This window comes from Mytilus trossulus, chromosome 10 (genome assembly GCF_036588685.1).
Source record: "Mytilus trossulus isolate FHL-02 chromosome 10, PNRI_Mtr1.1.1.hap1, whole genome shotgun sequence".
Taxonomy (NCBI): domain Eukaryota; kingdom Metazoa; phylum Mollusca; class Bivalvia; order Mytilida; family Mytilidae; genus Mytilus; species Mytilus trossulus.
In genome coordinates this window covers 24,944,260-25,016,348 of record NC_086382.1, presented here as the reverse complement: position 1 = coordinate 25,016,348, position 72,089 = coordinate 24,944,260, and the positions used below count along the sequence as shown (strand labels likewise).

The window sequence follows — 72,089 nt, the reverse complement described above, 5'->3', positions numbered from 1 at the left end:
TGAATATAATAAACAGATAAAATCAGTCTGTATTGTGTCGACGTGTTTCGTTCTGAGGTTAAGAAACATACTACAAATTGAATGTAGTTTCAAATGGGTTATAACGGTTATAAGAAAGAACGCAACAAATCTGATATGATTACATATTGACTTTTAAAAAGAATATTTTCAAACTATTTGAGTTTTTAAAAATCCCTTTTTAAATGCTAAACGTTTAGTTGGTTAATATGTTAATGTTAATAACCCATATTACGAGCAGTGAGTATAGAACGGGCAACACTTGAGACTTGGGAATAATCCAAAATACTACGAAATCGAAGGTAAGTCTTTGAATGTTTGAATGCATCACCTTTCTATGCTCAATTTACTATTTTTCTCAATGAATGTTCCATATGAAGTAAATACAAAAACAAATGAAAAAAGAGCGTTAAAAGACAATGAAAGAATGAAACTTATCAATTGATATTTTAATTATTTCTACAAAATAGATAAATGCAATTGCGTGCAATTTATTCATTTGAAGATGTTATACAGATTTGTGTTTTATGTATACCTGTTGTATTTTCTGACATATACACTTATTTATTTTAAATCTATCTCTGGAGTGTTGCTTTGACAATTCACAAAACTAGTTTTTCGAAGGAAAAGTAACATTTACAAGTACAGACTCGTACCAGCCATTTAGGTAAACATGTGTATGGCTTGTCGAAATTTGTCATTTGTGATTTAAAACTTTAACATTTACAAGCATACACTCTCATGTTGGATAATCTTCTATATTTGTGTTTTGTCTAAAGGTAATTGTAAAAAAATGATGTATGTTATCATGGTTATGTCATTATCATTATAATGGATTATACATTTAGTATCACCAGCCTATTTTTTTAAACAAGAAATGTTTAAAGTCTTATTATATAATTAACCTTTAATAAAAGTTAATAATAAAAATGAAAATACATAGAGATACGTTAGATTTATAGAAGATCGGGGGATGTGCCACATAGACAACAACCCGACAATGGAACAGAAATCAGCCGAATGCATCCAATGATTCATCAGCAAAATTCCCCATCCGAAGGCGGTTTTAGCTTGCCCCTTAAAAATATGCATGTTGTTCAGCTATAATGGGCGTCACACTTAATATAGAAACTTTTAAATGGACCAAAATTAAACTTAAATAAAAATGCAAAATAACAAAGTCCAGACGGTCTGAGTTGAGATAGATCACAAGATTTAAAAAACCCATCTAAGTCAGACTAACAAGGTTCTAACTTAACACAATCACAATGATGCAGTGGGATTACAAATGTTTAGAATGATGATATCTCAACCCTGTCATGTCAACTCCAGACCTGAATTGACCTGAATGTGTCTGTATCAAATCGTTTAACGTTCGTGAATTAACGAATATTTTTTTTCAAACAGAACTTTGCCTCAAGATTAAAAAGCCTTTACGAAGAATTACTTATAACGTCATAAATTTAGTCAAACTATATTGAGATTGCATTTCTGCATTTGCTAATGTATATTTCTCTAATTTTTGTGCTAATTTCACATTTCCTGACCGGTGTGATCAAACTATTTCGCCACACTAGTGAAACATCTGTTCTCGGCAAATGATTAGTCGCAATTTTATTATGGCGTCTAAATGATTTGTTTTCTTCTAAATTTTCCTATTGTGACGCAATGAAAAAGGCGGCAATTCCTGATGACGTCACATATAAAGAACACAAGTTTCTAAAAATGTTTAAAAAAGAAGGATAAAAATCATTAGAGAAACAGATTCCGACACTATAACTCGTGTATTACGATATTTCTCCACTCCCGACAGGTAATTTTTTGTAATTTAAAGAGCTTGGCAAGCCTCGCGCTTTAAATGATAAAATTTAACTGTCTCGAGTGGAGAAATATCGGAAGACACTTGTTGCAGTGTATGAATCTATGTATTTCAGCATGAATGCAATTTGTTGTAGTTAGTGGATAAGAACAAAACAAATTCATTTGTTAACAAGCATGCAGAGCTGTAGCTGACTTTTGTTTAAAATCGACAACATATTTTTAAACTTTTGATGTTCTCACGACTCTTAAGTTTTGGGTTTTACAATTGGCGTTGTCATTTTATTTTCGACTTATGACTTCTTTTCCCTTGGACAAGATTTTTGTATCTACGTAAGCCGTTCTTTGTTTATGAAACAAAGCGATATCAATTCTTTAAATCTGTCTTTTAGTTTACACATTATATTACTTTTTTTATCATACTTAAATTTGTTTGATTTCTTTATGAAATTGTTTTTACTCTACACTTCTTGTAAATCATAATCAAACTTACCGCTGTCTTAAGGTTTTCTCAAGTTCTTGAAAACTTATGAAAACAGTAACTGATAGAATCAAATAAAGACACAGCAATACCACTCATAGAATATCAGTCTGTGAACTTTTTTGGCAAAATATTGGAATTTTATGTTCGCAAAAAGTGTTCAAGAAGTATCAAAGCAACCGCAAAGTTATATTTGAAACTTGATGTATATATCTCAATTGTTAGAATTTGTTTACAATTCTAACCATTTTATCTGTCATATTTCATTTCCACATGATGTTGATGCTTACAGAGAATGACTCTCAATAGATTTGATTGTTTAACTGTTTTGACTTCTTGGGTACTACATTATAAACTTTAAGTTAACATTGAGAATGGAAATATATAAAGACTCCTTTTTGACGACCGTACTTTGACCTATTATGTTCTACATTTTTCTCTAATGTGACTCGGATGGAGAGTTGTCTCATATACACCCATGCCATATCTTATTGAAATACAATTGAGAATTTGTATATTTAAAAAAATACATTTAACTGCATTAAACCTGAGACACAAAAGATTTTTTTTAAATTGTTTGGGTTTTTGTTCGTGTGCAGTTAAATCGATCAATGTTGGATCTAATAACTTTTGGTGTAACATTTATCAGATTTTTGTTATATTCAGATTGAAACTCATTCATTTCCGATAAAAACAAAATGAATGTTTTGTCTTGTTTTTTACTGTCGATGCTTGATTCAAGGGTTTAAATAGCAATGCGGGTTATTAGGTTTTCAAGTTTATTGTATCTTTTTAAACATCGTGAGGTTCTTATATTTTTTTATAAAAAAGGCCTTGTTAATAAAAAAATAAACAATTGAAAAGCAATGAGAACAAAAAAGAAAATAGTAGAATGATGTTTAAAGGTAACAGTAATTACCAAAACTAAAAAAGAGTGCAATGGACCGCATATGATAATAGTGAGGCATGAATATTTTTACTTCAAAGTTTGAAATAATTTAAACTACCTTGGGTGTTCTTTTTACTAATGTGCAAAAGAAGTATTATTTGATCATACAATGTTAACAACCAATTTTATAGCACGTACTTTTGCCCTATATTTTTTTTTTATTGATAAACACTATAAACGAAGATTTTTAAAAGACAGCAAAATTTATGTTTTATTTAAACAGTGAATTTATAGCCTTTGTTAATATGTATACATACTCATTTCAATATTCAAAGTAAACATTTTAGCATTTTAAAACGTCAAAATTTAAGACAGGGATAAGTTTATTGATTTACATTTTGTTGTAGAAGGAATGTGTTAGTCAATTGGACTTGCTGATTGACAACACTGATATGTGTTAAGAGTTCGTACTAACTCCTTCATGGCATTACGCGCATTGATATATGATGTTGTCAATACATTTACATTATGAACACTTTGAAATTAAGCTGAAATTTTCATGGTTAACTACATATAGCCCATGGATTGATTATCCTACAAGATGACATAAATCTATAATCGGTATAATGCAAAATTTCTCAAGAGTATCGGGCGCTAAACGCCAAAGAAATATCAAAACGGAAAATGCCAGTACCAAGTATTGTCTCTTGAGTTCAAATGCATAGGCAATTAAACTATGATTAATGCTACACCATGCACTTCATAAAATTCATGGCATGCTTTAATGACATGAATTAATTTAAAGATCGAATTTGCTCATACGAAATTTAAATACAGTCTCCTGGTTGTCAAATGAAGCCATTATCTTGTGCAATTTATTATTTCTATTTGTGAAAGCAATTGACGATCAAAATGTCATAAATCGGTTAAAAAAAACTTACTGTTGATAAGATATGTTAAAATAACGAATATTTTGTCAATACATGATTTAGTATTGATTCGCGTCACTTTTCTTTTTGAAAAATTAAACTCGTCAAGATTTATTGATAACAGATACATGAGATAAGATTCATCATAGCATATACACCACACATGACAGTAATTTAAGTTAACATTTGGCCAAAGCTTGCACCTATTGCATTCAAGTCGATTTTAAACATTTAGGAGGTATATTTGAAGGTACGTTTTGACAGCTCACATATTCTATACTTAAAAGCAGAATGATTCATATATGTCAATTTGTCAGATTTAGATATTATTTGAACGAAAGAAAAGTATGTTTTAATTGTAATAAAAGTTAAATGAGACTTTTTGTCCAAGTGTTATTTTTAAACAAACTTAAATTTTTGATTACCAATAATGTAGAATTGAGGCATTGTTTTTTCTTCAAAAATTAGTCGAAGTCTGCTGATGTGTTGATGCACATACGTCTTTCTTAATAATCATTGCATATCTCGTAATGTACTGTAGTTTCTGCACAATGTACGTGTTGATTCTTATACTTTGTCAGTTTTTTGTCTCTTCATTTTATACAAAAGTTGGTACTGTGTGTGGTTAAGCTTTCCGTGCATTTGAAATTGCAATTTGTCAGTTGTTTTATGTACTATATGACTTATACAATCTTAGTCAAAATTCGAATTTCAAATTCAAACATATGATCAATATTATGTACATGTATGTATACACATATTTTTTTTCAAAACAAATGTGGAAATTATGCAATAAACACATAGATGATTGTGTACTTCAATTGATTGTCTCATTTATTGTTTCAGTATACAAGGTCATTAACATGCTTTACGTAAGTATTACCAAGTATTGCTAACACAAAAAAAGTACCCGGTATTTCATGAAAAGTATTAAATCGATATATATTAGGTCAGTAAATAGACGTATGACTATAACATCAAACTACTATACAGTTTTGATCATCAAATATGCATATCATTACAAAGGTTAATATGTATTCGAAGGACTGGATTATTCAGTTTGAGGCAGCGGTCTCAATTAAACATTAATAACCGATAGAAACATTAACTATAAGAGGAAAGTAATGGAATAGTATGAACATTTAAATGCAGCATAAACAAAAGCAAATGTACATAAAATCGGCTATCGATAACACCTACCATATTCCTGACTTGGTAAGGACATTTTAAGATACAAAAAAAAACCGGTTGGTTGAACCTAGTTTCATGCCTTGCAAAATCTCCCGCTTATATTGCAATGTTAAATAAAAAGTATCGCTAAAAAGACATTATATTTGTGACATATATACAGGATATATAAGGATTTTCGTATATCAGGAATATATTACCTTAGCCGTATTTTGCACAACTTTTTGACTAAAATGCTCTTTAACTTTGTACTTGTTTGACTTTACATCTCTTTTGATCGAAACGTCACTGTTGAGTCTTATGTAGAAGTAACGCGCGACTGGCGTATTAAATTGTAATCCTGGTACCTTTGATAACTATATACACCACAAAAGCAATAACGAACATTTGGGTTTTCATTTCTAACATTGTCAAGTTTCCCCATTCCAAAACTCCATTCATGTGTACTTCATATGCATATATCAGAGTGTAAACACACCGGTGTTGTATGTTTATAAATAATAAGCCTGGTACCTTCGAAAACTATAATAAACCTGCATAGAGGTATTTTCCAGTCAGAACGATGGGTCTTTCGTTCACAGAGCCAACTAGAAGATAGGAAGTATTCAATAAATGAGCTGCATGGCAGATCATTGATTAACTACTAGTATACACTATTCCATCTTTAATCATATTTTAAGATTTGATTTCGAAGCAATACTTTCCTCAATATAAAACACTTAAATACCCCATCCCTTTTCTCCAAAACCACTTTGTTAACAATGAGTTTAATTTTCGAAACAAATGATATGTTAATTTATCAGTACAAGCTTAAAATGAACACTATGTGAGATAAATGTAAAAGTGTACACATTTTTACCACTTTAAAGCAATCCAAATTTTATCACAGATAATATCAGACATTTTTTTTATTTATAATACAATCTTGTTGATTCTCGCCGTTTTGAAAATAGTTATCTGACATATAAATTTCCGTTTCGTGCCAGTGCGTGATTATTTACTTGTAGTCGACAAACCTTTTTTCTACGCTTTAAATTTACAGAATATAACTTATGTGACTTATGGTAGCTTAAAAATAATCCAATTATTGTGTTGGACTGCATACTATTTCTACACACAAACTTACCAAAACCAAGCAAATGAAATGGCTTATAAAAAAATATATCTACCAACAACATTAGAGTAGTCTTCGATTTGTGAACAGTTATCAATTTTTTAGGCTTCGAACTAGCTGTTAGTTACTTCAAGTACTCTTAGATCTGTTTGTGAAGATATGAACTCTTTGAACCAGAATAATTTATGTGATTTCATATTAATCTCTTTTTTATCATACCAACAGCTTGATTTATCAGCAGTAGAAAAGTCGCTTGAGGTTGGAAAGTCCGTGTCCTTTAAAGTGAACTGTGATGATAAAAGTCTTTTATCTGTTAAAGGGTAAGTACTTTAGTTCTGAATTTCATCTCCTGCTAGGGAAACATGAAAAAATAAAATAAATAGGAAAATCACAAAAATAATGAACTCCAAGGGAAATTCAAAACAGAAAGTCTCAAATGGCAAAAACAAATGAGAAAAACGAATGGACAACAACTGTCATCTTCCAGACTTGGAACATGCATTTTTAAATGTATAAAATTATGGATTGAGCGCGAAACCTCTTTCTTTGATGACAGTCTCAACAAAAATTCCATTATATTGACAATGATGCGTGAATAAAATGTCACAAATAAGGTTTCAGCAACAACACGAACCCTATCAAAATCTGGGGGTGATTTCAGGTGCTCCGGAAGGGTTACTTTTAAAGCAGATCCCGCAGCATCAATCGTGTTGCTCATGTTATTAAAAGCCGGTAAATAGTGTTATTCGGTAAGTCTCATTCGTGAACAGGAAACGTGAAGGAAGTTACGACATAAAGAACATGTCCGATATCATTTGTATAACTGATTCGAAAACAAGATAGATTTGAGTTGGGTCGCGTATATGTAACATGTTATTGACGAAGTGTCGAAGTGTCGTTTAAGAAGACTGCGCAAGGTGAACATATAAACACATCTAACGAATAGACAGCAACAATCATATTCCGTATTACCCTTAATATGTTAAGAAAATGAAAACTGTAGTAAAAGTATTGAGCATTATCATTTAGTTATAAAAGAAGTCTTGCATTATATATTGAAATACGCTTACTCGTAGTGTTTGCAGAGAAATAATTCATGCCATCTTACCAATTTACATTACTTAAACACCGTGATTAGAAAATAACAGTTGTTTGTATGTTAACTTTAATAATTCAGTTTGACAGGAGCAAATGTGGTCAATTGCAAAGTAGCTGGTGGCAATCAAACATGCCTACGTGATTGGGATAAGTATCTTCCCTCTATATCAAATGGTAGTTTACTTCATTAACAAGAATCGTTAAATATGATAACGTTTATTAATTCACTATTATTTGCATATAAAATAACAATAATGCACATAATCAATGCAACCTTTGTTACAGTAATAAAAGAGCTGTGTGGAAGGCCATTTGATTGCCTTCTGCTGTTTTCTGTCCTATGGTCTGGTTGTTCTCTCTTTGACATATTCCACACTTCCATTCTCAATTTTATCTTCTATACTTTTCCGTCCTTTCAGTGGATTTTGTGTAAATGTTCAAGCAGACCATGGTGACTACGAAAATGTTGCATTTCATTTCAACCCAAGAGCACCGACATCAAGAGTTGTATTGAATACGCGCACTGATAAAAAATGGCAGACAGAAATATACATTAAAGACAAGAATGTGAAGAGCGAGTACTTCGACCATCCCTTTGATTTGACAATTGAAGTGAAGACTAAAAATCACATACTCATTTCTGTGAATGGAGATTTAAAAACAGGATATGACTGTAAAGACGATATAACAAAAATGAAATATCTTTGTTATTCAAGTGGTGTAAGCATTGCTCTTGATGAATGAGGTACAATGACGTTTTTGATTTTTTAGTTTTAGTTGTTTTTTTTTACTTTGAACGTAGACTAAGTGAATCTGATATAATAATAAACTTATATTCCTTTCAGTTGTTTTAATTAGTAATGTTTTCAATGTAATATAAAGCATACAAACATAGAATTTTAGTTGTCACATTGATAAAAAAAATTGCAAATCTTTGTACAAAGTACAATCACAATGGTTATGTGAAAAGACATTATAAACAGTGTTCAAAAGGCATGACCTTATGCAATGCCAAAAAAATAAGTACAAAAAAATCGACGACAATTTTCCCTCTTCAAAATATTGACTCACATAATGCGGTTATGTTGCTTGCAAATTTAAAGTACACGACCACTGCAGTATACATGTAGTTCATTGAGATGATTCCTTTTCACCAAGTAGCAAATTATCAAAAGTAACACATTAGGTTCAATGTATATGTAAAACTCTTTTAAAAGTGCGATGGTACTCTAAAGTGCAATGGTAACGCTAAAGTGCGATGGTTTACGCTAAAGTACGATGATATGTCACGCTAAAGTCCGATGGACCAAAAGGGTAAGAATCGAGGGATTAAAACATCGAGGTAAAAAATAGTCTTTTTACAAAAGATAATTGGTGTAGATTGCCGTTCACACAGTCTATCACTAATGGGAACACCTCCTCATACAGTCGTCATTGTAAATTACAAATACAAAATAAGATAACTGTCGGAAAATGTTACATTTTTTAAAGCTTTAATCTAAACGAGAGGTGATGTTCGCTTACTTTTCTTCTTTTTCATAGTGACCACACACAACTGCTATATTTTCCTTCAATATACAAACTAATGTTTTAGCCGACTAAATCAAATTATAATTTACGCATGCACTTTTATTTTACTGCCGTTACTTTCCAATAAAATCGACAATATTTTAACGGGAACTGCAAAATACTGCAGCATAAACAGTGATCCAAATGTATATGTTCGCTTCCAACAAAAGCAGGATACATGATATCCATGCAAATACTATTTTGTATCTAAATATTAGTAGTGAAATTGTCGAGTGCAGGATACAAGTTCTCCTAGCTACAGAAAAAACCCACTTTTGCCTCATCCGACAAAGCACGGCCGGGTTTAAATCAGTTGAGCCATTGACATTTGGTTTGAAAGGTGTTAATAAAATATTTGTAATTTATCTTCCGGCGTTTTAACTTTAAGTTTGTATCGGACTCTAGCGAAGATCATCGAATACTGCTTTTAGTTTGAATAAATTACTGTTAACGTCATAATCAAACTACGTTTTTACGTCTATATTTTCCCAGACCATCACACTTTAGCGTATGGAAACATTTTACTTTAGCGTAGATAATCTCCCTTTAGTGTGACCATCTTACTTTAGCGTCCCCATCGCACTTTAGAGTCCTACATATATAAACATAGTATCCTATACTATATAGTATGTGCGTACCTCCTTTTAAAAGTTTCTTAGTAGTGGATACTCTAAGTTTGTAAATACATGTTAATAGCAATATACCGAATAATCAAATGTTCTATCGGAACAAGGCAAATTGTTGAAAGTAAAACATATTTAACTATACCGAATACTACCGTTTATTTCAAAATTGTGCACTTATTTGGATGTTCAACATGCAAAACAGCTAGTTCAGTGGATTATATATAAAAAGTGCAATACTCATGAAATAGCAATGTATTATTAATTTACACAAATAAAATAAATATTCTGACTTAAAAATCATAAAAAAAATACTCCATGGCACATACGGTTAATTAATCTAGATATGTGAAAGAAGAAAACAAAGATTTCTTAATTATCCTTTCAAGTAATGGGTCTTAGTTAGTATAAGGCATGTACGCGAATGATCAAAGGACAAGAGGTAAACAACTACGGTTTACAATGTATACTGCAACTATTACACCATTTGATTTAATGTTGATATTTGTCATTATGATGTTTGATTTGAATATATAAGCTAGAAGATGTGATATGATTGCCAATTAAACAACTCTCCAACAGAGACCTAATGACGTAGAGATTATAACCCTTTATTTCAACTTACGACCTTCAACATTGGCTTAAAGACATATCGCATAGTAAAACATAACAAAAATAAAAACAAAGCAAACTGACAAATGTGTTAATAATTTAAAAAAGAAAACTAACGGTCTGATTTATGTACAAAGTACCAAAAAAAATAGGATAAACAGCAACAAACGACAATCACTGGAATACAGAATGTTTGGTGTTGTTAAACATGATTACATCCTCACAATCCCTACCTTAATTAACCTAGACCAGTTGTATAAAAAACTCAAAATGAAAACAAACTATGGAACAGAAAAGGCGAAACTTATCCGATCTATACAAAGCAAAAAATAACTTACAAAAACACCGAAAAAACAATTTTAGAAATAGTCAGTAGCCAGGTCGACGATTTCAGGGTTGATTATGACGGGTTCTCAAACCCTATCAAAACATATTGCATTTACCTAGGTGTATATAAGTAGATGCTAATTAAACGCCCTTCGATTATGTAAATTAAGCTGTCAAGTAAAGTTTGGTTCATGTTTTATAAGTACGATTGGCGGGTTTACAGAGCGTGCGAATATATAATGTTAGTAAAGCTTTAAAACGATTATGAAACTTTGTCCTATGTACAAAATAGCATACAAGATGGTTTGACAAAGTTAAAGTTGACTAGATTATACAAACATACTAGGAGGACCGACTGTTCCATTTTGCATTATCTGGTAGTCGGAGGACAGACAAGTGTGTCAGGATGTGCAATCATGTGAATTTTCGCATGTAATATATGATTGTTCGTTGTTTCAGTACATCTGCAAAGAGATAGTGTTTATTGCTAGGCTAAGCTTAAATCAAATAAATAACGGCAAATAATCGTTTACGACATAAATGCCTTTACAGCTGGTTACATATTGATGTAACGCTAGTTTGATAGCAGCAAACTCTCCCACTAACCTAGGACAATGGTGTAACAGAACAAAATAAGAGCACACTATCAAAATCAGTTGAAAAAGATTTATATATTGTACATTTATGTTCTTTTAATGAATAAAACATTAAGGCAAATAATTCATATTTTATCCAGGTTTTCAATAGCAACGCACATGCATGACCACAAATGGTCATGAGTCTTTCATGAGTCAGCAGTGGTACAAATTTGCAATGATTGCAGTTCTTCTAGTTGATCGTAATTGTTCGTACTTGTTGACTGTTAGTAGTTCAAGTTGACTTTATTACGAGCTTGTAAAAGTATGAATGGACTTGCTTCCCTGGAAAGAAAACCGAGTGTGTGTTGTACAGTACAAAAGTTATGAGACACAAATCAGACAAATGTTTACTACTACAGGGACCATTGCTGAGGTCTGACTGATAAATGTAAATGACTCCCACCTTCACCCCCAAGTCCATGATGTCTAAGTTTGTAATAAAATGACAGGTGTTAGGGTCTAGCAAAGTGATATGCATATGTGTCGCCTATGAGATTGACCTTGTATGTCATTCAATCTTTTTTGAAATGACCAACAGGAATGAATATTGTTAGACGTTGGTATATCAATCTTTTACAAGTTCTCAAAACACACACAAGAGGGTGTGGGGTGACCCTAGGGACTACCCTTTTTTTCATTTGATCTTTTTTATTGTCCCATACATGAATATATTTGGTTTATGGGTGGGGATCTCGACCATTATCAAGTTTTCAAACAGGAAGGGGTAGGGGGCCCCAGTGACTTCCCCTTTATTTCATTTGATTTGTTATATTGTCCAATACATGAATATATATGGTCGAGGGGTGGGGATCTCATCTGTTTCTAAGTTATCAAACAGGAGTGGGTAGGGTGACACTAAGGACTCTCCCTATATTTCATTTGATGTGTTCTCATACATGAATATATATGGTTTAATTTAAAGGTGGGGATCTCGACTGTTTCCAATTTTCTCAATCAGGTGACTGCAGGGACTCCCCCTATATTTCATTGAATTTAGAGTTGGGGATCCCAACTGTTTCAAATTTCTTAAACATGAGAGGTAGGGTGACCACAGGGACTTCCCCTATATGTCATTTGATTTGTTATATAGTCTTATACATGAGTATATATGGTTAAGGGGTGATGATCTCGAATTTTTCCAAGTTCTCAAAGAGGAGGGTGTACAGTGACCATAGTGACCCCCTTATAGTTCATTTGATTTGTAATATTATCCCATACATAAATATATATTGTTTAAATTGTGGATTTCGACCGTTATAAATTCTCAAACAGAAAGGGGTAGAGTGGCCCCACGAACCTATATTTCATATGATATGTTATATTGTCCCATACATGAATATATATGGATTAGGGGTGGGGATCTTGACCGTTTATACCAAGTTTATGTCTTTTTGGTCTCTTGTGGATAGTTGTATCATTGGCAATCATACCACATCTTTTTTTTATATAAGAAACTTCCAGCTATTTTAACTGACCTATCAAAATTGAGAAGAAAAAAATACCCCTTGAAATAAGAAACTTCCAGCTATTTTAACTGACCTATCAAAATTGAGAAGAAAAAATACCCCTTGAAATTGCAGTAATAGGTTTAACTTGAAAAGCATTTAACATGCATTACCAACATTTATCACTGATAAAAAAAATAAACTGTTAGATAAACTGTTCCCAGCTGTCCCATTGTATTGGATTTTGACATTAAAATTGCCAATTTTAAAATTTGGAGCGTCTTTTTACCACAGAATACCACAGAACACCACAGAACACTAAAAATATACCACACAGAACACTCAAAATATACCACAGAACATAAAAACAAACAACAAAACAACTAAAATATGCAACATAACATTAAAATAACTTAAAAAATCCATGAACTAATATTAATTAGAAGGGAAATCTAAATTTCATCACCGATCGCAAACCGCATATCGCTAAACAGCGCAATTTTTTAAAATTTTGTTTTTGTTTTATTGTATTAATTGTGACCTTAATATATTATGTCAGTTATTAATGCAACAAATCATATTAAATTAAAGTTTAAATATCAAATATATCTACATTGAACACGCCAAACAGGAAAGGAAAGTCTATAACATGACAACTCCGCAAACCACCAAATATATATATATATATTTTATTCATTTCTTTCTTCTTCTTATATAAAATAGTTTTACCAAAAATAAGACAAGAGACAAATATCAAAATCTAACCGACGGAAAGAGATCGAGGACTTTGACTGATTACTTTAATATTATGAATATATTTAAATTCTATTTGAAATGCATAAAGTTCCTTTAGCACGATTTAAATCAATTATCATGCAATATCTTTGAATGGGTTTCCTTTTGACATACTTATATAATTTTATAAATCGCTTTTTTTTTAATAATGCTTGTAAAACAAAAGTCTATGTTATGGTATAAACAAACACAACCAACTATATAATGAGGTCTATGTCAAAATTTAAAAAGAACGGATGGCTTCTATAATTCAACCACGCTGTCAAAAGAAATGGAAATTTAAAAGAAGTCCTACATAACTTTTTGTTTTTTTAACAATGTCTCAAGAGAAGTCATTTCTCATTTTTGTTCTGTTAGCGACGTCTCAAATCTTGTGTTAGACAATGGAAACGTGAAACCATAAAGTACTGGAATCACAATTTCTTCCTGTTAATGTTATTGGATCATCTTTTACTTCCGACGAAAATAGGTGGACAATATTTTATTTCCTGTTAATATTATTGGTCAAATTTACGATTGGCTCCAAAATTTAAAGATATTGATCAAAGGGTATATATTGATAGAACAAGAAAAAAATTAGAAATGCCAAGTACCGTAATAAACTTAAAACACAGCCTTCTTATGCCAATGTTGCTGATGAAATTCTTGCCGTTGTCGGGATGCTCGATACACATCCGTTCGTACAACAAATAATTCACAACAAGAATCAAGTTCCAGCAATAGTGTGTTACACGGACAACCAAATAACAGATTTGAGACATTTTCATGCACAAAAGTCCGAGCATCCTCTTGAAGTTGATAGAACATTTAATCTGGGAAGTTTTTATGTCACATCCATTGTTTACAAGAACCTGCGGGTAAACAGAAAAGAAACAAAAGACCATCCAATCTTTACAGGACCAATGCTTCTACACAAGGATGCGTCATACAAAACATACAGAGCCTTCTTTTCAAACATTTCTGCCACACTTGAACTACCCAATAATGATGTAGAACTTCGTCTCCACGAAAATATAGAGTTTGGCAGTGATGACGAAAAAGCTATGACCAAGGCGATAGAAAATGCATTTCCAACTGCCAAACGAAGATTGTGCAAAAAACATTTAAAAGGACAATGTACAACATTACCTTCAAGATCGTGTTGGTGTAAGCACCCAAGAAAGAAAAACCATTATCAACACAATTTTGGGATATGAAGGAATTGCAAGCGCAGACGACACATTGCAATTTGCAAGGGCAGATTCGGAGCTCAAGGACTTGTGTGCAAATCATCCTCAGTTCCTGAAATATTACGAACAAAGATTTAAGCCACGAGTTGAAGAATTCGTTAATGCACCCAATAGACGTTTGGGCACTAAGCAGATGTGGACGAACAACAATGCAGAATCCATGAACCGGGTGCTGAAAGTGGCAGTCAACTGGAAGCCCCAACTTGCACCAGATTTGGTTGATAAACTATTTGACATGGTGGACTTCCAGTTCATTAATCTACGGTCAGCCCTTCATCATTCTGGGGACTACATGCTGGTCAACTCATACAAACAGTACACTATAGCAGATGCCATCTGGAAAACAAAATCAGACGAGGAAAAACGAAAACTCTTTAATAATTTCCTGCAGGACAATAAAAAAAGAAAACACGAAAATATCATAACTTCATCCGATGGACTATACTCTGTTGTGAACAAGGCTAAGTCAATAGCCAAGAAACCTATGCAGAGAAAGAGACCAAGAACAGAAAGAGCTGAAAAAAGACATTAATGTATTTATTGAATTGTTTTGTTATTGATGTTATCAAATTAAAATTTTCAACTTAATTTTATATCTCTTTATTATTATTGAAATTTGACCACAGACAAGACTTATCTAAACTAGAATTTGTTCACTTGAAATTTGAGGAAGACACACACACACACACACAAACGTAAATCAGTCTTCGACCTTCAATTTTCAACAATTAAATACAAATACATGTAAACTTTAATTTATAGGTATTTAAAAAATTATATTGGTACAATTCTATGTGGTTTTCTCGATAATTGGTCTTACATTAATCTTTAGTCTGGTCCCTATTAAAGGCCAAGTCGATTGGGAGCGTAATGACAATGAGTCGACAACTGCAATGTCTGAATTGTTACTATTTAGGAGTTCTGTGGCATATTATATGTGTTCTGTGGTATATTTTTAGTGTTCTGTGGTATTCTATGGTGTACAAAATATTTTCTGCTTTTTCTTTCTTTTACATATATCTGAGACTATTATGTTATAGTAGTCTCAGCATAAATCTTTTGGTTTTCAATTCTAGTGTTTATATTTATTAACCATGCATAGATGTATTATGTCACCTGTCTGGATTTATTTAGTTGCTAGTAATAGCCAAACCATGGATTACATGGATTGAATCGGATCCAATATTGTAATCTCGCGGCAGCCATTTTATTTTCAATGTTGTTTTGACAGATAGTGAGATACGATTTTACTCGGATTTACACATTATCTATCGATGATTTTCTGTATAAAGCTAGCGGTTGAACAAATTGAACATCGCTGTCATGAATAGTAATGATAAAAATAAGTTTGAGATCGTTTATTGATCTTTATTTATAGGAAACTTTGGTAAAAATGTTTGCAAAGTTATTTTTTATTTTCTTTCAAGGTCCGTCGGGCATGTTGGGCGTAGCTTGTAACCAAGTAGAAAGTCCGACTGCAAAATTGGAAGGTCGCAGACATCGGACCACCGCTAATTTGAACCCCTGCGTTCAAATTGAAAAGATACAAAAAAATCGTCTTCTAATTCAAAATTGTCGCCAACAGCGTGGTCAGTTGAACTTAACTGCCTAAAAATTAAGAATCTACATACACAGTTAGATTCGTCATATCAAAGAACCCCATTATTCAATTTTTGATGAAATCAAACAAAGTTTAATTTTGGACCCTTTGGGCCCCTTATACCTAAACTGTTAGGACCAAAACTCCCAAAATCAATACCAACCTTCTTTTTATGATCATAAACCTTGTGTTTAAATTTTATAGATTTCTATTTACTTATACTAAAGTTATGGTGCAAAAACCAAGAAAAATGCTTATTTGGACCCCTTTTTGGCCCTTTATTCCTAAACTATAGGACCAAAACTTCCAAAATCAATCCCAACCTTCCCTTTGTGGTCAAAAACCTTGTGTTAAAATTTCATAGATTTCTATTCACTTTTACTAAAGTAAGAGTGCGAAAACAAAAAGTATTCGGACGACGACGACGACGACGCCAATGTGATAGCAATATAGCCTAATATACGACGAAATTTTTTTCAAATTTTGCGGTCGTATAAAAATGGGTTAAAAAAGCTACTAAGGGCAATAACTCCTTAAGGGGTCAACTGACTATTTTGGTCTTGTTGAATTATTTGTAGATCTTACTTTGCTGAACATTATTGCTGTTTACATTTTATCTCTATCTATAATAATATTCAAGATAATAACCAAAAAAAGGCAAAATTTCCTTAAAATTACCAATTCAGGGGCAGCAACCCAACAACCAGTTTTCCGATTCAACTGAAAATTTCAGGGCAGCTCGATCTTCACCTGATAAACAATTTAGCCCATGTCAGATATGCTCTAAATGCTTTGGTGGTTTCAGAGGTATAAGCCAAAATCTACATTTTACCTCTATGTTCTATTTTTTAGCCATGGCAGGCCATCTTGGTTGGTTGGTCGGATCACGGGACACATTTTTTAAACTAGATACCCCAATGATGATTGTGGTCAAGTTTGGTTTAATTTGACCCAGTAGTTTCAGAGGAAAAGATTTCTGTAAAAGTTAACAGACGACGACGGACACAAAGTGATGAGAAAAGCTCACTTGGCCCTTCCGGCCAGGTAAGCTAACAAATGAAGAATGGCGATACGGGTAAATAATTAAAACATATTGGTCATCAAAGACTGCTCGCATTAACTGTGAAAATGGTCACAGTGATAGAATTGAATGTGTTTATTAAAACACACAAAGGAATAAAGAGTCTCGAGTTTTAGAAAATAAAAACTAGAAAGGCATTTGATACATTTTTTTTCAAAAACATATGTTGCCCGTCATACAGAACCTGTGTATTGTATAGATCTTGTATTGTTGATAACTTTTAATCTTAGCTGCTTATATTTTGGTTTTATAAAGTTATTTCATCAATTTGATATTCAGTTTTAGGTGCAAATAGCTTTGATTTGAAGTATATGTTTTCCTTCAGTTTGAACTTTACTTCATTTGTACTTCCATCTTAGATTTATTTTTACTCTACTTGACTACACCTGCCCACCAGGTAAGTAGAATTCAACCACGCCTCCAGATGTAAAATTTTCATGCTGTGTTGAAGACTCCTTGGTGGCCAAGATCGAGTTGTTGTGTCTTTGGTGCATTCTCCGTTTCCATTCTGAATTTTACAATAGAATCCTAACTGAAAAACATCCCTAGTAATAGTGCGAAAACAAAATGCTATTATCCGAGTTTAAAAGGGCCATAACTGTAGTAAAGTGATTGTCTTACTGCCCAAATATAAACTCTGTTTGGGAGATTTGGTTTTTAGCATAGTGTTTAAGTGGTTCATAAAATTAGCCTACTCAAGTAATAAGAATTTGCAAAAAACTTCATTACCTGATTACTAAATTACAATTTTGTCTGCAAGTTTTGGTACTCGGCATTTTCCATTTGTGTATGAGTTTAATACATTTTGGATGGAGAAAATTAAAGTAAGAATGCAATAGGAAAATATAATGAATATTAGAACAGACAGGTTGAAAGAAGTTGGATCATGGGTAACAAACTTTAAATATGACACAACAAAATGCATGAACAAGGATTCTAATTTCCCTTATCCTTCATTTGAGAATCTTGATTTTTTAATAACACAAAAAAATGATTTGTTTGATGCTGCCTACCAGTGCATTGTAGGGTTGGGTAGGTCAGTGGGGATTTTTATTATTTGGCTAGCAATATAAGTTCCATATATATGCATGTCTACAACAAGAAAACAATCTTTTTTTTTTAAATTGAACCAATTTGTCATTAATAATTTTTGGGTAGGCTGCTTTTAAGTAAGGTAGGTAATCAAAATCAAACAAACTAAATTTATTTTATCTTTTGTCCCTGTATCTCATTAAATCATTGTGTCTTTTTAAAGAAGGGTAATTATTAATTCAACTTTACAGTGAACACTCAAAATTCATTGCAAAGGTATTTTTACATTTAGAATACTTTTTTTTTATCCTGAACAACATTGCAAATTTTTTTTTATGATTCTTTTTTTATTGGTCAATAGACAATAACAACATTGTAACATTTATCTGAAATATCCAACTTCATGATCAAACTAATGCAGCATAAAATTGTAAAAAGGATATTACAATTATAAAGTCATATGAAACAAGTGACTGGTAAAATATAATAATAATTATTCAATTCTTGAACCAATGCACATATATATCATAATTAAACTTAGTCTTCTGTGCACGATTTAATTATTTTTTACGCAAAAATATTGTATAATCGTCAATTTTTTTCTCTCTGTCTGTTATTATGTAAAAACATGGCAGGTAATTAATTGTTGTGTTTTGAAGCTGAAGTTTACTGATTGTCACCTTATAGTAAACAATCAACAAACTAGAGGCTCTAAAGAGCCTGTGTCGCTCACCTTGGTCTATGTGAATATTAAACAAAGGACACAGATGGATTCATCACAAAATTGTGTTTTCATGATGATGATGTGTTTGTACATCTTACTTTACTGACATTCTTGCTGCTTACAATTATCTCTATCTATAATGAACTTGGCCTAGTAGTTTCAGTGGAAAATTGTAAAAAAAAAAGGACAATAACTCCTTAGGGGGTCAATTGACCATTAGGGTCATGTTGACTTATTTGTAAATCTTATCATCGCTGAACATAATTGCTGTTTACAGTTTATCTCTATCTATAATAATATTCAAGATAATCAAAAACAGCAAAATTTCCTTAAAATTACCAATTAAGGTGCAGCAACCCAATATCTGGTTGTCTGATTTATTAAAGGGCAGATAGATCTTGACCTGATAAACAATTTTACTTCATGTCAGATTTTCTCTAAATGCTTTAGTTTATTAGTAGAAAGATTTTTGTAAAAGATAACTAAGATTTACGAAAAATGGTTAAAAATTGACTATAAAGAGCAATAACTCCTAAAGGGGTCAACTGAACATTTCGGTCATGCAGACAGATTTGTAAATCTTACTTTGCTGAACATTAATGCTGTTTACAGTTTATCTCTATCTATAATAATATTCTAGATAATAACCAAAAACAGCAAAATTTCCTTAAAATTACCAATTCAGGGGCAGCAACCCAATAACAGGTTGTCCGATTCATCTGAAAATTTCAGGGCAGATAGATCTTGACCTGATAAACAATTTTACCAATGTCAGAATTACTCTAAATGCTTTGGTTTTTGAGTTATAAGCCAAAAACTGCATTTTACCCCTATGTTCTATTTTTAGCCATGGCAGCCATCTTGGTTTGATGTCCGGGTCACTGGACACATTTTTTTTTTAAACTAGATACCCCAAAGATGATTGTGGCCAAGTTTGGATTAATTTGCCAAGCAAGCAATTAAAAAAAGTCAACTTCTTCTAAATGTGGACAAATCATAAAATTTTATCTAGTAAAAAGTATATGTTCATAAAGTTTTATAATGAAAACTATCCATTTAGCATGTTTAGTTACAAAAAAACATATGCATCATATTTTTTTAATTTGAGGTTTCTTATGACTTTAATTTAATAGTACATGTAGTACAGTGTACATCTGCATAATATCAACTTATTTGATTGGAATGCATATATTCCTGTTTCTTGTTTTGTATGCGTAGACAAAATGAATTAAACTGGTCTAAATAACATAGTAAATCTTGGACCAGACCTAGAAGACCCTGAAATACATGTATGAGTATCCTATTACATTTTGCATAATTGCACTACACATAATGTCAGACAAAAAGTCACAGGACAAAATTAAAAGACTAATGATATGATTCTTTAAGTCACAGACATAAAGTCATCAGTGAAAATAATCACAATTCAGTTTTAAGATAATTTTTCTTTGCATTATTTGAATGAATAAGAAAACAATCATTTTCATAAAAAAAAAAATCTTGAACTATCATATAAAGCGACAAGTTTGTAGAAAAAAATCTTTCTAAGAAAAATCAGTTATGTAAGGAAAACCATTTGTCAAAGTGGCTTGGTACTTATTATATAGTTTCACCATGTTAATGCTGCCAAGTAATATACATTTTTGCATACTTTGAATGATGAAGATTTGATCAATCTTCACTTATCATGTCATGGGTTATAAACTATTTTCTAATTGTAATATGAATATTTACGTAATAAAAAGAAGAAAAAAACAAAAACAGCCATAATTCTTACATATATATTGACATAATGATAAACAAATTATTTGTGCCTTTTTTGTCCTGTGACTTTATGTCTGCTTAGAATATAATTACCCTCTACCATTGTCTACATAGTTATCATATAAATATTATTTTCTAAGATTTATAAAATTCATAATCAAAAACAACCAAATGCAATATAACAAGCTAGGAGACAAATTTACAATTGTGAAAACAAAATATATTAACAGTATAAATTAATTCTTAAATCTGTAATGGAAACATTCATTGCACATTGCACATTGGAATATACTTTTAATAATCTTTATCACGTTAGTCCTCCTTCAAACTCATCCTCATCATCATCTATTTGAACCCTTGACTTTCCTTCTGTCTCTGAGACTGGTTTACCACCTTTCTTTCCTATGCCCCCTGGTATAACCATTGATTTGGCTAGTTTAGCAAAAGCATTATCCATAAATTTGATGTAAGGTCTGGTTAAAACCTCTACAGCACTTTCCTCATCTCCATCATTATAAGCACTCAATAATTCATCAATAATCCCAGCTTCTTCAGAAGCTCCAAGTGTACCATGGCTCATTGACTGCTGAAAAAATTTTCCTGCTTCAACTGGATCCCCATTATACAGATAAACCAGAACTACACCAACCATACATCTGTTAATCTTTGGAAAGTTCTCACTCTGAGCGTGGAAATCTATTTCTTTCTTTAAAGCCTCCAATGCTTCTTCATACCGTTGTTCCTTAATTAATAATAAAGCTGATTTCCCAATAAATTCAGCACATCTTCTTGGATTATCTTCAAGCTCCGAAATATCACAAGCATTTCTGTACAATTCTGCTGCTTTAACAGGATGTGACAGTTCTACTGATTTTGCTGCTTTCTCTAAACATAATGCCGCTGTATCTGGAGTGCCATTCTCTTGGAACAACCTAGCTGCCTTGGTAAGCATATTGACACAATCTTCAATCTCTTTGTTTTCTTTAGCAATAAGTCCTGCTTGTTCGTATGATTTTCCTGCATGGAAAGGGGAATTCATTTTGCATTGTATTTCTGCTGTTTTGACGTATGCTTGTTTAGCTTCAGTTAACATCTTGGCATTTCTATAGCAAGTAGCTGCTTGAGTATACTCTGAAGCGGCTCCGTCTAAATCTGGAGTCCATTTCATAAAAGATGTCCTCAGACATTTTTCGGCTTTGCTTATATGTTCTTGTGCTTCTTTTTGTCGCCTTTGTTTTGCATCAGTCATTTTTTTCCTATAAAATAAATTAACAAATATATGTTAGCAATAAATGACTAAGTACTGTATATACATGTATGTATAGCTAGTATTAAGCTATACATGTAATAGGCAACATGGGCAAATGTCAAACTATTCAATAGAGAACTAGATGTGTCAAAGCGACACGAATGGCCCCGTCTAAAAAAATTGAAAAATCTTACACATATGGACACAAACATGATGGTAGTCTCACATATCAAATATCAGCTCAAAATCTGGAGGTGTATGGAAACATGTCCATATAACTGTGATTTTCAAAAGTTGAAACCCTTAGTTTTTTCAAAAATTAGCAGAGTGGAACAAGACTTAAACCTGATCTGTAACTCAGCATGGTTTGCTCACATACCAAAAATCAGCCCAATATCTGAAAGCATTTAGAAAAAATGTCTGTTGTATATAAACTGTGATTTTCAAAATTTATCAAAGTCCAAAGCCCCAAATTATAGCAAAAATTAGCTGAGCGGAATAAAACTTAAATTTGATCTGTAACTCATCTTGATTTATAACTCACATACCAAAAATCATCCCAATATCTGGAAGCGTTTAGAAAAAAAGTCTGTATATCTGTGATTTTTAAAAATTTATCAAAGCCAAAGCCGGTAATTTGGCAAAAAATAGTGGAGCAGAACAAAACTTAAACTTGATCTGTAACTCATCATGGTTAACTCACATATAAAAAAAATCAGCCCAATATCTGAAGGCATTTAGGGAAAAAACTCTGTATAATGGTTTGTTCCAGAATGAGGGAATGACAGAATTACAGAATGACGGACAAGAATAAAACTATATTGCACAGACAACTTTGTTCCGGGGCTATAAAAAAAAATCAAAATTCATGAACATAGGACAAAATATAAATAACTGCTAGTAAGGTAGTCCTTTGTTCAATAATGTATCATTGTCATTTTGCTTAATTTCTTTTGCTACCTATTCTGATTTCAGACTTGGTCTTTTTAAAACTGATTTTTTCGATGCAGACTGCTACATGTACATGTTTCTTAGTCCGAGATTACTCTGACATCCAACAGCTGCACTTTTTGATATGGGACGAACTCTGATGTCCACGGCCCCAGCTTGTCTGGCAAAACAGCCGTTGGAGTTGGACTCAGAGTAATCTAGGACTACATGTTTCTTTATTTTATATTTGCTATAGGTATATATAGGGAAGGGTTGAGATCTCACAAAACATGATTAACCTCACTGCATTTTTGCGCCTGTTCCAAGTCAGGAGCCTCTGGCCTTGGTTAGTCTTGTATGTTTTTTTTTTATATATTTCAGTTCATTTATATCATGTACATTTGTATATATGTTAATATGTTAATATACTTCTCGTGATTGGTCAAAGGTCTCAAATAGTTATCGTATAAAGCATCATTTTGGGAGAAAAAAAAATAATGTAATGTGTCAATGGTGTCAAAACCATTAATTTTAACATGCTAAAAGAGAGGGCATATTTTATCGTCATGCACTGAAAAACTACCATTACTGTCAATTGGCAAGTTATTTCAACCGTTATTAATCATCGAACACTGTAACTACCCTTCTAAAACACCTAGCTAGAATGTGACAATGTACATGATGTAGTGTACAACATGTATAATTAAGAATTCTAATATGACGTCCTTATTACGCTTTTGTTAACAAAGCCGTGTTCTAATGAGCACAAAAAATATGTTTGACACGTGCACATGCGCAGGGACTTACTGTTTATATTAACGTTATTTCCATCTTTATCCTTTTAAATATTTACATTTAAACAGCTAACATAAACATTTATTATATATTTTTTCAAACAACATATATGTGCCCTGCTCGTAGTTTTTAAACTTATCAAATATGAAATGTTATATACAGACTCCTCGGGGAGGACACGAGAACGGCCAAACATTCTTACGGTATTTTCGTACGCTTCAATCTATAAATATATTGTATTTGTCATATTAGAATCGAAATAATTCCTTCATGTCATGCTCTATGCTCATTTTAACATGGGTAGGCATTATATTTGACCACATTTTACACCTCCCAACGCTCAGTGTAAAATATCGACAAATATAATGCCTACCCATGTTAAAATGAGCATAGTAGTTGTCGTTTGTTTATGTAATATATACGTGTTTTTCGTTTCTCGTTTTGTTTATATAAATTAGACCGTTGGTTTTCCCGTTTGAATGGTTTTACACTAGTAATTTTGGGGCCCTTTATAGCTTGTTGTTCGGTGTGAGCCAAGGCTCTGTGTTGAAGGCCGTACTTTAACCTATAATGGTTTACTTTTTAAATTGTTATTTGGATGGAGAGTTGTCTCATTGGCACTCACACCACATCTTCCTATATCTATAGAGCATGACATGAAGGAATTATTTCTTAAATAATTCATGAGGGCTTGAATATTTTGTGATTTGGGTTGCCCTTTGCGCAAAATATTTTACCATGAGCCATAAATATCAGCATAAAGGGAAAACGCGTAATAAATATAGAATGTATGATATGTGCACACCCCTGTAATCTGAAAATACAATTTTACTTATATATAATATATATGTAGTGAATGTGAATCCTTGCACCCTTTCCAGATGAACAAGTCAGAACCCAGAGTGTTTTTTTATCGAATTAATATCATGCATCTAAACATGCTTATTATAAAGGCTAAACTCCTGTAGCTATAGGTAATCAATATCAATGATGACAAATTATATGTCAATATTGTAAATATTGTGACTTGTCTGAGATTTTCTCTAGATCTATGTTGCTTTCCTTTGTTAATATCAGTATACTTAAAACACTTACAAGTACATGAATATTTAGTGTGGTCTTTAACTGGAACCGCTTTAATTTTAACACAACACTCAAACAAAGTCGTCTACTACTTGTCTGTATCACCCCATAGGACGTTGAACAGTTACTTCCCTTTGTCACTCTTCTGTCTTTGACATTTCCGGAAAAAGCTTTGCGCAAAAAAATCTAAACAAAATCTAGAGCAATTTTACAGTATTTAAAAAGAATAAGATTGACGACCTCAGATCTCCTCATTTATAAATACTTATAAAACACCAACCTTCCGTTATTGGCCGTTTTGAGTCATAATCATTTGCCGAATTCGTCATCGACAAACACGTATTTATAAACACATCAGTTACCTGCAAGAAAATTGACATTCAACATCCATTCTATATTTAGCAGTTCAGTCATGTCCGGATTTCTAGATAACTGCAACCCAAGATGTGAATGTATAGAATTGGGTGATAGGAGAAATTTATTAGTCTCAATTGTATCAGGATGCTTGGTAAATTTATTAATCTTTGTTTTAAATATAATCAGGGTACATGTACCACGTCCTTTCGTGCCCAAAACACTTTTGCACCATACTTGTGGAACCCCACAGGTTCTTCATTTAGGTCCAAAACCTTATCGCTATTCCCAGCAGACCCCAGAATCTATCTTGCTAGAACTATTGACCTCGTACAACAATCGCTTTTCCATTGTGGCGTCAGATATTTTGTAGAATGACTTCAAAATTTTACGGGAACCTGTGTCATGTCCAGTAATTGTGAACAAAAAGGGATAAGGATATTTTTTTTTAATATGTTGGTTTTTCGGATCTGCGGAGCCTATCATGCATGTCATGTCTCATGATATTGGTCGAGGGTGATACAGATTTTGCCACGTATTATTCTCTATATATTTTCTTGAGTAATTTATTGGGTGCTTAAATTTAAGTATGTTTTTGTTATAATGAATAATGTATATTTTCTTGTGCAATTTATTGGGTGCTAATTTAAGTATGTTTTAGTTATCACATTGTATCATGAATAACTAAAAGTTTAAAGCAACAATCATATTTACATGTGTACAAATGTATGTGTTTGTATGTCATGGCTCTGTTTGTTGTGTTACTGTAGATCCATTTATTTTCGTGGGTTCCAATTTTTGTTGATTAAGATAACTTTACATGTTCTTTGAAATCTGCATACAAGCCTTAAGAAAATTTGATATTTGTTGAATATTTAATTTTATGGTTCAACTATACCTACAAAATCCACAAAAATAGTACCCAACGAATAATAATGAATCCACAGTAATAGTTAACATTTTAATTTTAGTTTTTTACTGGATGGTGGATTGTTATAGATGCTGCAGCAATTTATCCAGCAGAAGAACAATTGCACAAAGCCTTTCACACATGTGGTGCGGTGGGGACTATAGCATTTTTCATGTAAGTTTCAAATATATGTAAACTAGAGGCGAAAAATACCAGAGTGACATCAAAACTTGTAATTGGAAAATATACAGACATTGTCATGGCAAAAAACTAAAAACAACTACAGGACAAACAACAGTATACAAAACACATCTTAGGGCTATTCCAGAAAAAAAAGTATGGGGGAGTTGGAAGGCAGTTTTTGTCAGCACCCCCCACTCAGACAATTGTAATTAAGAATTACAGTGCGTTACAGTGAAAAGTTGCTCTGTTATCCATCACTCATGTATTATTAATACAAAGTGCCTTCCAACCCCCCATACATTTTTTTCTGGAATAGCCCTTTGAAAATATAAGACCGCAGCAACATAAACCAAAATTCTTCATTCAAAATACCATATGAACTTTCATGTATCTGTTTAAGAGCATAACTTTTAAAATTCAATGGACAAGTCATTTACTTGTCCTAAATCTTAAATTTAACTATACATGTACAATGTATGACTACTGACATGACTGATTAGCAAATGATTAGTACATGCAGCTGTGAATTTTGTGTCCCTGACCCCAAAACAAAATACCTTGGCATATGTCCCATTACTGTATGTTTTAAGGGCTGTTCCAGAAAATACTATGCCCCCCCCCCCAGGGACGGCACTTTTTTTTAACCCCCACCACCCACACAAATAAAATTTAATTAGAACAGCACTCCTTTTGCATTTTGGTATTTCAAATACAACCACCCACATGATATTTTAAAAAATTGCCTTCCCTTGGGGGGGCATAGTATTTTCTGGAACAGCCCTAACATGTTTAAAGATTTAAAACAGTTTGAGATTCACCTTAGTCATTGTTCTTCATGAATAATGTTATTTGTGTGGTACAAATATTTTGTTGATATAAAGCATCAAGGCGAACCACATGTTTCTGTATTCAGTGAATATGGTGAAAACAAAAATTTGAGATGACATTATTTTTGTGCTTTCAGGATAAATTCTGTATCAAATGGACAAATTAGAGGTGATGCGTACAGCACTGGATGTATGGGACAGACTGGTAAATATTATTCATACTCTTACCACTTTTATTATAGGGGATACATCTATGCTTTGATAAGACAGTTTGGTATGTTTATCTTCCACTTAATAATTTTGTGAAGGCAAATAAATGTCTGACAATATTATCAAAAGAAGGTGTGAAATAAACTCATCATAGATACCAGGAATAAAATTTAATATTCACCCAGAGGTGTGTTTTGTCTACAAAAGACTCACCATGGCCAGTCACGCTTGAATCAAAAATGTTATAAAAGGGCAAACAGAGCTACATTTGTATATGTCAATGAGACAGCAACCGAATCATATAGAAAACCAGTTGACATCTATATAGGTTTCACTTATACTATGGATTCATAATAATTTGTTGGCTACCTATTTTCTGGATATTGTGGGTACAGGTGCACCACTAGTTCGAATTTTCAATGAATTGTGCATTTTCTGTAAGGTTGAATGCAGACTTGGCAAAACCACAAAATTAAATATCCTCAAAAATGTTGTTTTTTCTCATCAGTCCACAAAAATAAATCAATTGACAGTTCACATACAATGCATGCAATGTATTTCCATATAAATGACAGGTGTAATTCTCAATAATTTATGATGAATTTGCACATTTAACTGTCTTTAATAACTGGAATTATAAGCCTTAACTCACTGAATATGTAGGACATTTGTACTCTACACATAACCTGGTCGTAAATCCTTAATTTCTCAACACCACTAACCATCAATTTCTTAGTTTCAATGTGAATCACTCAACACCATCACAAAGTTTATAAACATGATAAATGAGTTAATCATGTTAAGCTTGTTGTTCGGTGTGAGCCAAGGCTCCGTGTTGAAGGCCGTACTTTAACCTATAATGGTTTAATTTTTAAATTGTTATTTGGATGGAGAGTTGTCTCATTGGCACTCACACCACATCTTCCTATATCTATGTAGGTTTTGATCAATGTTGAATAAATTTGTCCAATCTTTCTTTCTATTACAGGAGCTAGAATTTGGCTGTTTATTGGGTTCTTGCTTGGATTTGGAGCATTGATTGGAGCTTCTTGGATCCTGTTTGGATTTTACGTGGTTAACAACACAGGTATTTGTTCTCAAAGAATTCGAAAATAAGACATTATTCAAAGTTATGCAGAATATTTATTGCCAGCTTTGTTTTTATAAGCATGTTGTGTGACCTTCAAAGTAATATGTATTGTGTTTTAAGCTCACTTGGCCAATAGGATTCAAAGAACAAGGTGAAATATTTTATTTGTGGCCTAATGCTGTTTTCTGCTATTTGGTTGGGTTGTTGTTTCTTCGACACATTCCCTGTTACTATTGTCAATTTTATTAGGGGATTTTGAATAAATCAATCTTTCAACTTATTTTCAAACTTTAAATTATATTGAGATGTGCTTAAAGTTCAAAAGATTAACCTTAAAGTATGTACATGTATATATATGCTGGCATATTTTTATACTTATTGTATAATGAATGAAGGAAAGTACCATATTCTTTCTTTTCTGCTGGTGTATTACTTTAGATATTCTAATGATATATTCTAAAATATAGATATGATAATGATGATGACAACAAAATGTTAGAAGTTTTTAATTTTGGATAAAAATAAACACAGATTTTCATGTTTTGCATTTGGGAAGATTTTATTACTTGAACATGGGTTTTGATTTGAAAAGGAATTTTACTGTTCTTTTCCCAAAAATCATAGTTCATAAAAAATGATGTATTTTTTTATCCACTTTACTCTTTAATCAGTTGACTTAAATGCATAATGCATCCATGAATTCTACGTAAAAGCTATTGGTTTTCTTAAATTAAAATTTTCTGATACATGCTGTTCTAGGGATAATTGACTCATAGCGGTTTTTTCCCCAAATCCTATATTAACTTTAGTTTTTGATTTTTAATAAGATATGTATAGGAATGTAACTGTCACAACTACATCTGTGGGTAAGTATACAAAGCTATTACATGCATGAAAGGTAATATCCTTCCCCTGAAGCAAACTTTTACAAACTTTTGTTAGGACATATTTTATTGCTTCATTATTACAGGTTTATTCTAAAGTATAAATCTGATGTTCAATAGTCGTCGTTTGTTGATGTGGTTCATAAGTGTTTCCTGTTTCTCCCTTTTTATATAGATTAGACTGTTAGTTTCCTGTATGAATGGTTTAACGCTAGTCTAGTCATTTTTTGGCCCTTTATAGCTTACCGGTACTGTTTGGTGGGAGCCAAGGCTACATGTTGAAGATTGTACTTGGTTTACTTAAAACTACAAATTGTGACCTGAATGGAGAGTTAATATTGTTAAGTGACAAGTTATGGTTTGTCTATCCTTTGAAACGACCTTGCAGCCACTTCCTGTTTGCAATGATCAATAAATGTACAGGGAAAATTTTCTTCAAACTTTTCATGGCTTCTTTCAAAGGGAATGATATAAATTTGGTCAGCAGCTTGATAATATCGAGTAATGTGTAAGAAATTTTAACAATATAATGTAGCCACTGCCTGTTTGCCAAAAGTTTTATATTTGTACAAGGAAAATTTCTTAGAACTTTTATTGGCTTCAATTCTCTTGAAGGGTATGATTTTATATTTGGTCTGCAGTCTGATAATGGTGTATTGTTGTGTTTTTAGCAATGTTATTGTCTACCATGACATGCATGAATTCATTTTCTATGTGCAGATAGTTTGCAATTTCACAACATTCAACATACTCAATGTTCAAGGAAAATATTTGGACAAAGTTTTTTTGGCTTCAGTATGATTGTAGGGAATTGTCAGTTAACTTTTGAATATAAAGCTTCAGTGATGCATGTTATCTCCATTAATTGCATCCATTGATGCATGTCCTGGCATGGTATTGGTCCTGTGTTGTATTTTTACAGGGGGATTTTTGTTTATTTTTATCTTGGTACAGAAGAAAAAGATGCTTTTTTCTTAATTTTATAATGAACATAATATTAAAGAGCTTTAAATTACATGTAATACAGTATTTTAGATAACAAAATAATAATCAAGTATGCATACACATAAAAAATTTAGTTAGTATTAAATAAACAATAGATATATATAAAAATAGCAACAATCTAGGCATGAATCTGTTATATACAAATATACATGTATGAGGGTGTAATACCACTTAATCATAGTACATAACATCCAGTTCCATAGGATATATCTTTAAAGTAAAATGTATCCCAAAAATCAAAATCCAGATTTTCGTCATATAAGTGCATAATTACGAATAATGACCATGATGACATCATGATTTATTAATGTGAATAATTTGACTTGGTGATTATCACAATAAAAAGAACTTTTTCATATTTGAATGCAGATTTTCATGAAATCTCAATGTTTAAATCTTGTCAATCATTTCTGAATTTACAGAAATGTACAGTTGCCAATAAATTTATTTTAAAAGTAAGATTTTTATTAACAAACTCCTATGTTTAATTTCAGATAAACCAGAGTGGGCAGGTGTAGCAATATTCTTACAGAATGCATTGATATTCTTCAGGTAAGAATTTGTAAAATTCAACTAACTTTACAGGTTTGAATATCTCTTTGAGTTCAGTCTCTTTTATCTTAATAATAGTCTTGACAAGAATGATTTAGAGAGATGATTCACAAGTGATTTTTCCTACATAACGACTCAATAAGATGAGCATGTGTATCATATATGTTTATATGTATATCATAAGTTTTGTACATGTATGTAACACCAAATTTTAATCAAATCATATTATACATTTTTTTTGTACAAATGTGCTACATATCAACTAATGGGGTAAAATTTAATATTCCTTACATCATCATTTACATGCCAACTATGAAGATAACTGAATAACTCTTTAAAACAAGTGTATTGACTCTTTTGACACATTTAAAATCTTAACTTGATTAAGCTTTGGTAATTTGTTAATGTGATACATATTCACTGTCGAAATTTCTATTTTTGAAATTGTGAATTATTTCCCTTTGGTTGAATTTGTGAATTAATTCCCTTTGGTTGAATATGTGAATTATTTCCCTTTGGTTGAAATTGTGAATTAGGAAGCAAGTTAACTCGTACCAATGGAAACTCGTACCATGTTAACTCGTACCAAAAAAGTTAACTCGTAACACAGGAAAGTCGTACCACTGCAAACTTGTACCATCAAAAATATATAAAATATTAAGAATATTTTTTGTAAACTTAATAAAACTAATGTTGAATTACTTGAATTTTATACTGGATTTTATAGACAAAAATACGATTTTTTTTCTTCTAAAAAGCTTTATTTTTTAAGCTGATCTTTCAAAGTAGTTATAATCCAGAAGAAAGAAAAAAAAATGCTTTAACTGTACCTTAAGTTGAATATCTATATCCAAATTAAATTAATTAATGCTGCAATCCATGATCACACATTGAATGCTTTGTTTACAATTGTTGAAAGCCATGTGCTTTTTGGCGGGAAAATTCGGGAACAGGGAACGGTTACATTTCATTGTAACTTGCTATTTATAAAAAGTAAGAATTTCATTTTGGAAATCATTTTGATTAACTGCTAGGATTTATTCATGAAAAATTACTTTGGAATGATTAAAAATTAAATTCAATAATTATCAGTAAAAGTTTAAAAAAGTCTTTTCATAAGAGACAACAAAGCAAATCTGCCACGGTATTTTCTATCCAAATTTTTATAGACAGGGAACATTAGCTACAAATTGGTCATTGTACTTTCAAATTATATACATTTTACAGACTTGAGAGGTATTGAGTGAAAGTAAATTACATACATCATAAAACACCATTTAAAGGCATTTAAATAAGTTGGTACGAGTTAGCAGTGGTACGAGTTTGCAATGGTACGAGTTTTTGTAAAGTGGTACAAGTTGACGTTGGTACGAGTTTACAATGGTACGGGATAACTGTAATTCGTGAATTATTTCCCTTTGATCAAAATTTTATTTCTGCTTACACAAAAATTATACCAGAGGGATTTGATGTTTTTACTGAACCAAACAATATCTGAATCAACAACTATTAAATATTTAAATTGTAGTTGTGATGCTTACTTCACTTTAACACTTTCCGCCATAGTGACGCCTTTTGACGCCACCCCCTTTACTCCATAATGACGCCTTTTGACGCCTGTGTAGTACCTCAGTTGAAACACTTTGACTACAAAGTGTCTGGAGTAGACTAGATAAAATTTATATCCAATATGAAAAGGAATATCAAAAGAATATCAGACTTAAATTTATTTAATGAAATATTTGTTTTTCGCAATGCATTAATACTAGAAAGCATACTATCAGAATTTTATTGAAAAATCCTATGCGAATAAAGTATACAAAAAAAAAAATCAATGGAGGAAAGGGTTAAATACAAAGATATCATATACATAACACATATTTGAGCTTGATACAGATTGCAGTGTGTATTGCTTAAAACTTTATGTAAAACTTTAAATGTGGTTCTTTTTGAGATGTTAAGCTGCTGTCTCATTAATATATACACCACTACTCTTTACTTAGTACCTTTTGTTGTTAATAAAGTATATATTAACTTATATGTTTTTTTTATTTTCAGTTCCCTACTGTTCAAGTTTGGACGGACAGAAGATCTTTGGGGATAGAGCCTTAGAGGAAGAATAATTGATGTGACTGTGACCTATTTTTTTTATAAATGGTGTCATAAAGCTATCACTAGAACATGTAAAATCATCTGAGATATAATATTTCTCATGGTTATAAATAGAATGATGTCAGATCCTTTTCATTTCTTCTGTTCATGTTACTTTTGCTTGGCAATGTCATTAATGTATACAGTATTGTGGTGTTTTCAATATTTTTAAAGCTTTGTACATAATGATATGTGAAGCTTTTTTGTGACAATTTGTATGATGAACTGACAATTCAGAAATTATTGCAAGGTTTTATTGCGGTATGGGCTTTGCTCATTGTTGAAGGCTGTACAGTGACCTATAGTTGTTAATGTCTGTGTTAATTTGGTCTTTTGTGGATATTTGTCTCATTGGCACTCATACCACATCTTCTTTTTTATATGCATTAAAATAAATGCAAATAATGCAACTAGTTGGGTATTGCAATAACAGGAACTCCCATTCTGATATCTGATCCCAATATTTATATGCAGAATTGCAGTTTTTCCTGAAACGCAATAATTGAACTTGCAATTTTGTCCTTTCTTCAAAAATTTCTGAAATTACAATATTAGGAATGGAACCAGTTGGTTTTGATTGTACTCGATAACATACTGACATCGCTTAACATAAAAAACTTGTAGTATATGTATTTCATTTTGTTTAGATAGCTATTACATAATACGCAAATTTGCAATGGAGGATTTTTTTTATTTCTTCATAGATAGACAGATAGAGGTATTTACACTTTTGGATATTTATGTAAATTGTTTGTGAATTAATTTTGTTTGTGAATGCCCCTGGATCTTGCTCTGAATTACTTTTCTGACTTCTTATGTTATAAAACAATCGCTTTTAATTATGAGGTCAAATTTTCTAAATTGTGATGCAAAATATTGTTTTGTGATTTTAAGTAATGGCAATCCAATTTGCATACAACTTACAATTATGATATGCCTTCTGAAAAATAATGAAATAATGAAATGTAGTCTGGTATCTTATAAAAGCAGTATTTGTGAGATTCATTTACCAGATAAGATTTTTTATATGACCATCATCTAATAACATAGGCGGATTTAGGCCCCCCCCCCCTTTTTGGAAAAAAAATGGGTTGCTTATATAGGGAATCACTGAAGCAAGACTGGCGCGACCCCTCTTAGGTCAGTCAGTGGGCCCCCACTTATGAAAATTTGTGGATCAGCCACTGAATAAAGAATTTTTCTTAAACTTATTCTATTCCCCACCTTGGAATTGCAGAGAGATTAGAGTTCATGCTCTATGTTGAGGGCTTCATTGTAACTTTAACATGGAGCACAGCAATTAAAAGGTTATTCCAGCAGTTCAGATTTATATTGTGCTATGTGATTTTATGTCATGAATTAATGCAAGATATCGTTTTGTTTTTCATTTTCAATGTAACTGATAATGATTTGCAATGAAATATACATATTAAAATATATTGTTATACATGTATATACATGTACATTGAAACTTACTCAAATGGGAGGACAATAGCAGTTAAGAATAATATGCAATACTTCTTTGCCACTGTTTGCATGATACTATTTTGATGAACAAGAATGAAGCTGCATAGTAACTTATTAAATCTGCAATTTAATTTAGCAAGGTATTATTATATTAATTGAATAAAACAAAAATTCAAAATGAAATATCTCATGAATTGATGTAAATATGCCTAAAAATTGTATTTATTCCATGACTGTTTAAAATTTATTTTCATGTAAATATATTTAAGTTTATTTACTAGATTTTATGTAAAAAAAGTATATATTGTTCAAACCATTTCAGTGCTAATGTATTATTCAAAACCGATTTTCACATTATTGTTACTTTTACTCTCTTTAATGATATTACTCATTCATACAATTTATTATTGCTTAAGGTGGTACCCAACACTTTAACTAAAATTAATTTGGTTCGTTTTTTGTTTTTTTTTAATTTTGACAAAGTATTTACTTTGACTCTTTGACAAAAATATAAATATTTCAAAAAAATTGAACCAGCATTTTATCCGAAAAAAATACACTGATTATATAGCAGTTTGACAAACACTTATTTTGGTCATTGAGAAGCTTAATATTCCATTAACAATGCAATGTAATCAAAACATTAAGCTGATTTTACATAGTTATCTCCCTGAAGGTACCACCTAAAGTGTAATTTGTGTATTTTTACATTTTCTGAATCAGTGCAAAATTACATTTTACAATTATTCACAATACTTTTTCAGATCATTTTTTTGTAATATATATAAGTTATATTTAAATAAGCCTTGTTTTCAACATTACTTGTATAGGTAATTTTAATTGTTACTTGTTTAAGTAATGCCCCTGACTGATCAGAAACCGGTATGAAACTCATTTAGAAATTGGCATCAAATTATATATTGTATTGAGTTGCTTCCCTTTTAAGGATGCAATAAGAAAAAAATGTTAGCTGAAATACAATTATTAATGACTGTATTGAAGTAATGGACAAACTGAGATGTCAGTTTGATCAGATTAATAGATCAAATAGTATTTTTTATCATTCACCACTCATGTTTTCATTGATTTTTTAACTAAATGTTTGAATATCCATAGAAAATAAAAAGTTTATGTTGATGAGCTCGTTTATATTTTGTTAGTCCCACTGCCCCCAAACGGTCTATAAAGGCTTTCAGACGTCGAGGCATTCTTTATTTTGTGAAAAGTCAATTGAATATAAAAAAAGATGTGGTATAATTGCCAATGAGACAACTATCTACAAGAAACCAAATGACATAGAGAATTAGCAACTATAATTCACCGTCCTTCAACAATGAGCAAAGCCCATACATCATAGTCAGCTATTAAGGTGGTATGGGAGTCTAAAATAAAAATGATAGAATTCGTTCATACTTTGCCAAAATGTAGTATCTTTTGATACATGTTAAAAAATATTATAAAAATGATAGGTCACCGTGCATTTTTTCAAGCTACGGGTCGTGACAAAATGACACATTTTGTATGGATTATACAGGAAAAAACACAATTTTGTGAATAGAAACTAAACGAAATGATAGAATTGTAAAATAAATTAGGAAAATATAGCTTTCAAACAATGCTTTGATAATATCAAAAGAAAAGATAGGGTCACCGTACGTTTTTTCCGGCTAAAATATAGGAAAAGTAGGAAAATTCCATGAACAATCCAACAGAAAATGCACTGTTTTAGAGTTACCTCCCCTTAAAATGACAATTTCAAAATATTTAAAAACAACCAACAATAATCTACACTTGTACATATATTTATATTTATAAGTTATATTCTTATAAATTGGATCTTTTAAATGTAAAAACACATGAAATATCTGCATTCTTGCATCAAATTCTGCTAATTTGATAGAAAATATGGACCTTAGATTCTCTGTTTTTTAACAATCCAAGATGGCGAAAGACACCCATACCACCTTAAAGGCCCCTAAATGTAAAACAATTCAAACAAGAATACTGACAGCCTAATTAATACACAACAAAATGAAAGAAAAACAAAATTCAGCACAGCAACAAATGACACCCACTGAATTACAGGCTCCTGATTTTGGACTGCAACATACATACAGAATATGACAGGGTTAAACATGTAAGCGGGATCCCAACCTGGGACAGTGGTGTAACAGTACAACATAAAAATGAACTATATAAATCAGTTATGGTATATTATAGTATGTAATCTTGTTCAATGCCAAGAAGCTGGAGTCGACAAATTTTACATCTATGAAAGTGCTTATGTATAAATCAATAATATTTAGTGTGCTTTTAATTTACTGATAATAAAATCAATATTAACATCAATAAAAACAATAGTCAAAGATCTAATTACAGTGTTAACATTTAAGATCGATAAGTTTACAAGGATTGTTTGTAAATTTCCGGGCTCGGTAAACAACATCTCCGTAAAACTAGGATGTGCTATTCCGTTTTTCTACAGGTACAACTGAACTTCAAAACCAAATCTTTATTGAAGAATTAAGTAAAAGTAACAGAATCCCTATATAGATTGCATTCGTTAAAATCTAAAATGTCTGTTTACGGTCTCATAAATATTCTGAATTGTTGTGCTTAACATAAGTACTATTTGGGTTTTATGTCCAAACTGTAATTTGACATTTAAAGTATGTATATATAGAAAGATCATATCATAGGGAACATGTGTACTAAGTTTCTAGTTGATTAGACTTCAACTTCATCAAAAACTACCTTGACAAAAACTTTCACCTGAAGCGGGAATGACAGACGGACGAACGGACGCACAGACCGAAAAATATAAAGCATATAAACGATGCTTAATAAATTGGGCATTCAAATAAACATCGAGTAAAAAATATAAAAACAACAGAGGTCCATGCCTGTAATGTAAATATATATATGGATAAGAACATTTAAAAGATATAATAAAAGTATATGTTTGCTTCAATTACGAACTTTATGTAATTGTAGTCTCAAACTGAAAATACTGCTAAACGAAAACTAATGTATGCATATTGGAATATATTTATCATAGTGAAAGCGGTGACAAGAAGAAATACCTTTTTAGAACATTGCAAACCAAACCAAACTTAGTTCTCATTTTAGTCACCGACCATATTCCTCTTCTGTGTTGGTGGAAGGGGTGTTGTTGGGTTTTTTTTGGTGTTTTTTTTTTTTAATCTCATAACGAACATTTGTTATTTTTATGATCTTTAATCTAGAAACAACCTACTTCTCATTAACATACCAAACCATTTTTTTTTATTTCCAATGTTATATGTCTTTAATACATGTGTGTCGTATAGATAGAAACACACTATGTTTTCCTTCTCGCCTTTAACAAATTATTTTTTAAGAAATTTAGCTTCAAAAATTCACTACAAACTACAATATGATTGTGGGTAAGTTTGATGCGAGTATTTTATTTTTTATTTTTTGTGAAAACATAATAATGAAGTCCCTTGATTTTGTATATATAATACGAAGGTTTTTTTGTTGTAAAATCTACATCGATTATCTATAATACAAAACAATTAGTTTTAAAATAGATTATTATAATTTATTTTTATAAGCCCCTGATAAGTCATACTTATTTTAATAGACATACATAGTCCAGAGGCGGATGTCACCCCCTTTTTTTGGAGGAAAAATTGATTGATTATATAGAGAATCTCAGGAGCGGGCCCCTTTAATGTAGTTTAGAAGCACGAATACGGGCCTTCGTTATTTTACAAAAGTCTCATCTATTTATCAATACATGTATGTACATATAACGGTATTTTTGGTCTATACAAAGATACCGTCAATCCGTCATCTAACGGTAAATACATGGGAACTTCTTGTGTACGGACAGGTGTTAATCCTAGCGTTTTGTCTAAAGTGGTAATTTGGGATTATCACAACAATACCCAATATTTACATTGATTCTACCTTACAAATTGTCGCACACGTGGTAATCCTGTTAACATACAATAAAAATAAATTAAATCTTCATATAAAGAAACGCTATTCATTAAATATCCCGTTACTGTATAAGAATTTTGTAACTTTTTATTTTAAGGATTTTCACCTTTTTTCTATGTATCGCCTTTTCTTTGTCAACTCATTACGAACATCAACTATTTAATTGAGGGACACCTGTATTGCGGTTTCTAGTTCTTCAAAAGGTAACACCTTTCCTATTTAATTTCCTAGTCGCAAATTAGAACAGGTGAAACTCTGACATAATTTTATTTCGAATTTAAAGAAATAGAACCTGCTATAAAATTCTCCTCAATTGTTGATCATTTAGTTGACACAGTTTTGATTTTTTTTCTAGATTTGAGTTTCTCTATCCCCCCTAAATATATGTATTAGACTGGCTAAAAAAAAATTGAAGATCTTCATCCTTTAAGATTTGTCTTTTCGATAAATTAAATTGTTCGTTTGTAATTTCACGTCAATGAATAAACCTTTTATCTAAACTGAAATAAAATACTGAAAAGCATCATGTTAGATATATGTCCTTATTATGACAGCTTTGATATGATAGTCATAGAATGGTCATTAATATCCTAAGATATATCTTATGACTCGATCTTTCGAAAGTATGCATGCTTCCAAGTTCGAATTCGGGCGGACATACCACCACCCATCCACCATTTTAAAAAGATGGATTGTCCTCAGCTTAGTAGAAGAATATTTCGAAAATGTTACCAAAGATTTGCGCACCTGCTTTACCTTGCTGGATTCGCCCATTGCTTTACTGGAGTTATGCCAATGCAACTGTCTGATGACAAGGTTCGTGTCTTATGCTGATCTTAGGACAAGGTTCGTGTCTGATGCTGATCTAAGGACAAGGTTCGTGTCTTATGCAGATCTTAGGACAAGGTTCGTGTCTTATGCTGATCTTAGCAAAAGGTTCATGTCTTATGCTGATCTTAGGACAAGGTTCGCGTCTTATTCTGACCTAAGGACCGGGTTCGTGTCTTATGCTGATCTTAGAACAAGGTTCGTGTCTTATGCTGATCTTAGGACAAGGTTCGTGTCTTATGCTGATCTAAGGACAAGGTTCATGTCTTATGCTGATCTTAGGACAAGGTTCGTGTCTTATGCTGATCTAAGGACAAGGTTCGTGTCTTATGCTGATCTTAGGACAAGGTTCGTGTCTTATGCTGAGCTAAGGACAAGGTTCGTGTCTTATGCTGATCTAAGGACAAGGTTCGTGTCTTATGCAGATCTAAGGACAAGGTTCGTGTCTTATGCTGATCTAAGGACAAGGTTCATGTCTTATGCTGATCTTAGGACAAGGTTGATGTCTTATGCTGATCTAAGAACAAGGTTCGTGTCTTATGCTGATCTTAGGACAAGGTTCATGTCTTATGTTGATCTTAGGACAAGGTTCGTGTCTTAGGCTGATCTTAGTCTAAACATACTTATTTATAGTGGATTTGGAAACAAGTTTTGCAACTTATATTAATCCCTTTCCACTTTGCGGGTGCGAGTGCTGCCTTGTAGCGGCATTATCCTGCTCTTTTTCGAAATCTACAAGGGTGTCTTCAACGTGCAAAATATATGGCTCTCTCTTAACACGGGTCAGCCATTTATCGTCCCCTTCCGACGGACTATCATTGTTTCCTCAAGACCATACTCGCAAATGGTGTCAAGGGAGAGCCGAACATTCAGTCCCTGAAATTTTCATCCCAGACGGGAATCGAACCAGGACCCTTTGTGTTATTAGTCCATGATGCATGATCATGATGCACTAACCACTAGGCTGATCTTAGGACAACGTTCGTGTCTTAGGTTGATCTTAGGACACGACTGAGTCTCCGGAGATAAGAAATGTCATATTTGGTTCTATTAAAGATGTCTTATGAAAATTAATCCCAAAAGTAATGATGCCCCAAGTCGAAAGAAAAACAACAAATATGACCTTCGGCTCAGTATCTGAAGAATTCTGATTTCATCTCTGTGTAGATGCTATCCCATGTTTTTAAAGTTCTTGTTCAACAGCATAACGTTAACTAAAAAATATAGATGCACATATTTAAATACATAAATATATATTTCAGATTCATTTGGTGATGTACAGTGAGAAATTAAATTGTTTTTCTCTATACAAAATAATCTGAAATTTGTATTAATTGCAGTTCACCAATAAGTCTGTTGGACGATGTTGATTTAAAATAATTCAAAATATTAAAATATTTAAAAAACAAAATTTGCATTTTATGTTAATTTCCATTACATTTGAATTTTTTTCTACGATATTATATTATATAATTGTACAATTTCTGTCCATTGTAATTGATTTTGCCGTTTAAAAGGGGCGGAATTTGTATAAGTGACTTGTCACTTGTTTTCCAATCTATTGTATTTATGTTTGCATTTATTTATCTGTTTATTAATAAATATTGTTTACACTGAAATAATTTGAATTTTTAGCGGATCCTTAAATTATTTACATCTGTCAAAAAAGTAAATTCAGTTTTAGAAAAAAATGGAATTCTTTTCTTACTAAAGCTGATTCAATACATGATATTAGATCGAATGGACCTGAGTCAGAAAATGTTTTCGAACATTTTTATATAGTTTTTCAACGCTATCAATCAAATTATTCTTTTATTTTTTTTAATTAAGCACTATAAGGTAGGGGGGAACTGATGTCAGAATATTTTTTTATGTCATCTGCTTGACAAATTATTTTGTTTTATCAAATTGGGGATCAGAATGTGGTGTTGTATTTTCTAAATCACTACCTCCTCCCCTGAAGTCAAATGGTCGTTTCTTAAGCTATGCGTCATACACGCCGCTCTAGAATAATCCTTAATAATTTCAAGTTTACAGTATACTTTTATTAGTATAAACCTTTAGATCTAAAAATTAAATATAAAAATGTTAAATCATACTTTCAAATTTTAGCAATTTTAGAGATATTCGTCAAGAGCGTTATATTCTTAAAAAAAAAATTTAGGGAAAATATCTGATTTTTTTCATCGCTAGTCCGACAAAACATACAACAAAGTAGAACTATAGTGCCGAAGAGGTATTATTGGCGGAAACTGGTTGTAGTGAAAAAACGCTTTATTAACGCAGATGATTACGGCACAAAAGAGCGCATTTTTGGTGCAAACGAATTATTTCTTAGTTTAAACAATATTTATTAATAAACAATTTCAAGACAAATATTACAATGTTACATAAAGTACAAATATGGGATTCGGAAACAAGTTTGGAAAAACTTTTATAAATTATTTCTTCCACATAAATATACGTTTTGCGAGGACAATTATTTCGTAAAACGAATTTTTTCATACATTTTTTTTTTTAATATTTAATATATAAAAGGCTAGCATGGTTTGAAATATTTATTTCAAATGTATGGGAATCGGTTTTACATAAAGAGAGGCACCCAATTTAATCGATGAATGATTAACTTTTTGTATAGATGAGGGCTGTGAAAAGAGCATAGACACACACACAATTTATAAATAAGAAATAAAAATTATATATTATACTATAATTTAGTTGCAGCCCCAAGTATTCGAAATGAAATATGTTTTTTTTTTAGTCAGTATTTTTTTTCTCCAAACGATTAACCTTACACATTTCAAGACGGATTCGTTGCTAAACGTGCAATGTTAAATATTCCATGAATTTACAGATCGAAAAAAGGAAGTATTGTGAACCAACTACAGGGAAAACCAGACATTGATTTTCTTGAATGCTTGAAATATTTTTTCCTAGCATATTGAAATGCACGGATCATTTTGGGTTTTACTTTTAGATTGATCATCAAGTATAAATATTTCTTTTTTTCAAAAAAAAAAAAGCAGCATAAAAAAGGCCTTTTCTGTGACCCTATTTTTTTTAATGTTTGCGTCCTAACAAGAAACCTAACGAAAACAAACCAAAATCGGGAAAAAAAAAAAAAAAATCACTGCTCGGATAATTTTTTTATGGTTAAATGTCCATCATATCCAATCAAAGACGAAACTGAACAGAGAGGTGTGAATTAGACACATTCAGTTAAATGGTCAATTGTCCACTTTGTAATGACCGCTGGTCTGAGAAACCTAATTATGTCAAGCCACGCCTTATTAAAATCGTACGAATTTCGTTAAAATACTTTAATGCAGTATAACTATCGCTACAAACAAGACGTAACATTTGAAAGAGGTGAACTGGTTATTCTTATTTAGGTGTATACGAAAGAAATAAACAAAATGAGTGATTCGGACGAAAGCAGCAATACCTATATTGACATCATTGGAGAAGGAATGGACAGCAAAAAAGACGACAAAAATGTTCCAGAACGAAGGAGAAAATCTAGTTATACATTGAGAGGGTTAAGTTCTGATGAAATTCAAGATCTGCGGACGAAAATAAATAGAAGGGAAAGAAAGCGAATGCATGATTTGAATTCGGCCTTGGAAAGTTTACGCGAGGTGATGCCATATGCAAAAGGACCGTCAGTACGAAAACTTTCTAAAATAGCTACACTTTCATTAGCAAGGAACTATATTCAGATGTTGAATAAATCAGTTGAAGAAATGAAACAATTATTGGATGAAATATACAGATCAAGTGCTGCCACACACAGACTTCATGGTGGCACATTGCCACCTTATGGCCACAGCTATCATCAACTGAATCGACAATTTACCATGATGCCGTCTGCTCCGCAAGAAACGAGCCAGTTGATTTCGCCGCCAATAAGGAATTCAGCGACATCCAGGTGTTCTGTTGCTTTTTGTCCCTGTAAATTAACGACTCAAAACCAAGGATGTGTCAATAACATTTTGAAAGATTCACGAGATCCCGCACGTGTAAATTTGTATGATGCACGAAATATGAACTTGGATTTGCATAATTATTTTCACTACCATGGACATAATCCAACTGTTAAAAAAAACGAGAACATTTTTATGGGACCAAGAACTGGATTGTGAACTTGATATATTACTTGTATTTACTCTGTAAGCTACATATGTATATATATTTCAATGAATTAAATACTCAGGACACATTTGAAAAAAGGCTCTTAATTATCATTTATATATTATAGGAATAATTGTGTAAAAATATATGTTTATTTCCGAAAACTTGTTTCTGTTATTTTAGGCAGATGACGTATTATTTCATATCAATGTTTTTACCGAAAATAAATTTCTTAATTATTAATTATATGAATGTGCATCAGTAATTATAATAGTAATAGCGATGATAATAATAATATATTAATACAAAACCATGGTACCAGAAACTTATAATGCTCTCGGAAATAGCGATTGTTTTACATATTTCAGGTGAATACTTGGTATTTATATAAAAAAAAAACACGCTAGCTCTCGTGGTATTTTATTGTTTATATCATAGGAAGATATCTATTTTCCTTCTTTTATCACTTTAAACAAGTTCGACCGCATACTGATGCTTTAGGGTCCTATGCGTATTTCGCATTTTTCTTAAACAAACGAAATGAAGAAAGACATGTGGCATGATTGTCAATGAGATACACACGTGGGTGTACTAAGTCAGACGCATGCTCAGTGGTTTTCTTATGTGGTATCTTTGATTTGTTTTATATATTATTATCTAGAGAATATGGTGTGTCTGATATCTCTGAGGGTCCTATGGAGGGTCTGTCATCTCTGTATTCTTTGATTTACTTTAGCCGCCGTATTTTTCTATATTTTATAGTTTGACCATTTTCTCTATTCTTGATTATTATTTTAGCACCTCGTTAGTCTCTTTTCTTTTCTTTTTTTGTAATTAATGTTTCTGTATATAGCCTAGATATTTCAAAATTAAAAAGTCTATCATAAATTATATTACCTTTTAAATACCGTTTCGTTTCCTAATATCACTGAAGAGACATAATAATTATTTTTCGAAATCGATCTGGATATATATGGTGTTCTAATTTGTGCTCCTCGTGTTTGCGGTATACCATCTGTTCTGCAAGTTTTTTGTTTTCTGTTTGGTATTAAATTAATAATTAGGATTCATTTTGCTACATCTGGTGATCCGTTTATTTGGCAATTTATTCATTTTTATTGCACATGAGATGCATTTTCTCAGAAGGAAATTAATAAATTTTCATTCAATTAAGTCTTTACTCAGCCGACCCCTAACAAAGTTTATGAATAGATATAAAGATGTGGTATGAGTGCCAATGAGACAACTCTCCATCCAAGTCACAATTTGTAAAAGTAAACCTTTTATAAACAAAGCACGGTCTTCAAAACGAAGCCTAGGCTCACATCAAGCTATAAGGGCTCCAAAAATTAATAGTATAAAACAATACAAACAGGAGAACCAACTGCATAATCTATGTAAAAAAAAAAACCCGGGAAATACTTAAAAGAACAACATCAACAAACGACAACTACTGTACATCAGAATCCTGACTTAGGACAGATGCAAAAAATTGCAACGGGATTAAACGTTTTAATTAATGGTCATATCAAATGAAATGGTAAACTCAATCAAAAGACATATTTACACAAGTGAACATACGCTGAACGAATATATTTGATCTATATGATACAATGATAATACTGAAATCAATCTGGATTGAAATCAATATTTATATGCACACTTCGTGAGTGAAAGTCTGAGGTAACATATCAATAAATTCCTTTAAAATGGCATTTATTGCAAATATAGTCACTTCTATGTTCTCTAATAATTTGTCCAGATCCAGATCTATATGAAGGATACAATTTATCATTTCCTATGACATGTATGACACGGCATCATTGAATGCATATACTGTATCTTGGACAGTTAAGCCAACCCACATTACCGAAAAAGCTAAGTTTTATGTTCCGGTCTAAATCTACATTGCATAATAGTAAATTAAAAGTTATTACAGCAATTTGCCTAATGCTTTTAATTTAAATGTGTGGTTGATTAAACTACAAAAAGGGCAAAGTTGGTTGGCTCTTAAACTAAATGCGACCTGTCGTGTATTTTGACATTTGTTGTTGTTACAAATACACAATGCGAATGAGAAACCCGTTGTTTTAAATAATTTAAAGACCTCAGAATTTTGGCCATGTATGATTCATTCTCTTTATAGTTTGTTTACTTTCTTTAGTATCGTTCGTTGTACATTCTTGTAATATTCATTGTTCAAACGCCTATTAATATCAACGGTAGAAATATGCATGGCACGGCTAGACCAATTTTAAAAACTGTTTTAAGCGAGTTGTCAAACTTTTAAAGGAAAATTCGCCACAAAACAAAAACACGTTATTTTCATACATGTTTTGCTCCAGTAAATTTTCGGATCCATGCCTAGCTAATAGAAAACTCAGCAACAATTTTTGAATATGCATGATAAACGTGGTTATACCCGTGTATATTGAAGTAACCACCCATGAATAGCTTGCATTTCAAATTGTATATATCATCAATATTAAAGTCATTTAAGACTATTTTAACTTGTTGCATGTCGAATTGACAAATAAAAAAAACAGCAATGAAAATTCATCGCACTTCAAAAAATTCTACATTGGAAATGATTGAACTTACAGTGATAACTCATCGCATTTATAGTTAAAATGAATCGCATTCAGTAATCAATATTATAGATTCTGCTGCTTTATTTAATCATTTTTTTTACTATAAGCCTGTTATGATACATTAAAAAATCAGTATTTTCTAATGAAATTGTGTTAAAACATAAAATTATTTTGTATTTTTAAAAAGTAAACAAATGCAGTTTTTCCCATCATCATTTATTCTTCAATAGACATACTCGCATACAAACTATAAAACTGGATTTTCACTTTACATAAACTGATATTCTGAATCCAGATTTTCCCCCATTACTTATAGTGTTAGATTTTGAGAGAAAAAAATGATTGATAGCGTCAAAAAACTAAAAATAAATGTTTCTTGACTCTTGACTCAGACAAAAACTTTACTAGAATTTTATTTTTTGTAATTACGACAAAACGCATTGTCATGGACCACCACACATGTATTTTGTATATTATGCGTTTATAAAATTTTGTTAAATAATATTGTTCAATATAAGTAAACGGGAACTGTCAACATTAATTGTACGTCAATGAGACAGCAACCTAACAAGTTAACAAATCAGCACCTATAGAGGTCAGCGTGAATCCAAAAATCGCCAACCCGTTTCTGGAACAGCCGATTGATTTGATGTTTTTGGAGCACCTGACGTACTAACGGCTGTTGAAGCAGACGAGTAAACCGGATATTTCGTCGTATCAGTTATGTAAGGTTTATTGGTTGTGTTTCAAAGTGTGGTACCTGCGGATGAATCGGAAGATGTGGCATGGGATGACACTGGTAGTCCATGTGTTGTAGCTTGAGCGGACTGAGTGCAGTTATTAAATTTTTGAAGACACTATGACTATCAATAATCTATCATTTGAGAAGCTGTGATACTAAAACAATTTGTGTAGATTACAAGACTCTTAGAAAAGTTCACAGTCGGTGAATTCATTCAGGGAAAATTATTCCCCCTTTTTTTATATAAATATTTTTTTAACAACAAGTATATTAACATAAAAAGTAAAATAACAAGTCAGGAGCCTGTTATTCAGTGGTTGCCGTTTGTTTATGTGTCACATATTTGTTGTTCGTTCATTTTTTACATAAATAAGGCCGTTAGTTTTCTCGTTTGAATTGTTTTACATTGTCTTATCGGGGCATTTTATAGCTGACTTTGCGGTATGGGCTTTGCTCATAGTTGATGGCCGTACGGTTACCTATAATTGTTAAAGTTTGTGTCATTTTGGTCTTTTGTGGACAGTTATCTCATTGGCAATAATACCACATCTTCTTTTTTTTTTTTTATAAAACTACTGAACTCCAGGGATTATTCAATATGGAAAGCCCATTATTAGGAGTCAAAATAAAAAAAACATCAAACGAATAAAAAACGTCATATAAACGGTACTTCTATTACTGCAGCTGCATGATGCGCATTTCGACAATTAATATAAGAGAACACAGAAGTCGAAATTGCATAATCATAGCCTAATTGAGTAAAGCTTGGGTTGTTAACCGTCATACAATCACGATCTGAAACTGCATGATTTATCTATTCTGCCGTTTATTATTCTTTTGTGATTGGCTCCTATATTCACATCTTTTACTTATTAAGACTATGAGATGAAAACCTAAATAGAAAGCATTTCCTTTGATTTCGTTTTCTTTGTTTGACATGCATTGATATACAATGTACTGTTCAATATCAAGATAATGAAATTCATTCAGCTTCAAAGCAAATTTAAATTTATAAAAGGTTTTCTCAAAACATGTACCATGTGGGCTGAAACCTGAATCTTATCTTTTAAATGCTACACACAAAATCTATAAAATAAGGGAACCAGTGCTAAATACATGTATGTTAATTTTTTAAAAGAAAAAAAACCCACTTTTTTCAACATAGTTCAAATTTGTAAAGTCCATAATCAGGAACCAGTGCTACTTATGTTATTTTTTGGAAAAAAAAACACTTATACTCATCATGGTTCTAAATTTGGATTCAAACATCACGAGTTTTAAAAAGTAAATAAGATAATTTTTATATACCAACACATAGCATGTGGACTGAAGTCGGCATTCAGTTTTATCTTTGTGGTGCTATTAAAAAATTCCATAGGTGCAATATGTACATATATAATCTGTTAATTTTTGAAAAAAAATGTACTTATTCATCATGGTTCAAAATTTGGATTCAAACACAATGATTTAAACGTACAGTAAAATAACAAACACACAACATGTGGACGTTCTAAAGTCACAGTTTATCACGTCTGTTAACGCGTCGGCGTCATGCTGACAAAATTAGCATGTCCATGTTCAGAAGGTGTCGTTGTGGCGCTATAAGTGATTTAAATACCAGCTTCGACCTTTTAAATACTGAAAACATCAATTATTAGACTAATTTATCCATTAAGCACCGTTGTTGCATTTGAGCAATGTTTTCATCCTGATAAAAACCTGAAACTATCTGATGACATGTTTGTGATATGAGAATATTTGAAAAATTACACGTGTCAGTAGTCCATATGTCAAATACTTTACCGAAATTTATCAAATTCGGTTATACTGCAAAAAAATGTGATTTAAAAAGTAAAATGTTTTTGAAACGATTATTTATGAATAAAGTTGCAAACTACAATGTCAACGATGTAAGCAGTCTTTGATTGCTAGAAATTAAGATTTACTGATTTTCTAGTTATTATTCCAGAAATATAGGTACTACCACTAAGCTGCATCATTTATGAATGTGAAATACGATTACATGTACATTGAAAAAAAATGATCGAATATTATTTTAATTTTACTAAATTTTTATATATTTTTTTTTTTTTTTATCATCGACGTCCATCGTTTTATTTGAAAACTTCCAGCTAAATTAATGGTACAAACTAGATTTGTTTGTCGTGGTACATGTATAAAAAGAAAGAGATGTGATATGGTTGCCAATGAGACAAATATCCACCAGACAAGCAGTCAACGGCCTTCAACAATGAGAAAGACCCATCCCGTATAGTTGACTGTAAAAGGCCCCGACATGAAAAATCTGAAACAATTCAAATAAGAAAACTTATATGACAGACTATGAACCAACGACAACTACAGAACTACTGTAAACGGCTTCTAATTTTGGACAGGCACATACAGAATGTAGCGGGTTATTCAGCACAACATAAGAATTTTTGCGCCTGTCCCAAGTCAGGAGCCTCTGGTCTTTGTTAGTCTTGTATTATTTTAATTTTAGTTTCTTGTGTACAATTTGGAAATTAGTATGGCGTTCATTATCACTGAACTAGTAAATATTTGTTAATAGGGCAGCTGAAGGACGCCTCTAGGTGCGGGAATTTCTCGTTACATTGAAGACCTGTTGGTGACCTTCTGCTGTTGTTTTTTCTATGGTCGGGTTGTTGTCTCTTTGATACATTCCCCATTTCCATTCTCAATTTTATAAAAGTCTTGAAAAATCTCAACCCATCAGACATAATCAAGAGGGTGGTAAAGGGTTATTTCGTGCAACGTGTTTTGCCATTTTTATTTCACGCGCAGCCGTGAAAAAGGTTCGTTATTCACCGTGGTTCGTGAAATCGGCAAAAAGATCAACGTGCAAGACATTAATTGTTCGTTCATCGTGAAATGGCAATTTTGTTTCGCGTTATTCCTTGCAGAACCCCCCTTTATGCCCCTCAATTAAGGATAAATCATGCATTCCTATTGTATTTTAATTTTCTAATGACCGCGTCACACTGTCCCGATTTTTATATACGATGGACACCCGAATGCGAAAATTGTAAGTTCGTACGAAGTTGGTCCCGATCTCGTTTAAATACCATAAAGTGACCGAAGCAAGTACGATGAATAACGAAGTCTATACGATGGTGCCGAAATTATATACGATAGCAAAAGATGAACATACGAAGGTGGTATTTCTGCTTCATACCTCAACCGATGCCTACACGATGGATCAGGAAGGCTACACGATGGATTACGATGATGGCGCGATGGCCATACGATGTCTAAAAGACGTCGCGTAAGCTTACGATGCATTTAGATTATATGCAGAACGCATCACGCGTTTTGAATTGTTTGATCAATATTGAATATATATTATATTGTATATTTCATTTCTGGTTTAATCATAAGACAGAAAACCGTGGGCTTAAAGTGTAAAACTTGACTCGGAGTCTCTAATAAATAAAGGTAAAATACATGTATGTACATAATACAAGTATATAAACGATCTAAAATGCGTTCTACCTGTTTTGAACTTTTTTTTTAAAACGAACAGAATTTCGACAACATATCGTTTCTGTACAAGTCTGCCATATATGGCGGGAAATCGATCTTTTTGTCTAATTCTTAGTACACTTAGTTTATTATCCCCTCGCCTACTACATGTAAGTTGCGTGTAGATAAAATTGTTATAGACAATCTTGAACCAAAATGCTCAAAACTTGGTATGGTGTTACTCGTTAAGAATATCTTAAACGCTTGAAATAGCACAATACACAGAAAATTGGTTGCTCATTTTTACCTGCTGTTTCTAAAGACAATATTAAATGTATTTCCAGTTACTGAATGTTTTGGTTGATTTCTAAAAAAAAAATGGTTTATGTATCAAATATGCGTATTCAATTTACCATTTTCTGCATGTGTCATATACAAATATAGGTTCCATATTTGTCCCCAATATGTTACATAGAAGGGAATGCCACGCTCGGCATTGCCTTGTTAGAAGTGTAAAATGTGTGCACTAGTCTGAATAATCACCAATTATTATGCCGACGTTTACTGATTTATCTTAAAGGTAAGATAGTTTTATTCAAAAAGAGCTCTTTCCAGTAGAACATCATAATAGTATAGACAACAGGAAGGATGTAGGGAAAGCAACAAATGCGGCAAAATATGACATATAGAAAACAAAATGGTTATGGAGTAAACATTCGTGTGACAACAACTCAGACGATACATGAAGAAAAAGTTGGTTTCCCTATATACATGTACCTGAAGTGTTGGTTTACGAGGCGCTTTTATGATTTTCATATTTTACTTGATATCAAAAATAGACAATAAATAATATTTTACTTGTAAAAGTAAATCCTGAGCCTGTAATAGCTGATTTTCTTGTTCCTTTTGAATTAATAGAAACAACGCTGTCGCCTTTCTTGTTCTAATAGAATTATATGATATGAGCTCCATGTTTTTTGAACGTCTTTCTTAACTGTCGTATTAGACTGACCAGTGCATATCGCGCATGGCACTTTAAATGTATTTTAACGCGAAAATTAACTTACATTTAGCTGGATTTATTGCCGTCGTAGTTCCATCTTGTCGCCTTCGTACTTATAATCGATGGCAACACGACGGGATTACGAGGTCTTCACGAAGTCGTGTTGCTATCGTAAGACCTTCGGGTTGCTTCGTGATTCATACGTGTAAACATCGTAATGTCAAAACTGCCCGATGGAAACGGTGGAAACACGAATGCAACACGATGTTCAAAGATGCATTCCCGGTGACATTACGATGGTGAGGATGGTGATACGAACTCAATACGAACCCTCAACATCGGACGAACCTTCGGGGATTTTTTAACATGTTAAAAAAATTAGAACCCTTCCCGAAGTTGTCCCCGAAGACTAGAAAAAGTTGCCGATGATTCTACGATGGTTAAAGATGGCACTACGAATAGCCCGATCTGGATACGATCAGTCCCGATTTTGAAAATTTCCATAATCGTGTTGCCATCGGCGTAAAAATCGGGACAGTGTGACGCGGGCATAAACGATACACAATTGCATGCTGAAACTTTGTTTTTGATCTAAACGTTGCTGTATCGAATAAAATAATTTATTCATATTCAATGAAAAATTGGATAATAACCTACAATATAAATCTATGTATCTCAATGATTCTAATACGTAATTTTTGTAGTACACCTAAATATAAACAGATTTTTTTTAAGTTAGTGTACGTTCGTGGTTGGTAAATTGAAGAATTCACTAAAGGCCAAACTGCAGAAGTTTAAACTTGAAAACCTGCTGACCGTACATATTATTGAAACAATTCGAAAGAAAGAACTTCCGAGATTCGATAAAACGTTTTTGTAAGCAGAAGTGGCAGCACGGAACCACTCGAAACATAAATAAAGAAGGGATGGCTCAGATTGTTATTCCGCACTTCACTACAAAGTTAAATATTTTGCCAACAGCTATTTCAGCCAATTAAAATGTTTAACTATTGGTGTGACTCTTGACTATGATACAAACAAACGTCTGTTCAAACTCTGTTCAAACTCTCGGATGTCCTATTCAAAATCAAACCGACAGAGTTGTTACTGCCTGTCAATGCATGTTTAACTGATTATTTGTTGAATAACATATGGTATCCAGCCTAGAAGAGATACATAAAATAAAGAACTGAAAAGATTTTAAATGGGCACAAACGAACTAGAATTCGAACCATCACTGCAATGTTTTATTGTACATGTTTTTCAATCTAATTGAATGTTTTGCCATTTCGAATTAAATAATATTATAACTTTTCATTGAAAAAAGTTTGAAGCTACATCCATTTACGTGTATTGCAATGATTAAGATTTGTGACAATTTGACTAGCATATAATGTTGTATGATTGGAGCTGAGACAAGTATATCCACCAGAGTTCCAATGACACAGAAGATATGAGCAATAATAATGATAATAATTATAGATCACTGCACGACCTTTAACAACGAAATGCACGTAGAGTATAGTCAGCTTTATACATTTTGAAAAAGCCCAAGATCAAAAGTCGGAAAGTCTTCTATCAAGAAAACTATCTGCATAATTTATAACAATTCAATTTTAGAAAAAAACAAACAAATATGAGAAACATAACTTGACTAATGCTGTCAACACTATGTAGTTTAAATCATTAATCTGGACAAACAGTTTGTATACGGAATATAAAAACAACGGGTTTCTTTGTGTTTTTAGCATAAGACCTCCGCAGTTATATTGTATTGCTTAACTCTCATTTTAGAGTATATATGGTGAATATTATTAGTGAAGCTTAAGGCCATTCATTTTTTGTTGCTTTTGAACAAATTAGTCCTTAACCGTCCACATGCATAATTCATCAGTGTGTACGTTGTAAATGCATGAAGATGTATAAGAATAAAACGATCGAAAACAATCAATTAATAGTTACATATTAGATAGGTATTACCTACACTCAATTGTCATTTTTGAAAAAAAAAACATAGATATAAGCCCATGTTCTTTACTTTGGTTTGTAACTTTTTGTTTTATTCTTATTCTATGAGAGACATTTTGAAGCGATTATGGGCGTATTCAAAACATTATAAAAACAACATTTTTATATACAAGAACATGTAAAAAGTACAAAGAGGAGTGAAATGGAATTTTCTTTATTATGAGACAAATCTTCAAATACTGAAAAGAAAGATCATAATAAGAAATCGTCATTGCGAATCGAATGAGCCATTTGTATTTATTTTTAAAATCGTATTTTACGCCCGACATCACCACAAGGATGTGCAACATGGCCGTGACTGTGTCATACGCCTTAATTAAGGTTTTAATATCCTGTGGAAATAAAGTGTTTAATTAGGGTTGGTAATCCTTTTCTGTTCGATTGAACAAATTAGGTACTACAACATTTTCAGATTTTCCTTAAGAGAAGATAAGAATGAATATCTTGTCTGTCGCCTTATCATATAATTATAATTTTACGTGCTTTCTAATCATGCAGTCTTTGGAATGAAATAGATATTACTTAATAGAGATGTATTCTATTCGTGAATGGACTGTGTTTACTTGAAAAAAGAACACTAATCTTACAATATTTATACCGGGAGGGGCGCTTCAATTGTACCCAATTTTGACAGTTTTACACATCTGTTTTTTACAAGAAAGAAACATAATAAGTTTTCATTTTGTGCTGATTTTATTATATATTCTTATTTCAATTACCATCCACAAATTTCATTTTGATTTCATACGGAATCATATAGAAAAATGAGATTTTAGCCTAGCACTAAACGACACAAGATTCTGTAATAAGGAGTATATGAATTGAATCATGTGATATGCTTTTAAAACTTCACATTGTTAAAACTCAAATAATTGATGTTTTGTTTGTTTTTCTCCTCTATATTTTGAAAATAATTTCAAATAAATTGATGCTTAATGTGCATTTTATAGGAAATGAAAGCATTTGACATATTTTAAATGCTCATTTTGGAAATTTTATATGTTGTTGACTATAGGCATGCGACGTTTCGGAAAATATTTTCACTAAATACTTCATCTGTTGATCTACAGTGTGACCGTTGTATATATATCTAAGTAAAAGACAGGTTGAAAGACTTACCTAACGACTAAATATGCAATTTGAAACACAAAAACAAATGTTTTCTAAGAAACACTACAAGACTGCTAAATGGGTGCATATTGGGTTCTGTAACGTGACATGGTGATATAAAATTAATGATTCGATCCATACCAAAAAAAGATATTATATTTATCAAAATCAAATCAAATATAGAAAAATATATTTGTCGGATGGGAATCTTGGAAAAAACTTTAAAGCACCGTATATATATATATATATATATAGGTACATGATTTTGAGAAACTGTACGTTGAGAGGTGTTTATACGTACGATGTATTTACATCTTCTATCTATATAAACATTTGTCATATTCATCAGTTTATTTTAACGTTACGCACACTGTCCCTACAACCTCTAGGATTTAAAACAGAATTTTCAAAATTTACTCCGCAAAACAAAAATCAAATGTTGGCAAACACTATATAACCATTATAAAACAAATTCAGTATATGTTTTAAATAATGTTTTTATAGCTCTTGATCATATGTAGTAATATAGTATATTTGACAATTAAAACAACAAAGCTATGTGAAAAAAAAGTTTCATTTTTGAACAACTGTTTTAACTTTTATGTATAGTGATCCTATTTTTTAATCTCTGATCTTCCTGAAATTTGGCGAGAATAACGAGGTATATCGGTTCTTTGTGGCGTTAAAGCCGTTATTTTGCCAAATGGCATTTGACTCTGTGGCTGCATATTAACTGGAATAAGAAAAATGTCCAACGACGTTTTTGGTTGACTCGCCGACTAAAAGCGACTTTTATAACTAAATACAGCACAAAATGTATAAAAACAGCAAGACAATAATAACAACCACCAAAAATTACAAATATTTGCCTCATTGTTCGTGAGTTCCAAAAATGTACATTAAATTCTATAAAATCTGTCAAATCAATCAATGCAGACTTTTTACATGATATTTCAACAAGTAATTTATAATTTATCAAAACAAAAGTTAGGTACACGAAGAGAACAACATGTCTATATAGTTTCTTTTTTTTTGTTAAATAATTGTTTGGGTCTCAAAGGAACGAAATGCCACGAAACATTACAAAACGGTAGTCATTTTGTCCAAACGTCTGAAAACGTCGGAAAATCCGAAAAAAACGCTTATTTTCGACGTTACATGACCGTATGTGCTTATTAATTACTCGGAAAACAGATTCGACCCATATTAAATTTTGCTATTTTATAAATCTTTTTTCTTCTAAATATTGGTTAAATCCAATAATCATGGCATCTAGAATTGCGGTTATTTCAAAGATGGCTTTTAAATTGGTCAATTGAAAAAAAAATGCGTTGCGAAGCTAGAACACTTGTCCATAAATAAGAACATTGAATTTCATTTATATCTTCAAGGAAGTATATTTGACGTTTGTTTTCGTCTTAGCTGATAGAAGGTTTGTTTTGATTAATATGTCAAAATCAAAAGGTTTTAATTATCCTACTTCTGGATATTGCCTGGGAAATAAGTTTCTAGGTAAAACGATACAGAAACGTGCAATGTCAGGTGAGTAATTTTGTTATCTTCAAATTTTGATGGCATCTTGTTTTTAATTTCCACTTCATCTGAATATCATGGACACTTCCGGTTAATTTCGTATAACATAATATGTTGCAGATTTTGTTGCTTCATACAGCGTTTTCACTCATCGGAAATACCTTTCATGTATGACAAAGCCGTTAGTAAAGTATACAAATTTATTTAGGCTATTTAGAATCTCATTTAGCAGGACAAGAAGATTGGCGTTGTCATAATTAATTATTATTTCGACTTTTACATCTCAATTTGAAAAAGGACAACGGTTTACCTATTTTCTTGCTCACATGTTATTGAATATTAATTCTTTGAATATTTGCTATTTTGAAAAGAGGTCGAAAACGCCCTCAAATTGACATGCATGGAAATAAACTTTTATCCATCTCTTAAACATATATTGACTTATAAATCGATCGCTATACTTTGCCATACAAAGTCGAGCTGTAATTACATGAATATTTGTTAAATACAAATGTGTACTTGAGGTTTTAGGTGAAACTTTATTCCAAAAGTCCAAATACGCTATAGTTATCGTTTTAACGCTGATGGTAAAACTCATAATTATTGTTATTAATTCATATATTTTTTAAACGTCAAAGACGAATTCAATGAACTATATGATTATTTCATGTGAAGTAAGAAAATCGTAAAATAGAAAAAAAAACTGGTTTGCATACGTCGATTGACATTAACAGTAGGACAATAAAACAATTATAAAATTAGCTGTTCTACCAATGTTTGCGCATTATATGATTATATATTGTGCGATTATGAAAATATATTCCTGACGTAATAATTGTCAAACAAATTTAAAAAAGACCAAACAATTATAGCACAACATTAAATAAAATTGATTGAAAGATTTTTTTTGTATCTTCATATAATTTTACAGTATGACAGCTGCATATTTTAACAATATGATGACCGCGCATTTCTAATGGGAAGCAAAATTGTAAATGCCTTAGAAACGGATCAAAACCACAATTGTTAACACTTTCTTTTTGCACATTTTAGATTTTTTTCAAACAAATGTTTATGTGAGTACAATACGTATGTTTCGGGACATGCTGTGCGCTCGTCACATGTTTAACCGCACCATGTTCTGTATGAGACTGTCCAAAGTCGCTAGCCTATTATGACTCGATTCGCGAAAGATAAAACAGCAGAACCTATATTTTGTTATCTTACATGTACGTCTAAGTCATGATACATGCAAAAACTCCAAGCTGTGTATATTTTAATTTTAGATGCCCAATACTTCGTTAATCATACATTTTATGTTATAAACATTATGTGTTAATAGAAATATTTTTTGTCAGAGAACTCCAAAGCAAGATATATAATAATTATAGTGCATAACAATTAATCATGTGACTCGCAAAAAATAGCAAATTTAAAACCAGAACATAACAACAAATAGGAAAAAAAGCAAAAGCAAACAACGATTTTCGTTCTTCATCTTAAAATCACATCTCACCCATTGTCATGGAGCAAATACTCTCAACAGCAAATTAAAAAGGGTCCCTAGCAACGATCAGATTTTGATAGATGTCTATCGCGATCAATCTGTTTATCGAAGAAATTTATTTTTAATCCTATACTGTTTTAGTCAAAGTAGCTGCCAAGACATTCCAACATAATTAAAGGCAACAGTAGTATATACCGATGTTCAAAACTCACAAATCGATTGAAAAAAAACCCAAATCCGGGTCACAAACCAAAACCGAGGGAAACGCATTAAATATAAGAGGAGAATGACGACACAACATTAAAATGTAACACACATACACAGAAACAAACTAAGCATTAGACAAAATCCGATTAGAATAACAAATATAACATCAACACTAAATACATGAATTTGGGATAGAAAAGTACTCTGACACGTCTTATAATAATGTGAATTCACACTCAAATATAAGAAGTAACAAACGACACAAAAGAAACACAACGTTAAAATGTAAACACACACAGAAACGAACTACTAGTATAATATAACAATGACCATATTCCTGACTTGGTACAGGACATTTCTTTAAAGAAAAAAATGGTGGGTTGGACCTGGTTTGTGGCATGCCAAACCTCCCGCTTTAATGGCCATGTTAAATATAACTGTTGCATTTAAATGACAACACAACATTACAGGTGTACAATACAAAAAAATAGGAGAACATATTTGATAAATAAACACACGAATAATAGCTAACAAAAGGCACTAGGTTTGAAATTTAATACGCTAGAACATTTACACATAATATAACAACTCAGACTCAATGATCTGCCAGCGACTGACTTATTCGAATGAGTGTATCCATAACCACAATAATTACACTTCCTTTCAAGCTTTGGGATATAATTCTTTGCTGGAAAATAATTTCATATCTCTACAATAAATTTAAGTCGAAATATATTTTGTAACATTAAAATACGGATTTTGAGTTAATTCTCAAAACATAATAGATTTGCCCCGCAATAATATGTCCGTTAAGTCTGTTTTTGCCCTGAGATATATGAACTCATCTTTAAAAACATCTTTCTTTTTATCATCTTATGGTTATATAAATCAATATTTATCTAAGAATTCAATTTATTAAGTCGGTGCATATTTCAGCGGGATAAGTACATTTTAAGGTATATATCTGGCAATGCAAAATAGTGTTCTCCCTAAAAATAGAAGCGGGACAAACAGTTTAATGTAGGGAAAATATACTTTGAATGCCAATTTTTTAGATATAGATATTTCAAAATTAAGTATAATATATTCCATGTGGTCATATTATCAAATTTTATTTGAATGATTTATTTTGAGTATGACTTCCACATTCTGAAACAATCTTTTATCATTTAAAACAAAATTGATAATTTCTATAAATTTTACCGACATCAACTACCTTATTTTCATATTCCACAAAAACGGTATTGTTTAAGAGCATTACTGAAAAGACGTAAAGTTTTGAACATAATAACAGTATATGCACGAAATAATAACGAAATTACATAAAAATCTCTTTTTTTTGCAAGAGTAATAAAATTCTCAAAATTGACTATCTGAATCTATTCCCAAATGACCAGTTTCAGTTTTACTCATTAATTAAAAACATAAAAAATCACAGCTATAATGCACATCATTTACAGATTTTGTTTACAAATTGTTCAAACGCAAATATATTGATATTTGTATTCGTGAAAGAGATTGATTGCACGCCTTTTATTTCAACAGAATAATCAAAATGTTATATTACGTTGGAGAAATATGTGAAGACATCAAATTGCTATCAAATATAAATGATTCATCATTTGTTTTTATGTATATGCCTTTTTCAAATACAATCAATGATCTATTTGTTTCAAACAATATTGCTTTATCATTTTTCAATTGCAAAGCTACGAATGCCTTTCGGATGTTACATGTGTCAATGTACTTGCAACATTCTAATTTAGATTTTTGATAAACACGTACGCTTTGTACTTTTATTTTGCAATAACAAAGTAATCCGTGCAAGAAACAAATTGAATGCCTTTAGTTGACATACCAAAGAAATTTACTTTGATCATTCTAGGTTATTGCATTTGTTTAGTATTGTTTTGCGTGTTACAAAAACACGTCTTTTTTGGAAATAGAAATATATATATATATATGATATATATGATATCATATATATATAACAAGATACAATAAGAGTGGCAATGAGACAACTCTCCATCCAAGTCACCATTTGTAAAGAATACTGGTTCAATGTAAGACTATATTTTGACAGTATGTTGATTATTCATACTAACTTATTTAAACTAAATGAAGACAACAGAAGTATATCGCTGTTCGAAAGTCATAAATATGTAATAGTTATCCCATGATGACAAGGTGTATCAGTGTAAGATCATCCCGATGGCTTGAAGCCAGAGGGTGATCTGACATTGACACACCAAGTCCGAATGGGATAAATATTTTACATCCCAGCTGTTTGAGATTAGACGAAAAAACATTTACAATTCATAAAATCTAGTTTAGACACCACACAACCATTATAATATACTTAATATATTACTTTATAATATATGTATACCCTTTACGACCCCCGAACACAATGTTATTACGTAAGCATGTCAACTCGACCCACTGGCCAATTGGTCCACACTAAATTGCCACTTTCTAAATTGTCGACCCACTCTTGATTACCAATTCGTCCACTTAAGAAAACGGTAAAATCACATTGAACAATCAGTCTGACAATTCGAATTTTTTATGAAAAGGGTTAAAATCCCACTGAATAAAGGTCTGCCAACTCGCCCCAATTATGAAAATATCTTGCTACCTTTAAATACGTTAAATTACTGAGAGTTGATATCCAGTCGTCTTGGTGTAGGGGTATGTGTCGTTTCAAGAGAAAAAAAATGTGTCGTGGGTTGATATGCTAAAGGTCTTGAGTTCGAATCCCAGTATAGACAATTGATTGTTTTCTACATAAATTTTGTAAGTGCGTCTTTTCTCAATATATAATTCTAAGTTTTATTGTGGATAAAGCATTCCCGCAAAAATGTTACAAAACAAAGGAAAGCAGGCAAAACAAAGAAAATCAAGCTGGGGTGATCTTGTAAAGAATACCCAACTCAGATCACCCCTGGTAGAACAAAGGAGCGGGGATGTAATGTTTAAGATACAACACCACTGTAATGGAAATCAATCTATATTTATCTTTGTTAGAAAAAAAGAATGCATTCAAATCATACAATTGCAAATGTGTTGCACTTCATTTCAATTTTTGAAATACAATTAGCTGTAAATGATATTTCTGAATGCTGTTTCTAGGGTTTATACTCCAAATACCGTAGTTCTTATAGATATGTTTTAAATGGGACCAATAAGCCATCGTCACTCGATTTATTTTAAGATCTTGCCATGTTCCTTTTGCCGGATGCATATTTCTGTCGTTTCCTTGTTTGCCTTGGTTAATCATACAAGGTTTATGTATCATATATGACCTTGATAAGATCATTGTGCCGCATGCATATTCCGTTCGTTTTCTTGTTTGTTACTTACTATATTTGAATACGATTTGATATCACAAGTAGCACGTGTGGTTCAGGGACTTTTTGCCATCTCAAATTTGGCTCAAGTTTTATCTGATATTAGATGGTAAATCTTTTAGTCGCCGAATATTATTTTATGCAGTCTGTTGTTTGTTTTAATTTTTTTCTTCTTTTGGCAAACAATGTTGCATATTCCTCTTTAATATACATAGCATTATGAGTGTGTCACATATTCTGTACATTATTCGAAATGACCACGCATACTTATTTTTTAATTTTGTTTTGTTTTGTTGTATTTTTTAAACAATAATTGCAGTATTATTTTCAGGTTAAGAATAAAAGTAAAGCTGTGCTCAGATTGTTTTTCTTCTCGATGTTTTTCTCCTGCACAGTGTTTTATTTTAATTATTCATTCAAGATTTTGGTTAAAATTGCGATGATCAGTATTGACAATCTGTAGTGTTTAGTTTAATAATCAGACATGTTGTGACTAATTTACTACTAACCTAAATATAACAATAATGCATTGTTATCAAGTACTTGACAACAAAACTAAACATTTTTGCCGACAGCTATTGAAGCTAATTAAACTGTTCAACAATGTGTCGGACTCTTGAATTTAACACATGAAACGTCTGTCCGAGGGTACAAAGAGTATCATACAGTGCCACTTGGTATTAAATTTGTTCGGAATATCATGTCCAATAATAAAAGTTAATATGAAACAACCATTTGATATTTATAATGTATCGTTCGGCCTGGATTGTTGAATACTCTGCTTTTTAGTCTTGAACTTTTAAAATGTGTTTGGAATATTATGTCCTATAATGTCCTTGAATGTTGAATGATTATAAATCCTGATTCAAAGTCACCTGAACTTTTATCAGTCGTTGGCGCAATAAAGCATAATAATCAATTGTCAGTAAGTACTCAAATGATTTCACTTATTATAAACAATACTTGAATCTAGTGTGAACAATGAGAACATGCATGCAATATGCTTTTGAAATTGATCACTATTGATTTGTTATTCAAATGTGATTAATATGTATAAGCTATAGACAACACCAGCACAGTCATAATGACATTAAATAAAAGTAATGATCAATAAATTATTGATACAATCAAACACTGTATGCTATATTTTTTTCCACTAAATTCAATGCTATTGCATTTGCAGCTCTTGACGTTTAAAATTAGTAAGCTTTCAATCATACTGCAACGTAAGAAGTATTTTGATTTTTAGTCTAATATATTACAGATCAGTCATTATAGAAACAGGCCAATATATGCAATGTACAATCGAAATTTAATATGCCTGTTAAGCAAATTTTAAATAGATTCTTTCAGTACCTATATCTAATATTAAAGATGCACATGATTCGTTTTGAGGAGTAAGTGAAATGCATGAGTTAAAAAAAAGGTTTCATAATTATGTTGCAATTGATATTTCACAATATCAATATTAGTATTAATAATAACATCTTATACTGAATATCAATCTATCGGCTTATTTTGTGAATTTCAGTCAATTAAAGTTATGTTTCCTTCAAACTTTGACTTACCGAATTTCTTTAAAAAAAAACTATTGGATCGAACAGTGTAGTGAAAAGGTATCAGCTATGTTATTTTGAAGTCGACGAACGATATACATTTTGTATGTTACTAATAACTGTTAATGTGTTTCTAGGGGAAACATATTGATGTTTGAAATGTTACAATAGCTATGAATTCAAGATTAAACCACTATTTACTACACACGGAAATATCCGTAACAAGTAAGGAATATCGTACGGTGACCAAGTAAGGAAAAGTCGCTTTTTTAAGGAGTTTAATTGTCATTCGGACTATACGGCTATAAATCACAGTATTGGTAGTTCAAAGGTTAAGCTTAACATTTTAGCTTGTCGTCAAAAAATCGTACGGTGCAATTTTCGTAAAATGGTCTTTGAAGTACGTTAGTTTACTTGAACGAAAAATCGATTAAGAAAAGTTTTGAGGTAAACATTGTAAAATAACATCCGTTATATGATTTCTGTCATCATATACATTGTTGTTACACCTTATTCATGTTAATTTATTGATTTCCAAAAAAGTTTAGCAAAATTAATTCGTTATTAAAGAGTTTTTGTAAAAGTTTAACACTACGAATACAAATGCATTTAATAGAGTATGTCTCAAATGTAACATAATATTTTTGTAACCAACCGTACCGCACGAAGGTGGATACTCGATATGCTTCAATGTTCTGAGAATATTCGATCACCTTTTATAGATAGCTACTTTGCTCTTAGACAGATTCCTGGACATTTTAACAGTACTATGACATGGCAACAGAAAAGACCGTTATAAAAGTCTCAAGGGGATTAGGTGGTATTGTAGGCATAACAAATCCAAAGTCTGCGTTTGCTAGATGGACCCTTACTAGGCATTTCATAGAATCCATTAGTCGTGAAATGCTGAAAAGGGATGGAATTGCTGCAAATTATGCAAATTTACAAGAAGAAACAAAGCCAACAGCAATGAAAAGAAATGAAGAACGTGTTATTGCCATTGTGAACCATCTAAATGATCCATGACTGATCTCTTTGGTGTGGTATCCCATCCTCAATGTCTAATCAATATCTCTTCTTAAATGCATGTTTTAAGACATATTCGATGTTCTTTGCTCACAGTTGTCGAGGAAGACTTGAACATGTCTAAACATTTTAAGATCTTAAGATCACAAGGAGTTTTTATAGTCCAATATCAAAGTCAAACACAAACCTTAAATATAAATCGTGGGAAATACTTTCAGTTTGCATAAATCCATAACTTGTGATTAGATGTGCACTGATTTCAGAAAAATGTAGAGATGAGGGATGTTATCATGGAACATGTATTGTAGCACCCATTCCATTATCCCCTTTTCAAAATGACGGCACCATGAAATAGTCGGAATCTGAGAAGCAATTCGAATCTTAAGTCTCTTGTGGAAAACTTTGGCAACTCCCATGAGATTCCACCTGATGTGAGCTTTACATAGTCAGAAAGTTTGTTAAATTTGAAATGGTCAAAATTATTTATATTAACACTGTTCATGGCTGTCGTAGCTTGTTCAGCACTCAAGAGAAGGCCTATATCCAATGCCTTAAACTTTGACACGGAGTTTAGGGAAATGTGAAAGTCTGGAAGAACAATCATACGGACCTCTTATACAACTATAATTGTTTTGTGTGTTCGCTACTATAGAAAAAATAGGTCATATACAAGCGAGTTGTGGTTGCAGATATGGAACATTAGCAGTGTAAATGATTGGCGGAGATTTTCACCCATTCAATAACTACGTGTCTGTCTTTCCCCAACAATTTGTAAAGTATTGCCTGCTGTACATGTACTTACCGGTTGCGACGCAACTTCGTTTCAAGTGGGTATACAAACTGTCTACAAGATTTCGAAGGACAAGCACGACTTGTACAGTTGTTTTTAGAGTTTCGGTAAAATTGAAAATAATGAAGTCCTTGTTTTGGCATAAGAGATAATTTCAAAGGTTTGTGATCAAAACTATCTCTTTTAAACTACTCCATCATATAATAATTATTTAAGTTTGCCACTAGTAAAGATGTAAGTTTAGTCACGTTACCTTCCTGCGTGACAGCACTGAAACAGTGTGTGTTACGTACTTTGTTTCAAACTAAGAATTTTTACCGCATTACACATTGCTAACCCCCTATCCGGTCAAACTTAGAATACGGTTGGCGAGGGTAAAATGAGGCATTACACTCCATGTATTTTAAAGGGCATATTTCAACAGAATTCTTGCAGGATCTTGTGTCTTCATTGAAAGCAAAATCTGCATGTGAAGGAGTCATGTGTTTGTTCACTACAAAACCTTACATGTACAGGGCTTTATGTAGAAAATTTTAAATCATGATTCTTGACAATTAATCAGAAGACATAATTCTGTTGTATGGATCTCTTTGATTGGAATGTTGAATTGTATCTATTTTCGAAGCATTGAGTGCTTTTTAGTTTTAATGAATTTCATGAATGATATTATGCAAACTATGCCTTTATGACAGTAGGATGCAGGTTAAAAATAATATTTATCATTTATTGATGAGGATGAATGTCAACCGGCAAGGTAACTATTGTAATTTTTAACAGAATATGGGTTGATCTTGTGTAATAGAACAAGTATTTGAAAAACGCCGATTTCCAGAAAATATCGATTTCCTATTCATTTTTTTAACATTTTCGAGATAATTCAGTGATAATTAATATAAGAAAATGTCTGTATCTAGAATTTAACCTAAATTGCTTAATATTTCTTCAAATTTTGAAAGTATGGAATAAAAAAACCCACAAAAATTACCACATTTCTTTTTGACGACATCGATATTTCAATAGTACTCATTTTTCCGAATCCAATGATATATAATATAGCCATATAGTATGTTTGACGATTAAATCTAAAAAATATTGGGTCTGATCACCGTACTAATAGTTGTCAAGGTATCAGGCTTACAATTTAATTCTCGAGACGCGCGTTTCGTCTTCATATGAATCATCAGTGACGCTCAGATACAAAGAGTTATAAAGCCAAACAAGTATAAAATAGAAGAACATCGAGAACCCAAAAAGTTATGCCAAAGGAATATAAACAGTTTTTTTTGTTCGAAGATGTGTTTCAGCTTTTGATTTTGCGATTTGAATTTTCCTTGAGAGTTCGGTATTTTTAGTAATTTTACTTTATTTAGCAGAAAAATCTATATTGCGGCAGCTTTCTCTTTGTCAACTTTTATATGACTTAACTACGTTACTCTATCCAACAACATTCCCATTTTCAACACAAATACTAATCTAATACATGAAAAACATAGTTGACATTTGGCAAAATGCAATATATGGGAAGGGTGTTTCAGGGACAATACAATATAAAAAATATAAAGAGGAAGACACAGATAAAAAGAAAACGCAAGACGAAAGAAGCACAGACAAATGCATTAACAATAGAAAACAGTGGAACATACAAACAACAGCTCACAAAGCACGTTACATATTTGTTTTTTCGTTTGAATTGTTTTACATTGTCATATCGGTGTCTTTGATAGCTGACTACGCGGTATGGACTTTTTTCATTGTTGAAGGCCGTACGGTGACCTATAGTTGTTAATTTCTGTGTCATTTTAGTCTCTTGTGGAGAGTTGTCTCATTGGCAATTTTACCTCATCTTCTTTTTTGTACGTTACTTTATAAGCTTGCAAACTGCACAAAGAAAGAATAGCAATTAGTCTTTCAAGTAAAAGCAGACAGGGTGCCGCTAATGACGAGTTGAATACAAAAATTAACCGTAGTAAAAGACACACGAGAAAAAGGAAAAAAGTTGTTGAAACGACAATTGTCGTTAATTGTACATTTATTATGTCACAGTCTACCAAACTCGCAATGGTATCCGTAAAGTTTTAGTTCAGATGACTTAATAATTATGCTAGGAACCTTCAATTTAGAAGCTTCACTTAAAAGTGATTTAATAAGATATAAATACATTTCACTAGTGGTCCTAAAAACTAACACGCAATCAAACTCTTAAAGAAAAATTATGATATAATGCAGACATGGTTATAGATATGCATTGTTATGATACAGATTTCATAACAATCAAATTCAAATGCTGATAGACATTTCGTCTATGGTTTTTTTTTAACATTCCACCTTTTCTGAACATTGCGCCTCCTCCTATTTTAGGAGTTGCACAGGATATCCAGGCAGATTTTTATATCACCCTGCTATATCTGTGATCTAATGTACTTGATTTCTTTAACACTAATAACCTTAAAAGCTATAATTATGCGTTTGTTTATTCTCGCATCTACTGGTAGACGTTTAATTCGTCCCCGAAGATAATTGTGTTGACATCAAATATAAACATAATTGATATGTTTATATTTTGCATATTGATTGCTTCTAAATGTTAAACTATTTGAAAAAAACCAACTAGGATTAAGCAGTCTCCATACATTTATCTTGTGTATTGATTCGGTCGTTTTTAACACAGCTTTTTGTAATTTGAATTTTTGATGACGTTCAATTTCGTATTTAGTTTGACTTATTGTCATTTTAGCAACACTGATAAGTATTATGTGGACGAGACGCGCATCTGGTTAAATAAATTATCAATCTGGTATCTATGTCATGTTTATTGAAATTTTACAACAACCGATTCGATGTCACTGGTGGTGACTGTCTCGTTACCGAGAATAGCACAATATTTGGGACATGGTCATTTGATGTATATCTATTGTTTATAAAATGTTGAATTATTGGAAACGATAAGACTTTTCCTTTTCCTGGTATAGGTCTCTTATTAGTTGTCAAAGGTACCAGGATTATAATTCAATACACCAGACGCGCGTTTTGTATACATACGACTCATCATTGACGCTAAGATCAAAATCGACTACCACTGACCATTTTTATTTCATTGGTGGCCTTTGGCTGTTGCCTGTTATTTGGTCGGGTTGTTGCCTCTTTGACACATTCCCAATTATCGTTCTCAAATTATTGTGTATAAGAAACGCATATCTGGCGTTAAATTATACCACTGGTATAATTGTTGAGGTTTTTGAAAAGGTCAGAACTGTATGTCAGACCGCATTTCTCCAGTTACGGTTATACATGTTATAACAGACAAGACAGCATTACATAGCGTTAAAGGTGCGAAACAACTCCATCTTCCGTTTCATCGTATGCATATTACTCAGATTGTAATAAACAAATAAAACTATTTCTAGATAATTTTAACACTAAGACAAGGTAGGTTTATACGGTCCTTACACATGATTAATCCAACTACATAGTTTAACCTCTACATATCCATGCTATATAGACTGTGATACAATGTGATATCCAGTGTTGTATGTTCATGTTGTATTTCTATTTTTCTTGAAACATTTTTCAGAAATGGCATTTCATTTGATGCATCTATTGTTAATGTTAGAAACAATTTTCGCCATTCTTTGCTTTTTGTTGGTGGTCAATATTGATTGATCGCTATTTGGCAGGTCAACTAACTTACAAAACCTTTGAATAGACTTATTAAGAAGAGATATAATTACGATACTGTTGTCAAGTCATTAAAGATTGCATATTTTAGCGTTAATATTGAGTCACTGATAAGGTCTTTGCATCGGAACTAAACACATTTATTCTAAAAACAGTTGTTGGCATTACACGGGTAATGTTCTTCTCATATATGTTATGATGGTATAATACTAAACCCCTAACGGGAAGGATTGTGCCTGATGTTCATATGATTAAATCATAATCTTTCAGTCAGTATAATTGAAGTCTGGAGCTGGCATGTCAGTTAACTGCTAGTAGTCTGTTGTTATTTATGTATTATTGTCATTTGGTTTATTTTCGTTGGTTACATCTTCTGACATCAGACTCGGACTTCTCTGGAACTAAAATTTTAATGTGCGTATTGTTATGCGTTTAATTTTCTACATTGGTTAGAGGTATAGAGGGAGGGTTGAGATCTCACAAACATGTTTAACCCCGCCGCATTTTTGCCCCTGTCCCAAGTCAGGAGCCTCTGGCCTTTGTTAGTCTTGTATTATTTTAATTTTAGTTTCTTGTGTACAATTTGGAAATTAGTATGGCATTCATTATCACTGGACTAGTATATATTTGTTTAGGGGCCAGCTAAAGGACGTCTTCGGGTGCGGGAATTTCTCGCTACATTGAAGACCTGTTGGTGACCTTCTGCTGTTGTTTTTTATTTGGTCGGTTTGTTGTCTCTTTGACACATTCCCCTTTTCCATTCTCAATTTTATTGCAATACTTGTCAATCTTGATTTAATCTGGTTGCATGTTGCCATGTTCCAAGGATCGATTTCACATCATCATTGTTTCGACTTAGATCAGTCATTTCGATATAAATGCGCTACTAATAATCGCTGTTATCATTCAAATATCTAGTGTTATACAAATGTGCTCATTTGACATGACTGTTTTGTTTATATGTCTTTTTTAATTTTAAAAACACGCTACTACAATTTATCATATAACAAATCGAATCTCGAACTTAGACCTCCGTATTAATGGAATTACGAATGCAATGCAATATAAATCGACTAAGGCATATTGATACAAAACGAATAACGCAACTTAAATAGTATAAGCATTCACAGAATAATTGGTACAATCTTTCTGATCTCTTTCCATTCATACTTATGACCATACGTGACGAAGCAAACATTGCTTCAAATTTCTTAAAAAACAAACCTCTCATACTGAAGACAAACACGCGCGCTTCTATGAAAAGAAATTGATGTCGTATATTTACATTAATACGATCGGTAATATAAGAGTTACGTGATCAAATCCATTAATTAATTTACCTATTCAAATGCAACAAAATAATTTCGTATCGCGTTGAAACAAATGTATATATTTTATATGACACCATTCGATTGCATTAAATGCATGAACATGCATGGTTTGTACTAATTTGTGTTCAAGATAGATCGGAAAACGCCTTAATTAATTCAGGAAATCCTGTTTTATTTAAGTATTTCATTTCACAATTTTAAATATCTTCCAAAACAAATTGACATTTAAGATCATAGTGTGATATTTAATGAATATTGGTAGTATCAAAGAATTGGTCACATTTCAATGGAATTTACTTTTAATTAAATGAACTTCACAAGGAGACAATCTATAACTGCTCAACATCAATTTCAAAATGAGACTAATCATACACTCCAACATAAGAATAACTAGTAAATGTAAATGTTTATTTTGATTTCATATTGTTCGAGAAATATTATATCAATCTATCACACTGCTTTATGACATAAAGCTGTCAGAGATGGTCTCAGTTTAGTTTTTATTTTTAAATAATACTAAAGAAGGATGTGTTGAGAAGTAATTGTTCGAAGCATTACATAAATGGATCAACATTCAAAGTAAATATGCAACTTAGGTCATGGAATAGTTTTGTGACAGCCAATGCTAGTATTAAACTGTATAACCTAAATATATGAAACGATATTAAATTATGTGAGTAGATAAAATAAAGAGAGAAAACCATAAATCTTTAGTATCAACCTTTCAGCATTTATACCTAGAAACAATCGCAAGTCCATTTAAAACTTGTTCATAATTGGTTGTACTGTTGAAACTGATACATCTGCATGCTTCTACATAATCATTTGTTGATGTAACGTACAGTGTGTTTATTTGTTGTTTTTGTAATCAATAATTTTTTCTTGGTTCGGACTTTTCTGTCTTTTATCTGAGGAAGATTATACAAATTTGCTTACACATGGGGTTCGTGTTGCTTATTCTTAAATGTTCTATGTTGTGTCATGTGTACTATTGTTTGTCTGTTTGCCTTTTTCATTTTAGCAATGGCGTTGTCAGTTTATTTTCGATTTATGAGTTTGACTGTCCCTCTGGTATCATTCGTCTTTCTTTTATATATCATCATTGGTATTTTATCAGCAATACAGTGAATTGTTGCGTTGTTATCCTTTACATACAGTTTTAAAATTACTTGAGTTTTCAAAAGATTATAAAGTTTGAAAATTATCTTTCAAAATATATATTTGGTTTGTCAGGTTATATTTTCGACTGGAATGGAATAATGAGTTAATATTGAACTGAAAAGCCAATGAATTGTTGAGTGATGATTGATACTAAATGATGCCATCAGATTAAATTGACCATTTCAGTTTCTCATAATAATAATGATGGTTGAATTTCAAAGAATTTGTTAATGACACGATATGCATACTATTTCGTAGATCTATACTGCCTCCAGTTTAAGTCACCAATAATCAGGATATGAGTTATAATCCCACTTGAGGCAAGGTGCGTTTAACATCGACATAAATTGACTCTGATTGTAAGTTTTCTTAATGAAGGCTCTCTTTGGAAACTCTATCGACATTTAGCAATAAAATCTGGCCAACAATAGGGTCAGGAGTATTGAAATGGCGTTAAACACCAAAAATAAATCAGTTAACAAAGTGACCAAACATATTACAAACAATGGAAAAACAAATAGTATGAGGTATCTATCCATGACAAAAAAAATACATGCACAGCAGACAAAATAAATCAATCAAGAAGAGCAAAGGAAAACGCTTTATTATTCTTCATTTACAAATCGTTGTAGCAACGGCATTGGCGAATTTATATGTAGAATTCTGGACACTAATATCCGACATAACAGTTTAAAACATCATCTTCCAAATGTAGATGCATTTGTTGAATTTAAAATTAAAACAACCTTTAATTTAATCAAGGAAGTGAACGTTACATAATATCCTTTTATTGAACACAAATACATTTCTAAAAATCCAAAGATGTATATTTCATTAAAGACTAAAATGTGGCTTTAGAAAAAAGGGGTAATGATAGGGTTTTAAAGAAATAGATCAAAGGGATCTTAAATATGTTAGAACAAGACCATTGATGTAGATCGTAGTTAATTCCTTAGAAATGAAGTCGTCAATGCAACAACATAATAGATAATAAGCCCCTTTAAGACAGGTCTTTGAGTATCTTAATGACTGCTGTGGGAATTAAATCCACAACTTTTTAAATTCAAAGAAAATCAAAATTCAGATTAAAGAACAAATGATTAGCAGTCTTTAATTTACATAAGGTTACATCGACAATCTTTCAATATAAGCTTTGCAGTAGAGATGATTGATAGATAACTATGTATTAAAAGGATAAATATAAAAGGGAAATGTCATCAGCAGTGTGAACGTCTTACCATCAATTACAAGATGGAATTGAACTAGTTTTGAGAAGATTCAATGCTTTAATGTTTTGCTTTTGTGTTGATTCGTACGTACCAATCTGATGAAATACGATATGACTTCCAATGAGACAACTATATAACAAAAACATATTACAAGGTG

At 31.8% G+C, this 72,089-nt stretch overlaps 4 protein-coding genes across 4 annotated transcripts; 3 read left to right on the top strand and 1 right to left on the bottom strand.

Annotated features, from left to right (window-relative positions):
• Positions 1–738: 738 nt before the first annotated feature.
• Positions 739–8,331, top strand: LOC134686111 (uncharacterized). The gene is made up of 4 exons (XM_063545788.1): positions 739–797; positions 4,982–5,007; positions 6,663–6,757; positions 7,955–8,331. Exons 2-4 carry the CDS (start codon positions 4,999–5,001, stop codon positions 8,277–8,279), a joined length of 429 nt encoding a protein of 142 aa, XP_063401858.1. The 5' UTR covers positions 739–797; positions 4,982–4,998; the 3' UTR covers positions 8,280–8,331.
• Positions 8,332–19,663: 11,332 nt separating this feature from the next.
• On the bottom strand, positions 19,664–22,223 carry LOC134687091 (gamma-soluble NSF attachment protein-like). Its single transcript, XM_063547069.1, has one exon. It carries the CDS (start codon positions 22,221–22,223, stop codon positions 21,282–21,284), a length of 942 nt encoding a protein of 313 aa, XP_063403139.1. The 3' UTR covers positions 19,664–21,281.
• Positions 22,224–25,422: 3,199 nt separating this feature from the next.
• Positions 25,423–35,641, top strand: LOC134687089 (transmembrane protein 50B-like). Its single transcript, XM_063547068.1, has 6 exons — positions 25,423–25,539; positions 26,357–26,469; positions 27,443–27,510; positions 28,504–28,602; positions 30,989–31,046; positions 33,105–35,641. Exons 1-6 carry the CDS (start codon positions 25,444–25,446, stop codon positions 33,148–33,150), a joined length of 480 nt encoding a protein of 159 aa, XP_063403138.1. The 5' UTR covers positions 25,423–25,443; the 3' UTR covers positions 33,151–35,641.
• Positions 35,642–42,783: 7,142 nt separating this feature from the next.
• On the top strand, positions 42,784–43,701 carry LOC134686110 (neurogenic differentiation factor 4-like). Its single transcript, XM_063545787.1, has one exon. The coding sequence runs from the start codon at positions 42,896–42,898 to the stop codon at positions 43,619–43,621; it is 726 nt and encodes a 241-aa protein (XP_063401857.1). The 5' UTR covers positions 42,784–42,895; the 3' UTR covers positions 43,622–43,701.
• Positions 43,702–72,089: the final 28,388 nt, after the last annotated feature.

What these genes read in the sequence shown, in the direction of transcription:
- LOC134687089 (XM_063547068.1), top strand. Translation starts at nt 25,444, where the DNA reads ATGTCCGGATTTCTAGATAACTGCAACCCAAGATGTGAATGTATAGAA. An exon ending in GGGACTATAGCATTTTTCAT is followed by an intron (nt 26,470 to 27,442) that starts GTAAGTTTCAAA and finishes TTGTGCTTTCAG; the next exon opens with GATAAATTCTGTATCAAATG. An exon ending in TTACGTGGTTAACAACACAG is followed by an intron (nt 28,603 to 30,988) that starts GTATTTGTTCTC and finishes GTTTAATTTCAG; the next exon opens with ATAAACCAGAGTGGGCAGGT.
- LOC134686111 (XM_063545788.1), top strand. An exon ending in AGTCTTTTATCTGTTAAAGG is followed by an intron (nt 6,758 to 7,954) that starts GTAAGTACTTTA and finishes CCGTCCTTTCAG; the next exon opens with TGGATTTTGTGTAAATGTTC.
- LOC134687091 (XM_063547069.1), bottom strand. Translation starts at nt 22,223, where the DNA reads ATGACTGATGCAAAACAAAGGCGACAAAAAGAAGCACAAGAACATATA.
- LOC134686110 (XM_063545787.1), top strand. Translation starts at nt 42,896, where the DNA reads ATGAGTGATTCGGACGAAAGCAGCAATACCTATATTGACATCATTGGA.